This window comes from Saccostrea echinata, unplaced genomic scaffold, assembly GCF_033153115.1.
Source record: "Saccostrea echinata isolate AGI-Se365-2 ecotype Australia unplaced genomic scaffold, CSIRO_AGI_Sech_v1 ptg000022l, whole genome shotgun sequence".
NCBI classification, from domain to species: Eukaryota; Metazoa; Mollusca; class Bivalvia; order Ostreida; family Ostreidae; genus Saccostrea; species Saccostrea echinata.
In genome coordinates, this window is record NW_026889771.1 from 5,672,878 (window position 1) to 5,744,966 (window position 72,089).

At 32.2% G+C, this 72,089-nt stretch overlaps 3 protein-coding genes across 7 annotated transcripts; 1 reads left to right on the plus strand and 2 right to left on the minus strand.

Annotated features, from left to right (window-relative positions):
• Positions 1-14,755: 14,755 nt before the first annotated feature.
• Positions 14,756-18,583, minus strand: LOC133190279 (serine/threonine-protein kinase SBK1-like). The gene is made up of 2 exons (XM_061325815.1): positions 18,315-18,583; positions 14,756-16,059 (listed from the first exon to the last, which is right to left on the minus strand). Exons 1-2 carry the CDS (start codon positions 18,323-18,325, stop codon positions 14,964-14,966), a joined length of 1,107 nt encoding a protein of 368 aa, XP_061181799.1. The 5' UTR covers positions 18,326-18,583; the 3' UTR covers positions 14,756-14,963.
• A 13,328-nt stretch (positions 18,584-31,911) lies between these two features.
• LOC133190286 (cell death-inducing p53-target protein 1-like) lies at positions 31,912-48,855 on the plus strand. Of its 4 annotated transcripts, none has more exons than XM_061325821.1 (8): positions 31,916-31,947; positions 33,858-33,923; positions 35,368-35,409; positions 35,568-35,606; positions 36,227-36,256; positions 37,025-37,042; positions 38,112-38,304; positions 47,540-48,855. In XM_061325821.1, the coding sequence occupies exons 2-8, from the start codon at positions 33,872-33,874 to the stop codon at positions 47,646-47,648; spliced, it is 483 nt and encodes a 160-aa protein (XP_061181805.1). In that variant the 5' UTR covers positions 31,916-31,947; positions 33,858-33,871; the 3' UTR covers positions 47,649-48,855. The 4 variants fall into 4 exon arrangements, with proteins under 4 accessions (XP_061181808.1, XP_061181805.1, XP_061181809.1 ...); XM_061325823.1 differs by lacking the exon at positions 47,540-48,855 and adding an exon at positions 42,854-43,889 and having other exon boundaries at positions 31,924-31,947; XM_061325824.1 differs by lacking the exon at positions 37,025-37,042 and having other exon boundaries at positions 31,912-31,947.
• A 2,450-nt stretch (positions 48,856-51,305) lies between these two features.
• LOC133190287 (LITAF domain-containing protein-like) lies at positions 51,306-59,728 on the minus strand. 2 transcript variants are annotated; one of them, XM_061325826.1, is made up of 5 exons: positions 59,524-59,728; positions 57,741-57,788; positions 56,981-57,010; positions 52,863-53,067; positions 51,306-52,453 (listed from the first exon to the last, which is right to left on the minus strand). In XM_061325826.1, the coding sequence occupies exons 1-5, from the start codon at positions 59,564-59,566 to the stop codon at positions 52,345-52,347; spliced, it is 435 nt and encodes a 144-aa protein (XP_061181810.1). In that variant the 5' UTR covers positions 59,567-59,728; the 3' UTR covers positions 51,306-52,344. The 2 variants fall into 2 exon arrangements, with proteins under 2 accessions (XP_061181810.1, XP_061181811.1); XM_061325827.1 differs by lacking the exon at positions 56,981-57,010.
• Between the last annotated feature and the right edge of the window lie 12,361 nt (positions 59,729-72,089).

Sequence of the window (72,089 nt, forward strand, 5' to 3'; positions counted from 1 at the left end):
GGTCTGGCATACTCCCATTTTCCTAGTAAGAAACAACCCGGGTCCAATTTTCACCCATCGGAAAAACCTTCTCAGTATAGATCCCCCTCCTTTAACGACAGTTCTTACAAATCCGTTTCCGGTTCCATTATTATTCATCAATCTATACTAACTGATTAACTTAAAACGTTTTTGAAATGAAAAGGAAAATCTTTAAAATTAAAATTGTGACGCATATTAAGTTCATACGATAAAATCAAAATAAAAACCTGGTCGTTCTTTAGAACATACTTTTGAGTTTTGAGGTAAATATTTCTAAAAACAAAATAAAATTCTAATTTTGCTCTTGTTCGATGTGTTTGACCAATACATACGAATATAATTATATATATATACATTTGTGGTATCTCTCTATTATATAAACATGCAGAGAGCAAATATCTTCATACCTGTATGAAGTTTTTCGAAGGTCATAGGTCATTACGTGACCTAATCACACAGCGCAGTAATATCTACATAAAAAGACTTACTCCACTAAGCAATATAGCATGTTTTTCTTCATAAAAATGTACAAAATACGCAAGTGAAATAATAATCATTTTATTTACAATGTGAACGAGTATTTAATACAGTTCTTGATCGATTTTACATAGAGAATGGAAAACTACGAGTTAGAAGTTTCATGTCTAGCTGCATAGTCTCAACGTTTACCCTTATTTTTCTCGCAGACCTCTGAATGCTATAAAAAATTTTTTCATTAAACTTTACTCACAATAAATTTGAAAATCTGTTGAAAAGTATCAATGTAATGCAATCACGCCACAAACAGCTGACAAACACTGCACTTTGGAAGTTCGGTAGGCACACCTCCATCATCGAGATCTTTGTGACGTTGTCTTAACAATGTAAGCTGTCGCCAGTGTCTCCCAACATCATAAATTAATAAATATGCCTTACTGAAATCGTAGATTTTACGTTTTTGATCAAATTTTGTACTTGATTTCAAGTTATCTGGTCCGGACAAGTGTCTCCATCCATCCCTTTCCGACCGAAATTCCTCCAACTTTTTATTATCAAACATCGGACGTGTTTCTTGTGTTTTTTAACATCGAATATGGAATCTCATGAATACAAAAATTCCCAGACACCAATATGCTCACTATAATTGATCACAAGTAGCCTTTCACAGAATATTCCCTTCAAAACAGAATCTTTTGCCAGATGAATTTGAAGCGTAACCGCTTTTCAAGCCGATTTACACCTAGCGTAATTTGTCAAAATCTACGACGCACAGTTAGTGCTATATTTATATTCGATTACATTTGTTTGTCCGTCTCAAATGTATATATAAGTAATAAATAACAAGTTTAAAAACTTCAATGGGAATTGAAGTGGGTCGGTACGTGATCAAATCTTCTGAGAAGGCCTTCGGCCTTCACAGGATTTGATCACGTGACCGACCCACTTCAATTCCCATTGAAGTTTTTAAACTTGTTATTTATTTCTTAAGTATACTTCTAATTATGTACATAACAATTTCTTATTGGGGGTCCTTCTCATAGAGGGTCATTCCATGACTGGTCGCCTGCGTGGCGCAGTAGTTAGAGAGTTTGCTCTAGAGTAGCGGTGTAAGGAGATGATTTTTACGTCGCGGGTTCGAATCCCACTGCGGGACGTTGAAACCGGTGTCCTTCGGATGAGACCTTATAAACCGAGGTCCAGTGTCGGAGTAGGTGCTGGCACAAAAAATTCCCTCAGTGCTCAATGGCCCTAAGTGCCAAGTATAGGTCTAAATTTGCAGCCTTCTACCGGCAAGTGGTGGCGTTTCCATATGAGTGTAAAACTCTCGAGAGGGAAGTTCAACAACAAACAAGCATTCTGTAATTGGAAAGGCCTCGGGTGATGAACTAACGAGTGTTGCTGACGTAGTTTAGGATAATTGAAAATTCCGGTTAATGAAATTCGGAAACAAGAGGGGGGATTCTATCCCAGGGCGGTTTTTCTGCCCAAGGGGAAATGTTAAACTGATTTTATGCTCAGGGGGAAATACATATGCCGGGGCGATTTAACCCCTATGGGGAAAATCTAACCTGGGTCAGTTTTTCCGGAGGGGACAACTAGGCGGGGGGATATACTACAACACTGGTATCTTTAAAAAGCAATAACTTTATACTTCTGCAAATAATTCTCCTTTGTTGCTAATTTAAATCTACATTTCCATAATTAATAAATCAAAAGATTGAAAGCCTGTGGGTGTTTAATGGATTTAAAATGCTGCTGTCAAGAAAATTTATACATGCTCCTCTTTGATCATTAATAAGACTAATTCATTGCGTAAGTTACATGTAGTAATACTCAAATAATAATTACTGGATCATGAAAACAGTTTCTCTATGACATAATACCTTATTAATAAAAAATATTACTTGATAATTATAGACATCGTCTACTATTTCATCTCCAACGATTCTCATTATTAGAAAATTTCACGATTTTCAATACATCATTATATCTCTCTGCAAGAAATAAGAATTATAAAAAGTGAAGTATTAAAAAAATCAACACGAGGTATAACAACGTGAAGCAAAACATACCATTGGAATACAATGTGATTCAATAAGGGTGTTTTCCCCAAGTTTATAGTTTAAGCAAGGCTTAAGGACTTGTTATCTGCTTTGTCTGTGATGTAAGTGTTTCTAATCTGCATTCAAAATGATATGTTTTATACAGACCTGGAAGCTAAAACTGTAAAATACCATACAACTCACACATTGGCTCTGTATTTATACAAAATAACTGGCTGCATTAATATCAGCTTTCTGCTTAATATTCCCTTCTAGGTAAATATGGACCTGGAATATTTCAAAATTGAACTATGTCCATAAATGATGTCTGTTCGGCCTCGGGAAAACCTTAATAATATCCTTATTTCCTCCTACACATTTTGTGTCGCTAGTTCTGGTCATTATTTCTCAATAATAATTTTCCTGCAACGTCGAAGGATCGCGGGTTTGAAAAGGATGACAAACGAAAAAAAAATCATATGTCATGTTATATGCCAATCTTTTTAGTGATAAGGACAATTAGTGGACTATAAAAAAATGAAATTCCTATGTGAAATACCTTACCTTTTACCCAGTCTACTTCATAAATGTCGAATGAAGGGCATATTATTTTTAACTAAAAAGAATAATCATCTAATGAATCAAAAATTTTAAATAATAAAAGCGCTAGAGCTTTACGGAGACTCAGTGATTCATTTTTGAAAATGGTTATCATGGGTCCAGAGGACCCCTCTTAATGACAACAATGAGTCCCATGCCAAAATCAATGCGTCCAAATCCAAGGGTACCGTATATTAGATGTTACAGAGGAAAATCTGGTGAAATAAAAAAGGGTATTACACGAAAGTACAAATGTTTTATTGTAGTTGTGAGTGATTTATACTTTTACTATCAATTGTCCAAGTAAGAGTACATGATTTTGTGTCCTAAATAATAATATTGTCCACTGTGCACTTTGGTTCTATTTTTAGATCGTACATACGATCTCACACATTGTATCAGTCATAAAATGTACAGAAGCAGAATGAAGTAAAAAAAAGTTTAAGAAGAAATGACAAATAGTCAGGAATAAAAATGCTTAAATTTTATACTTCTTAGCTTGTAAGGAAAAAACGGAAAGAAAAAAAAAACAATGATACAGATTACAGCTTAAATACAAAGGTATAGTATTCGCTTCAGAAACGTTCCATGGTATAGACATAATCAGTGATAATCGAACTATGCTATCTAACTTTCAAATATTTTCTGATAATTGCTCTTAACTGCCGTTGCATGGCCGTAGGAACCGTAGGACCCCCCCCCCCCCAATAATTTTGCCGATATTTAGTTTACTTTAGAAAACATAGCTACTATATCCTTGTGCCCCCTCAATAAAAACGTCTGATGACCTTTCTTTTTTTTTTCTTTTCTTTTTTTTTTTTTTTTTTGCTTGTCAGAGAAGTTTTGGTAGTTGATAGTGCCCCTTCAACTGAAAATGTATAGCTGTGCCCCCCCCCAAAAAAAAAACAAACTGAAATTGCATCCTACGGGCCTGGGTTGTGAAATCTGACCTGTTGTTGGCAACCTTATACCTGTTAAAATCGTTCATGCATATCGCTTAGCACGTGGATATGATGCAATCGGTCAAGTTTTGAATCCGAAATAATTTAAAATAGTACATGTCATTTTATAAATTCATTGCGTCCATTAGGATGCATTATTTACTGAAATAATGCGTCCAGAGCAAAATTAGTGCGTAATTTACGCAGGACGCACACCAAAATGAATCACCGCGCAGAATTTTTTGCGTTTTCTTTTCATACTAAAAATATTATTTTCTGATCATCGATACCCTATTTTAATTTTGGATATACATGTACAATGTATATGAAATGTGAAGATAACGAACAATAATCATTTTCAGAAGTCCATTTAAACAATATAAATCATGAGCAGTGCCGACATGGACTCTGAAAACAGATGGGATCAGGTGTGCAGTGGAGGAGTTATCATTCCCTGTCGTCTGGTAACATCCGCCGTGTGTTCCTTGTCATGATCGGGTAAAAATAAAAATCCATAGACAATTCAGTGTAAAAATAATGACCTAACAATTTATATGAAAGACGTCAGTCAACATTCGACTTAATGACAGACTGTATTTGCAACTTGGTCATTGTATGGATCATGGGTTTTGCGAAAAAATGACGTGAAACTAAATTGCTGATATCTTTGTATCATCAACTTATTTGTCACTAGCCTGTCTCGTACGTAGAACATGCCCTTGCGCATCGAATCAAATGGGAGGTATAAACTTCATATTCAAGTGATAATTGTATATTGCTACATAAATAAGGAAAGTTGACAAAAGAAAGTTTTAATTCATCATAAAGTTTAGCTTTTAGTTCAGTTTTCGTCCAATATCTTTGTCTAGTAAAACATCCAAATATATGAAACAGATATGTCAGACTCTGTGGTGTCTTTTATTTTCCTTTCATTGGGATGTATCGAATGAACGTAGAAATGAAACTGAATATTGTTAATTGATAAAACGTCGTCGATATATCTAAATGTAGATTTGAAAGCCACAGCAAGAGACTTCTTCTTTTCATGTAGAAGCTTTGAATAGATTCTACTCCATAAGAATACAAAAACAGGTCTGCTTAAAATGGGACACAATTAGTATCCCCAGAAATTCCAAAAGAATGTTGGAAAATCTGGTCTCCAAAAACTATATACATACCAATGAGAAATTCAAGCTCCTTTACATCAATGTCGGAGTACTTATAGCATCACAATGTTTTTTTATCAAAATAATTTTGCAGATGACCAATGACAAAGTATGCAAATTTACAAATTCCATTTTTATTGAAGAAGTTGTCTATGATGTCAAAAAGCCTAAATTTTAATTTTTTGTGGGGATTGGTTGTATAAAGTGTTGAAAAATCGTACATTTTGATGCTGTTGATTTTGGTAAATATTTTCATTTCAAATTTTCTTATAGTTCCTTGTAGTTTTTGAATATCCACATCTTATTAATACCACTTCTCGAATATGTTGCTGTACTGTATTCCAGAAGTTTCTCTTTCACTGCTGTTAATAATGAGGAATAAAGAAAGTATGACATTTTAATCAAAAACCACTACCGTGTGCTTTATACACCTGTCAATTTAATCAATGGAGAAGGAGATAACATATTTTCAAATATTGCCATGATACTTTTCAATTCTGACAGCGTTCCTACATAAAAAATTACACTGACGAGTTGCAGGATATCCAAGAATCTTATTGCTTTCTTTGATAAAGATTTCTAGATCAATGTTTGCATTTCATCTGGTTTAGTGCAAATTGCATATTAAGAGAGAGCATAAAACATTTTCGCGTTTTTTGCATGAGGAACCAAGGAAACCTGCATAGACCGATGATTAGGTCTAAATAAATTGAGAAAATTAAATTAGTTAATGACAATATATTAAGTTTTTTTTTTATTTTTATTTTTATCAAACAAAAATTTGCATAGTTTAAACAAGAGTTTGAGGATTAAAAAATATGGTCAATGTGTTTATATATTTCAAAATGGCTCAGTAGAAAATATAGTTTTCGCTTTACACTTTCTTATAACCGTGTATTCAGTGTTGTTCACCGTGTATTCAGTGTTGTAGTCAGAATATGATATCAATGGCAACATCAAAGTTTCTAAATCAAAAGAAAAAACTTCTTAACGAGGCCGAGTCTAATTATTTCTACCCTAGAGATTTTGATAAATTTTCTTGAATTAATTTTTACTATTATATTTATTGTTTTAAGATTAAAAAATCGAATTTTTACCTTCCCGATTTCTTCGGCATCTAAGAAGTTGTCAAGTTTTACTATTGGACCCTATGGGAATTTGTTGGAAAAGCGCCAAATTATCACATTTTGTCCATATTTTTTTGTATTTCTGCCTTAGAGATTTCTTTTTCAGCCAAGTACATGAAAGTTATTGTAAAAAGTCACCAAACTGTGATATTTCAAAAAAGTTGACCATTTAGGTTGCTCTAGGAATTATTACAAAGTTTATTTTTTCAATGCCCAATACCTCTAAAATTGTCATATTGCGGTATAAATATATATCGGTGCAGATAAATTAATTTGGTAAAAAAAAAAAAGATAGCAATGTTTAGATTACTAGTATGTTTCTTTTGATGTTCTGTCAACAGTTTTTAGTATAATATCCATGAACGTCTTGAACATACAAGCTAGTCATGTATCATTCTTCAGCGTCATGCATTGCTTACAAAATCGGAAAACAGTGACGTCGTTAGAGCCATTTCAGTGTTTTTCCTAATTATTGTCGTAAAAACACATTTTCGGACCCATAGGAGTTACAGATAATGTTAATTTTGTATTAAACTCACAATATTTGGGAAAGGTGTAATGTCGCAGATATGACTACATGAAATTTAAAAGCTGCGCAAAGTTATGCGCACTCGAATTAGACTAGGCCTCGTTGATTATATTCAATATATCCTACATTAATGACAACAGAAACATTTTTTGCATGAAAGATCCCAGTAAATTACGACCACCAAGTCAAAAAATCTTTTCATTTGTTAATTAAGTATATACTGTACTGTATATTTTTCTGATTCTAATTAAGATTAAAATTATCATTTTTCAATCTATTTATTTAAATCAGAAAAATTTGAACATTTTATGGTATAATTGTTTTAATGAATTTGAAATAAACTGATCCCTTACGAATGACTAGTATTTTTTTTTATCTGGTCGCTGTGCTAATTTGACACAAACTTTATAATTGCTATTACTTTCCATGTTGAATTCAATCACACACACACACACACACACACACTCTCTCTCTCTCTCTCTCTTTAGTTATCAATCAAATTTAAAACAAATTATCTCATTTATTCAAGATACTGTGTTAACGATTTAATAGATATTAATAATTCAAGCACATTCAAGATACTGAGTATTAATAATTTGCCAAACATCAACAATTCAAGTATTTTTCATTAATATTTTGCTTCAAGTAAAATTTCAAACAAATTCACTACTTAATGATCGATGGATTGCAATATATTTTCAAGCTTAGCTAATTGAAATCCCGCGCAAGTTCGGGGAATTGAATTTTTACCACTGGTGGTGGAACAATTCCAGTAATGTATCTGACAGTTTCGTTTCTACCGACATGTAAACTGCAGTCTTATAGCAGTTACTGCAGAAGTAGAAATATGTCCCCCTCCATTGTATTTTTTTTTAATTTTTATTTATTTATTTATTTTTTGTTCTTCTGCTTCTTTTTTTTTTTTTTTTTTTTTTTTGGTTTTTGGTTTTTGTTTGTTTGTTTGTTTTTTTTTTTGCTTTGTTTTGTAAGATCTTGAAAAATACCAATTTCATTGATTGATATTTCCTCTTTACATGTTAACAACTTTGTTTTTGATATTTGTTGTATTTACATATTGTACTTCGGGTGCTCTGTTTTCATTTTCTTAATGCAAAAATCGAAAATGCATATTTTACTGATAAATCTATTAGCACGTTTCCTTCTGTAAAAAATACTTTTCACGCTTTATGTATATAAACCTTATATTACTGAGTAAATATAATTTATATCACTCAGGGGGAAAACGTTAAAATATATTGATTAAAGCATAAATTCTATATATAAATATATATATTAAATATAACTGTAACGCCTTATGTATATAAACCTTATATCAAATATAACTAATATCACTCAGGGGGAAAACGCTATAAAATATATTGATTAAAGCATAAATTTTTAAAAGCTTAAGTAAAATGTGAAAATTTAGAATTCACCAGTTTTGCTTCATATATTTGAACAATATTATAATCATTAATTAACAGCAAGTTTTTTAACCGATACCTGTTGTAAATACATATACAATGGTATACAATAAGTATATCTAGGGTCATTCAGTTTGACGTCATTGTCCGCGAACTTTATGGGCAACACTCATACATAGTGTACTCTGGGTTTGTTGCCACAATGCTCTCAATGGCGAATATGCACATTTTACTGAAAAATTTAGTAGCACAGCCTACTATAATAGTCTTTCAATGCATAAATAAGTGTTAACAATTTCTATACAATTATTTCCAAGCCCATTCACATCAAAGTTTTCATGTAGCATGTAGTGATCAATCGCCCTGTTTTTCCTTTAAACATTGGGTTTCGATGCCATTTGACGTTCTAGAAATTTCCTTCAAGTCTAAGATCAGGTACTGACAAAAACGATTTGCACATTTTATTTCTAAATCAGTTATCAAGCTTATTTCTTTTATTTAATGTAAATCAAGTTTTGATTGAATCATTCACTAATAACAATTAATCAACTAATTAAACGATTGCTTGTTATCTGTTTCATTAAAAAGTGCAAGTAACTTAGATCTACCAATCGTTACCGCCACCTAACTCTCTTTTTTGCTATTTCACGCCTGTCTATCGAAAAACAAAGTAGACTTTTATTTTTACGACAGTTACTATTAGTGAAATCTAAATACATGCATAGTTTACAGACATCATCTTATACCTAATGTAACATTAGAAGAATCGGAATGAACCCTGGTGCAGGCGTTTCGTAGTTTATTTGTGAAATTTATTAATTTATAAGCATAGATTTAAAAAGAGTCTAGATCAGTGTAAAAAATGTTCATCCTTTCTTTTTGTGAAAGCAATTCAGCTTATTTTCAATGAATTGTACATTTTCTAATGGACGTTCATTTTTTTCTGTCATATGGATTAGGACAAATTGGGTTTTCAAGGCTTACTAAAAACAATAAGTGGCAAAGCACTTACAATTCATTGTAAATCAAATAACTTTCTTTTGTTGCTCTCATTGGATTTTGGAAAAAACTATGACTAAATAAAAGAGATTCATAACATGGGTTAGAATTCCCTTTGAGAATTGTTTTTTACCACTTAACAATACTGATTATTTTATCCTAAATAAATGTGCCAAAAATAGATAGAATATGAGGTCAATTTATATCGCTCTCAGTGACGAAGATTCTGAACTCAAAGTATCGAATTCTTGAGAGCAAAATTTAAAGGTGAAAGACAGATCGACAATTATTCCAATTAATATAAAATATCTGCATATAGATTTGAGAGAAAAAAATCTTGTTCAAAGGGTAATTTAATATAAAATGCTAGATCTCTACAAGCCTACAATTTAAATGAAATTGCATCTTTAAACACACAAATTTGTAATTATCAAAACGATAATATATGATTGAATATTACCTTGAAGAATTTTTAAAAGTGTTCTTAGTCAATGAAATGTAATAATAAACACGTGTCATATTCTTACATGTAACTTTATGGGGCTTCTGATCTAAACGAATGTGAAATACAAAAGATTTCATTTGTGTTGTCATTTCTGGTCCTGTTTCTGGGGAAAACAAAATGATTTTGGTAGGACTGTTACCATTTTATAATATAATTTCTTTGTCTTTCTCTTGAACAAGCTTTAATTTTCTGAATATGCCATGTCTAGTTGAAATCAGCACAATTGTACGAAGAAGAACAGACGATAAATATAAATTAACGACAGACAAGCTTTGATCAGTAAAGTTCACTTGGATCCTTGCTTCTGTAGAGCCCAATGGTGGGTGGGTGTGGCGGGGGTGGGGTGGGTTGGTGTGGGTGAGTAAAATATTGATGGTTTCCGTTTAACAGCATTTGCTCCAGATATAGATCATGGTTAAGAATTATATTTAAAAAAGAAATTATTGTGAACATATTTTTCCCCTATTGTGTTGAGCATTTTCAAGATTCACATCTTGAAAAGTCATACCATACTCATAATTAAAAAAAAACTTTTGATTAAGATGCAGTAAAATGATTATTATCGTAAATATATTCATTCTTCAAGTAAAATTGAAATATCAGATGGCCATCTTTTTATTTGACCAAAATAAACCACCACCACCACCAAAACTACTCTGACAGTACTGAAATTAATGCAGTTTAAAGGGTATTTTCATCGTTATTCGACTTTTCTTATGCAAAAGTACAGTGAACAGTTCACAGGTTTTTTTTCCTTCTTTTTTTGAATATTCTTTACGGAAATCCATTGTTTAGCAAAAACCAAGGACATTGCCAATAATTTACCTGTGATTTCCAGAGAAGTCGGAAAAAAAAACTAAATATTTAGCTAAGGAGGATTTCATCTTGCAGTGCATCATAATCTCCCAAGGATTTTGATACTTTTATAATGGAGGTTACGAAGCAAAAAACAATTTGAAATCATGTTTGATAAAATCAAAATTGACTGAGGGCTCTTGTTCTCATTACAGAGGTAAACTAGTTCATTTTCTGTAGACATCTTGTTTAATGATCTTCAATTTATAACACTTATTTTTAACAAAAATACAGTTCAGTAAAGCAACTCAGCGATACTCTTGGAATGAATATGGAGATAACGAACAGTATTCGAGTTCAAAAGTCCATTCCAACAATACAAATCAGGGACAGAGCAAACAGGGGAATATTTTACTTCTTTTAACTTTGCAAAGAATTGAATTTTGTTAAAATTGAACAGAATTTCTATTGAAAAGTTTCACAGAGCTTGTGGAACAAATGTCGTTGTAACTTAAGCACGTTGTATGCAGTGAACCAAAATTTTGTGTATTGTTCTCTTGAGGTTACAAAAGTAATGTTATTTTTTAAAATTCCAAAATGTTTACATTTATATTTTTTAGACACCAGCTTAAAAAATTACACTACATCTCCAATACTTGTATATTCTTTTCCAGTAGATGCATCTTCATCCAGAAAAGTAGTAGTGTGTTAATAGATAATAATAATTAAATCATTTCAGAATTATTTCTGGTTTTCAAAATACCAATACGATTAAGCACCAGTTAACACGGACTTTCGAATGATGATAGAACGATATTTATGAATTAAATTTAAAAAAAATATAGTACTAAAATTTATTTCTTAGGAGTTTGTTACATGTATCTGTTATCAATTATTCAATATCAAATGAGCTCAAAGATGATTCAAAGCCCATGCTGAATAGTCTACGGATTTTTTTTTCCGTTTGCCTATTCATGGCAATGGGCACAAGGCGTGTGTGACCAGTCGACAGGAGATGCTTACTCCTCCATGGCACTTGATCCCACTTCTGATGTTTTTAGAGGTCCGTGTTTACTCTTTATAATTTGTATTCATTGTTTCAATGGACTTTTCAGTTTGATTCCTGTTCGTTATCTCCATATTTCATCTCAAATACATGTACATAGCCTTCATATACAATGTAAAAGGTGGTATGAATGTAGTTGTTAATATCTTGTTCTCGTCTATCTATATCTATCAAAAAGCAATCACGCTAAATTTGGAGTGTACAATATGCCATGTAATATAAAAGAAAATAACTATACAATGTAGACAATCACAAGATTTTCTGTAACATATGTTTCCTTATATGACTCATAAAGTCTGACAAAACAAGACATTGTCCTTTCGTGTCAGAAAAAAAGGAAGACGGGTCCAAACAAGAGTTCAAACGATCCTAGCCATCGATTTCCAGCAAGAGTATTGAAGGAAGCAAGGGAAATGTGAAATCAAAGCTTAGACAATGCTGTTCAAACATTCCATCAAGCATCTTGGCATAGTGTTTTATTGATTTCCATTCAATTACTGTCCCCCTCAACAAATTTACAGTAATTAACAATCAAACGAATGAGCTATTTTAGGAGAAAACAGGCAAAGATGTGATTTATAAACATGTTTATCAGCAGATTATAGTGTAATGAAGAAAAGTTTTGAGCCTTGAAGACCAATCTATAACAAATTTTTCCCTGTTGATAGGATAATGATGGCAAAAATAGCATAAATTGTCCTACTTTTTTCTCATCTCATGGCGATTTATATGAGCAAATACATTCCAATTTTCTACTGGAAAGGTCATCGGTCTGTACTAATTATGAGAACGCATCAATCATTCTCAAGCTGTATTAACGAATGATTTCAGTTATAAGAGGATCCCGCAAACATGTTTAAGAGTATTTACATTTACGTTTGACGTCAAACCTCTTCCAGGAAGAGATCTCAAATGCAAATCTGACAAAAACATCACAAGCAAAATGGTTAAAATATCGATGTCGACCATTACGCAACATCTTGGCGCTTGTAACGATTTTGGCAAAAAATAAATGGTGCCAACTGCATGTATACCTATTCATTTGTTTGACTTTACTAATTGACGAGTTGTTGGAGCAATGTTTGTGTACTTTGCACAACCTTGACATAATATTTAAAACACAGCTGTTTGGAATAATTTCAAACCTTTTATACTTCAATCAGGTGCTAAAGTCTGTACTTTCTTTAGTTTTCTGGAATTTTGTTTTCGAGCATTCTCCTTCAGATAACTTCTTGTTAATTGATGACAGCCCAAACTTGAATTTCTAGAATTACCATGCTTCACGGAGTTTACGTACTCATCAAGACACCTGCTCAATTAACTTTGGTTTTATGACAAGTAAACATAAAAAAGAATATTGATTTATTGTTTGTTTGTTGTTTAACGTCCCTTTAGAGAATTTTCACTCATATGAGACGTCACAAAATAGCGGTGAAGGCCGATACTCGGCACTTACGGCCATTGAACAGTGAGGGTTCTTTATCGTGCCAACGCCTACCGGTGACATCGGACCTAGTTTTAAGGTCATATCCGAAAGATCCGTGACTGTCACTTCTAGTGCCGGACTCTTCACTACAGGAACAGTCACTACCTATGTTATATGTCTTAGGTTTGACGCAGGGCCGGGAACTGGAATCGAACACGGACCTCCCCGATCACTGAAACAGAATAACAGCAACGCCTAATGTCTTGCGCTCAGCATGATATAAAAATTATATATAATGTCTGGTATCTTACAGCTCTGCAACCCTTTGTCTTACAATTAAATAACGACATGTGTCTATCTAATATCTGGAATCATTTGTTCCAGGGTGTAATGATAATTAGTTTTAAAGGCACAGTTTTAACATTAGTATGGTGGATATGAAACAATACCTTGCAATGGACAAATTAACCCTTTCATTTCTTTTTCCCCTAAAAGTTAGATGACAATTTCTTAAGTAAAGCCGCTTTCTTTGATAACTTATATAATATGTTGCTATCTTTATTAATTTATGCGTAAGAGGAAATTTGCAAAAATTAAAACCACCGCAACAAGCAGAAAATTAACATCACATACCGAGAAAACTATTTCCAAGGAATTAATCCACATGCAGAGGGTTAGAAGGTAAAACTGACAAAATTATCCTAACAAAAATGTTTGTGTTTAGTGTACAGTGTATTTCTTTTTTACAGCATAAAGGTAGCTTTGCACCTATCTAGTGTCTGTGTGTATAGACAAGGCTTTCTACATTTCGATGTCATTGTCTTACTATTGGAATCAATATTATTAAGGTTAAACATAAATCAAAACTCACTGCCAATCAGATATGGCTATATCTACCTACACTGTAGGGGTTGTATGTTTACTGGGGCATAACAGTAAGACACCCACAGAAATAAAAGATCTTTCCCTTTGTCAGTGACACGATGCCAAATGAACTTGATGCTGTTCAAGTAAATGTTTGTTGAGAGGCTGCATGGGTTATGACTCTAGTCTACTCTATAGACACAGCAATTCCGTATTGTTTTTGTTTTTCAGATTTGTGTACACGTTATTTTTGTTTTAAATGGACGAAAAATGAACATCGACAAACGGTGACCATCCGAGCTATCTCCGAGGAAATGGGTCACCTATGTAGATACCCTGTTGCAAAACATTTTCTTTCTTTTTACAAATTGACAATTTTACCTTTTACTGTTTGAAAAGTACTTTTGCTTTTAAAATAGTACCGATTTATTTTTTTACATGATTCCTTAACATGCAATAAACAACTTAAACTATACATGCTTTACTTTTTGCAATATCGTCTTATACGCTGGTTTTGATTTCTATTTCAAGTTCTTTGATTAAACAATGAAAAATATGTCAGAGTCTGAAATATTAATTAAAACTAAAACACTAATATGCCCGTGAAACAATGTGTCCTTCTTTCGAAATCATTTTATATTTAACTCACCCACACAAGTTCTTTAAAAATGTAGGATGGGTTTGGTGTTATTAATAAGATCGATGAATCATTCAAAATGATCACGAACATTTGAAAGTCTTTAAATTTCATATTTTGGAAAACATAAAACACAGATGTTAATATTTTATTGATAATTCTGCAACCAGAGATCACATGTCAAGAATGATTATTGCACATTAGGCAGCTAGTAACAAGTATTTTATAGCACCATTACGTGTTTCTGAAAGCACAAAGGTATCAAATGAAAGTTGCAATCTTTATCAACAACAAATGTATGACATTGAATGATTATAGCCATCCAGAATTAAAAATGTGAGTTATAAAGCCAACAACCATTCGGAAATTCTTCGTTCCCTCAAACGTTTGTCTATGTGGGTGTCTATCCCATGATTCTGAAGAATACTTGTGAGTTGGTCCATATGGTCACTGTCCGTCGAACAAGATTCTTCCTCGTTATCGCTTTCTTTTGAAGGTCTTGTCCATGTGTCATTTAAATATTTACCAATTTCCTTAATGTCGCAACGCCTTTCCACTTTTGGTTCTAACATTTTTCGGAATATTCGCATCATGCGAGGTGTAAACTTCTTCCACTGAGAAGGGATTTTCGTCGTTTTCCGTCTTTGCCAGGTCACAAACTCTGTGTAATATACATCTGATGACTCTGCATTCTCCCATGGGAAGTTTCCAGTCATCATACAAAATAGTAAAACACCAAACGCCCAAACATCTCCCCCGCACGACACTGTGATGTTTTCGTTTCGAACAGCTTCACAGATTTCCGGTGGCGTATAAGGTATGCTTCCATTTACTTTACGAATCAAAGTTCCGTCTTTTCTGGTCATACCGAAGTCCATTAATTTAACTCTGTTGAACCCTTGTTCGAAAACAAGAATATTTTCTGGCTTTACGTCCCTGTGTACAAGATGCTCACTGTGCATGAAGTCTAAGGCGGATGCCAATTGTTTAACAATCTTTTTCACGTCGCTTTCTGCTAACCCAGTCTGTGGCAGAATCATGTCAAAAAGGTCACCGTAATTAGCATATTCCTGGGCAAATACGTATGCTGTTTTGGTTTCAAACGCAACATTATATGTATCTACTATGTTCATGTGAGGTGACAGAAAATAACTAAAGTTGAATTCTCGCTGGAAGTCTCGGAGCTTCACGCTGCTCTTCGATAGTACTTTTAATGCAACGTTTGTCCCCGTCTCTTTGCATTTTGCCAGAACCACTTTACCATACGTTCCTTTTCCAAGTTCCTTAATAATATCGTAATGCTCTTTTAGGGATAAATTTAGAAGGTTCTCGGAAGTACTGCATCTTGGAGATTTTCGAACATTCATTAAATTCTGCTGATCTTCTTCAGGAGAAATCAAATTGTTTTCCATTTTTCCGTTAGACGGATCTCTTTTTCTAAAATAGAAACAAAATGATAATGATAAGCATTTAAGCATTAAAGAAACACGCCATCGACAAAACATTCCAAACTAATCTAATAATCAGATAATGTACTTTAAATATAAAGTAATGGCTTTATGATAAAACCCACGGGTTGTATACTGGATAAAATCAATGCACTGCAACTTATTTATAGAAATCTAAGTAATTGTCAAAATCCTATAGATTGTATAAGATTTCTGGTAGTAGATAGTGAAATGACACCCTCGAGCAATGTCTACCAATGAGAGATAGTATGGGTATAATGCAAATATTACTCGATGACCAAATATTTTGAGCCTAATTTTGAATGTCCATTTAATTATGAAAATAGCAAGCTATTGTTGACAAAAATACGTCGACTTAAGGACACAATTGAAAGAATAAAAAAAATTTGGTTCAAGGTTCCCTTTAAACTTTCATCTCGTGTAAGGCTAATGCAATGGGCTATTGAATAGTTTTTAGGGATTAAATTTCATATATGTTTGTAAACTTTCAGGGCTAAAAATAATTTTTAGCACCTCTTGCTTTGCAAGTCAGCTTCTCTTCACTTTTTTTCATTTTCCGATCATACAAAATAAAGAGGTGAGTATATGAATTTAAGTTATAGCCGATATAGCTTATCCACCAACACCTCTTAATTTACATGTCATAATAGAAAGAAGCAATAATTTAAAACAATTTTTTTCTTAATCATTATAAAGGATTGAAGAATATAAAATGCCAGGTAACAAATATCTTGATTAAAGAAGTGTTTATATTTTTGCTTGGAAAACGCTCGTTCATTGAGTAAACTAATGAGCATGTTTAATTTACATCCACTATTTTACTCTAATATCCCAAAACATGAAAGCATAAATATAAGTGCAGCATAAGAAAATACCAGAGCAATGTAAACTGCAAGGAGGATCCGGAAGGGGTGATAAACAAGCAATCCTTTAATCTGAAGAACTTTTGAACTTAATTTTTGGAGGTCAATGCTATTTTGTATATTGAAAATAAGACAAGAAAAACGGGCATATCTAATTTTAGAAATCTAGAACAGGGCATCTGTTTATGTAAGATTTCTTCAAACAGTTGACTGTCGATTAGATAGTGGTATCTTTAACTTCTCAACCTATACATAAAATATCTGAAATAGCCTTCTTCCTTCCAAAAATCTGAATATTTCTTTCTTAAAGGTTTGTAAACATTTTTTGGCATCCTCTAGGGATGAGCTGATGTTTTATTCATTTCCTTTAATCAGGTTACGATACGAGATCCTTGGAGCAACTGCAGATATCTCAACTATTCGCGCTCACACTGTGAGTTGGTCTAAAGATTAATTCCACAATTTGCTGGAAATTACAGGATATTCCAAAAATAGATTTTTTTTCACTTCAATTTTAATCAACTGTACTTTCCTTTCTTAACATTGCAATAATGTCAACTATTCTGCCACAACCTTATCTGCAGAAGTTTCTTTTGATCACTATTATTTAAAAAAAAAATAGTTTCTACCGGGGAGACAAACTTTTGGAGTATATTTAAGCCGTATTTGTTCGTTGTAATACCAAAATGGGGGTAGAATTTTAAAAAGAAAAAATTGTATATCTGCAAAATTTCAGTACAGTATTTTCAAAAGTGCAAAGAAAGTTATCTTACGTGAGTTTTATCCGTCTCATGCAGAGGTGCAATTAACTCCCTAAAATGTCACAATAAGTGGCAGTTTGGAAACAGTTTGGAATGTGATGAGAGATTACGGGAAGCCATACTCCCCCTTCCCCATTGCATCAAAACTGAATCTTGCTAGGGAGTTACTCACTTCGTCGGTGAGAATCACAAATATTTACAACTGTACAATTAACCAAATGTCTGTTTCTACGTCAAAGAGTGTGTTCAGGTGTACGCCGACATTTCCTGGATTCTCCTTTGAAGAGCTTAGTTTATATTTATAATGAGTATCATATTGTAAACGAATCCCCGGAATTTACGTCGATTAAAAAGTCGATCAGGAAAAGACTGGAGAAAAATACTTTCTAATCTTTGTGTTCAAATTCAACAATCAGTGTTCTTAAAGAAAATAAGAAATGTTCATAATTTTCAATAGTAAAATCGGATATTTTCTCTTTACGAAGTAATCTTTTTTTCAAAAAATACAAATTTTCCCTTTGTAAAGTGTGAAAAAATATCAAAAAAAGAATGTTTACCGTTTCAGAAATTATATCTGGAACTCGTAAAATGCAACTCACCTTTCTTTCATGTAAACTATTTCCAAAATGACTTGATGAAAGCGTCAATCCATTTACGAGAAATCACACCACGGAAGTTGTAGCTGACTCCAGAACACGCTCTTTCAGTCAGTTTTCATCAGTTGTAAAATAAAGCAAAACAGACGGTCGCGTGTACAAATTAATACCCGCCAGAATAAGGAATGAAGAATGCAGGCGAATTGTTAGCTATCAGAAGATTCGCGAGTCTGAAAGCAGTCGACATTTATATGAAATCTTTTTATACACCAGATATTAGCAACTGGCGGTTGTTGCATATCACATACCACGAGCCTTTCGTTGCTCCCAATATAGACTAATCGTTTACTTTAAATAAGTCTCTGTGCGATGACGTCGGATTACTAGTGCATGAAAACGAATAATCGGAATTGCTTTCTAATCCGTCCTCAGCATGGAGACCAGACTGAGTTTGCAGGAAACCGCTCCGGAATTTTGATTTTCTTTGGAGCGGACAGCGACAAGATTTTTTGATTGATAGTCCATAAAACCACAGACTGCTTTTAGAACAATCTCTAGCAGAGATTGCCGGACAGCGACTTTCCATTATCCTGAAATCGATGCTCCAGAATGGCCCAGCCCTATTTAGAACATTTTATTTCCGGTCCAGCCGACGAAGCTTTATCTTGTAGTAGGCAGCTTTAAGTATCAATTTCTGAATAATACTTCGTGGCAGTTTAAATACAAAATTCAACAAGGATGTCCAAAAAAAAAGTATAAACTGTTATAAAATGATTTTGCAATAAAACAGAGGGTTTGAACCTCTAAAATACCCATTTGTTTCCATCTGAATCTATGATTACTAGTAAAGTATATATATATATATATATATATATATATATATATATATATATATATATATATATATATATATATATATATATATATATAATGTCACAGTAGCTGTGCCAACCCCCCCCCCCCCCTCCAATTTTGCAGTTATGTTAAGTCTTGTAACATAAGATTTGTACCCTTCCTTGTCTAATGAACATGATAAAGAGTATTTCTTTTGTGTGTGATCTACACATATGTACATGTGTTTAATGATGCATCAATGTGTTTGTACAATTATATGTTCTAACATATTTTGAGTATATTGGGTAGATGACAATATATAAATTTTTAGACAAAACATTTAAAATTCTTCAGCACCATAAATTTTAGTTATATGTATGTTTTAAAAGTATAAAATAATTATTTAAAATGTGTGTGCGAAAATTGATGGTAGCCATATGGCAGATATTTACATTTCTTTCAGACAGGAATTGTTGAATATTGAATAGAACAGGATGAGTTTACTGTTTATATTGTTTGAGTATAATGTGCTAGGATACTGGTATAAAAGCAAGCTCGTTCAGTTCTTGCTTCATCTAATGCATCACCTACTTACACTGGGGATTCTATATAACGTTGACGTTCAGTGGTCTGTCGTCGTTTAGGCATGTTTTTTTCTTTCACGCCTTTCCATCTAACTTGCAGCTGAAACTATCAAAGGAAACAACCCAGCGAAATTTCAGCATTTTACATTTTACAGTTTAATCTGATTAAGAAAACAAATGAAAAAAAATATATAAGATAATGTGTATAATGCTATTAAAGGCCCGCAAGAACCGCCAGTATATAAAACAAAGTAAATTGTATATTTACAGTTGTGCCGAACCAAATTTGTTAAAATATCTTCATCATGAATTTTGCATGTACTTACTAGTGTTTAATCTTTTATATATTTATTATATATTTTATTTCTGTGTGTAAATAATTTTTTTTTCATTATGAATAAGTCACTTTCAAATACACGTATCTTTTTAATTTGGAATTATTTAGGCATAAGTGATTAAAATGTGGAATTACAATTTTTATGCAATTTTTTACATCCTGAAAGGCATGGATTTTCATATCATTGCATTTCTTTCTATAAAACATAATAATAGTACATTTGTAATTGCTGTATTCAAACAATATTACATGTATTGTAGATATTAACATTAATTTTATTACATGAGATGCATGTAGCATTCCATTAAATCTATTTGGTGTAATTCCCGATTAAATTTTGCCTAAGCTACGACTTGAATTTTTTCCCTCAGAACCAAAATCAACTCGTATCCTGAGTCTTGTTTACATGTACGAGTTGACTTTCGAGGTTTGATTATGAGTTGACCTATTGGGTTCGGGTTGAGGTGGTTATGAGTCCGTAATGTTACGACATTTGTGCAGTGTGAAGATAGTATATAAATTATCTTTGAATCATGAAACAAATTTGTTGAAATACGTTTTCGACAAAGAATTTTGCATTTAACTACTAGTATTGTATATTTATTTAGTTATTTTTAGAAAAAAAAATGTTGCTGCTTGGCAATCAAACATACACGGTAGCTACGCCATTAGACTGGTTAAGTTTTGGACTTCCTCGTTCGCATTTATATAATTAGTTTTCTTACCAGCGTGTCTTTAATCTCTGTGGAGTCAAAAGTTGCGTGCATGTTTCTGTCTGCCATCAGTCTTCATACCGTTATTTTTCCATCTCTATAAGGAAAGGGCACACCATGGGAATGATAAAATAATTTGTGAAGATTAAAAAAAAAAATTGAAAAAGCTTTCGTCATGTTCATGCGTTACATGCTTGTTCATCTCCAATCTAATTAAAATTAGATGTTAGATCCGCTCGCATACTCGCTACACTCGTGACCCTCTACGGGATGTTGTTAGATGTTAGTGTAGCGAGTATGCGAGCGGATCTAACATCTAACATCTAATTTTAATTAGATTGGTTCATCTCAGATTGTTCTCATAACTCTACTATCTTGTGTAAGAATGCAAACTGAAGAATTTGACGTAACATTACTGCACATTAATAATAAAAATGTGATAAGTGTCTTTATGGCAAGAAAATACTTTTATTGAGGGCTTCATGATGGAAAAAAAATTAAATCAATACATATACTTCTATGATCACAATTTTTCAAAGATAGAAAATAGCAAACTTTTTCTTCTGGTATGCCTTTTAAAGTATAACACAGACGTCAATAGGGGTACTGAATAAATGTTGGTTCAGTACTAGCAGTACTGGTCAATGTCATTTAAAACAGATCAAAGAAAAGTAAATCTGCGCGTGTTACATTAAGCTATTTAAAGACATAATGTACATTTTTTTTTGTTTTCACTGTATGTCCCACATCAGTCGTGAGTTTGTTAAAAGTTCATTCTCAGTCATCAACCGTTTAGCAATTAGCATGTCTGCAATTTCCTTTTAGAGTCTTTAGATAATGTATATTTGAATGCATTGAAAGAAACACATCAAAGACTTCATAAAAACTGTCTGCTGCACCTAAAAGTGCTCAATGTGCGATAAACATGAAATGAATTCTGCGTATAGAAAATCTGAGTAAATTATTTGTACCTGATGCTGGAAAGACCAAAGGTTTCTTTAATGTTAGTGAAAATGAAAGTAGAAACTTTTTTCACATTTTGTAGCTTGGTGGTAATGAGGATGAAGAAAATTAATAGCAGATCTGCTTCACTCAAACTCTGCTTTTCGCCTGTTTGCCACTATATGACTTTTGAATTATATGTAAGATACCGTAGTTTGCCTTTGTATGATTATTTAATTTTAACATTTTTCCGTCAATGCCTTTTAAGACATAGACTCTGTGATATCACAAAGAATTATACCCCACCATAGTGACAATTGAATTGATTTTCTTGAAGGGATTGGTCCATTTCTTTTGACACTCTGCATCAGTTACTAGTTGTTGAATATACAAGCGCATTGAAGCACCAGATCCATCAACGACGTCTAACCCTTCACAAATCTGAAATTTTCATACAAAATCTTCCTACTAAGTTCATTGTAGTAAAGCAAAATGTGTTTAAAGCGTCAAATATGTATAAAGTTTTAATGAATAAGTAAGCAAATAATTTCATGTAAACATTATTCATACGTCATGAGCAAGTTCTTTGTAAAGTGCCCTTTCCTACTTTCAAAATTAAAACATGGTATATGTAGTATCACATAAAATTTTGAATTATGCCAAATTCTAAATTTAGTGAAGGATAGTAGGCCTCTTAATAAAGAAATTTAATGCTTAACGCGGCAACTACAGATGTCCATGTTTTGAAAAAAATAAATCCCTAGGTATGTCAACATCAATCGCAGGGAAGGAAGGAATTTCTAATACGCCATGACTGAACAAAAAAAAATCAAGATTTTCTTCTTTTTTTTTTTTAAATCCAATCCCAAAAATTACAAAACATTCTTGATTCTCTCAAATGTCATTCTTGTATAGACTTATGAAGAACAAAAGATATGGGGGATCTTGATCTGCAAAAAGTATTTGTATGTTGACATTTTGAATAATTTTGGGAGTAAGGATCGAGGGGGTGACAATCTTTGTAAAATGAAAACAAATGAGAAGCAATAAAAAAAAAAGAGAGAGAAGATAGGGGGAAAATTCCCTTATTTATAGAAACAACTTCAAAAAATGCCAGCTCAGTAAATTTCCGTATTGTTATTCCGTAATTGGGTGTCCTAAATTGGAAGGCTTTCTATAGACTGTGTGTTGTTTACAGGCAATTCGTTGTCCTTGCTACAGTTACATAAGGTGTGGAACCCATTTAAGAATTCTCAGTCTATTTTAAACAAGATTTCATTGGATGGGATTGGTAACAGAATGTCAAAGAACGATCGATTTTTTAAGCAAAATTATTGACAGACAATTACTTTTTTCGTTATGAGCAATTATTCTTCCATCTGGGAATCGTTTGCTCGGGTTCTTATTACCATGAATGGGAACGGTCACAAGTGTTATGTAAGCTTGGTTATATTACATTCTATTCAACTACCACAAAACACTAGCTGTAAATCCAATAAAAAAAATTTTATGTACTTCGATAATTTAGCTTTTAATATTTGCACTTCTTTTCCAAATAAATCTGGAAATTTAGATAACGATATAAGTGAATAGCATAGATGTTTTGTACAAATCGTTTGAAAAAAGTTTTTAAAAAAAAGTTTGATATACATGTATACATGTATCTGTGTATGAGGTCTCTCTCCTACTGCTTATTAAAACAAGAATTTCAAATTTCTTTATCGTTGTAATTTTGTTCAAGTAGTTCATTTCAAATTTTACATTTCATATATAGAACTGCAGAAACCACCAGTTGTCCAGTTGTACAACGTAGAAAAAGATTTTTTAAGATACTGAACCAAAACAAACGTTACATTAAGGGTCTTTAAATTGAAATATGAACACTGACGTACTACATTATAAAACAATTTAGATTTACTTTGCATTTAATGTGACATAGGGATTTACACACTGTATCAAGCATAATTTGAGCTCCTATCGACGATTTTCAAGCAAGTTAGTTTGGTTATCACATGGTACACTGAGTCAACGTCATGTAAGCGACGACCTCAGGCCTCGATTCCTCGGTCTGTTGACAGTCGGGTGACAGCGTCAACTTCAGGCGTGCCTAAAGTTAACTTACAATCATGTTTATCTGTTTTGTTGAAAATTACACGTAAAATAATTTTATACATAATGTCTATAAATAAGACAGGTGCATTAAGAAGATAGAAATTTTCACATGTCTGGGAAGTATGGTGGCATACATGGGTTTCTGCCATCACTTGTCATATGTTTATGTTGACTAGTCAGATGATTATGTCGACTTGTCACTTATTCACATGTATAAAAAAAATTAACATAAAAATACGTCCATGCCTAGTTTTGGTCATAATGGTTATTATCTGATAAGTCGACATAAAAATCTGACAAGTTGGCATAATTATCTGACAAGTCGACATTAACATCTGACAAGTCGATATCAACACCTGACAAGTCGACATAAACATGTGATAAGTGACTATAGTGGTGGAAGAAATATGCCACCATAGGGAAGTAATGGAGTAACAGATGAAAATAATAAGATCAAGATAAGTAACTGCTAGACAGGCATTTGTCACATTAAAACTAAGACATCAGTCTACGTAAAATCAGTTCTCCTTAATTGATCTGAAACTTGAAAACTGGCCAAACAGCCTCCAAGTATGACCTGAGAAAATATCAAATGCAGAGCTAGGAAGAAGAGCCAACCAAGCACCATTTAACAGATACCATCAAACAACGAAAATGGAGCTGCATGAGTTGGACATGTATACCGGTATCGTTGGGAGACCATAAAGTAATAATAAAAGACCGAGGGAAAAAGAGGGCGTTCAGTAACAACCCTTGGACGGAACCTTGATGCAGAATTAAGATTTATCCAAATGTACCGAGGAGGTCAAACATTCTGCCCAAGACAGAAGTAAATGGAGAACTGTTGTCAAAGCCCTATGCCCATGCAGGGGCGAAGAGGGATAAGTAAGATTTTCCATGTCGCAGTAAACAATTCATCCACACTAACCGAGTTGGATGTGGTCAATAGAGCATCGGGCCTCCAAGCTGAAGAAAGTATTATAATGGACAGAGCTTTTTGTAATACTGAGAGTAAACACAATTCAAGTCTGTCACTAGCTGAGTTAATTGATAACAGGTGTACATCATTGATGGAATGGACATGAAAGAAATTACTAAAAAAAAATTATATAAACAAACTTATTGATACGGAATTAACAGGTCCTGGGGCATTAACACCTAATGAGTACTGGTATCAGTTCTTTTGACAGTCACTTAGTGTCAAATGGAATATCTTAATTCTGGTTCAAAAGGAATGAGAAAAACAAGACGCAATCAATTAAATGATAGACACACAATTATAGTAAATAAAGAATTTCACAGATAAACATTCAAATTTAGTAAAATATATCAAAAAGTTATTTATTTCAAAAATGCTAATTTTGTTCGGTGATATTACTCCAAGGACTAAATGTGTTATCTATCTGAAACAAATGAACTTATTATTGTGACATAAAACAGATGTACTGGGATTGTGCAGCTTAAGAAATAGAAATAACACACAGAAGTTCCCTGTTCATGTAGAAGTATATAAACTTCTCTTTACATATCTTTTAAATCTATTTCTCATTTCTCGTTATATTTGTAAAAAAAAAAAAAAAAAAGGTATGCTTTTAAAGGAAATTTTAACTCTGCACAGAATCCTGTTAATTGATTTAATTTTTCAAAAAAATATATGTTTGATTACTAAGTAAAGGTTGTAACTTTTTTGTGCAGAGTGCACTTTCTGTATATATACGCGTGTATCTAGCATGAAATATGAGAAAAGTTTTTGAAGGTTTTCATCCCCCCACCCCCTAGTTTATCTCTTCCTTGTGTTTATACAGTGTATATAATCAGTAACAGGGATGGGGTAATTGAAAAAAGTAATTGTAATTGATTGTAATTAATTACATTTTTTGAAGTAATTGGAAGTAATTTGTAATTGAACATTTTTTTTTTGGGTTGTTACTAAAAACCTAACGAGTTTTTTAATTTTGTTGTAGAACTTTGAGGAATTTATGCTTAAAAACATTCTCTCAAGAACTTTCTCTGAAAAACTCTGATATTCATTTCTTTTTCACGCATTTCAATGCATATATGGTTGACAGAGTTATCTCTCAATAGAGTAATGCAAAACTTTGTAAAACTTTTAAAAATCTTACGCAACACAATATTGATTTATACATGTAACTGGGTTTTTAGCTCTGCCGATCAAAGACCAGAAGAGCTAATAAAATAGTTAGGCGTCCGTGGTCCGTCCGTCCGTCTGTAAACAGTTTTTCAAAAATTCTATTTCTCCTACAATTTTCGTCTGATTACAATAAAACTTGGTACTAAAGTAAACTTCATTACGATTCATAATTCCTGATATATATATATATATATATATATATATATATATATATATATATATATATATATATATATATATATATATATATATATATATATATATATTCTAATTTGGTCGAACGATGTTGCCACGATTACTAAAACTAGACATCTCTATGAAATTCTTTAGAAATGCTACTCCTCCTGTAGTTTTGATTTGTTTTTTCATTAAATCTTGGTACACAAGTAGACTACACTGAGGTACATCATTCTTAAATTGTTTCTTTATTTCGACGAATGGTGTTGCAATAATCACCACAATTTTTTTTAAATTCTCTCCTCCTATAGTTTCAGTTGATTTCAATAAAAATGTTAAGAAAACGTGAAGACACAGTTAAAAAAAAAGTCTTTCAACCGAGCTCAGGTGCAACTTCTATCTTCCTTTGATTCAACCAGTAGAGCTACAATCACACCAGAGTCTTCTGGTTCATTATATAATCATTCGAACAGTCAAAGATCTCTCTCTAAATCTTTCGTGTTCCTTCCCAAAGGAAGGATAGGCAATTAAATTTATCTTATGCTTTTGAAATCATTGAGCCAGTTCTATGGAACGCCATAGCTGCCTGAAGGTCATTTTCATATTATATGAGGTGGAATAACCTTTATGTGAAGTGGTGAAGTCATTATATATAGTGGTAAAATCATTATATTCAATGAAAACTTTATTATATGCAGTGGTTTTATCATTATATACAGTGATAAAATCATTATATTCATTGAAAAGTTTATTATATGCAGTGGTTTTATCATTATATACAGTGGCAATGTCATTATATGTAGTGGTTAAATAATGTAATGAAGTGATAATATCGATACATTATGTTGTAAAATCATTATATGCAGTGGTTTTTCCATTTTATACATTACTGATATCTTTCTGTGATGTGATGAATTCAATATATACAGTACAAACATAATTTGTGTGATAAAGCAATCATTACATTGTATGAAACCCGCTGCATGTGGAGTGCCAAGTTAATTTCATTCAGTGCGACACCTTTACATGAAGTGAAAAATCTATTATGTGCAGTACTAACATCATTATATTATATAGTAAAATTATTATATATATTCCTTAAATCATGCTTTGCAGTAGTAACATCTTTATATGAGGTGGTTAATTAATTATATGATGTTGTTAATTTGTTATATGATGTGCTCAGATCTTTATATGCATTAGACGTTTCATGTTATGCAGTGGTAACTTCTTTATCATCATCTAAACTGGTTCTTTTATTTAAAAAAATGCGCGGAGTTCCAGTTTAAAGAGTGTTTGAAAATAGGAAACCCGGGCCGTGGCAAATTAAAAGCCGGGACTATTCGAGATTTTTCTAATTTCTGATTCTATTATACAGCTTCCTGATTTTATCAACTGTGCTGAAATTTTAAGACTCATTTTTATAGGTTAATGTGTATTCGCTGTATAAATTGCATTTAATTTTAAAATACTTAGTAATTTAGATTTTCTTAGCGATTGTTGATTTCCAAGTTCAGTGGTGGATCCAGGAATCTTGAAAAGGGGGGCCCGAAAAGTTTTTGGTCGGGTAGGTAGCCCACAGCCAAACCAAAAAACAATTGATTTATTAAATCTTATGTATATTTTGGACACAAGGGGGGGGGGGGGGCGGGCCCCATAGGCCCTCTCTGAATTCGCCCATGAGGTTGGTAAATCAGGTAGGCAATCAAGTAGACATTTTACGTGTTTTGTTTGTTTGTTTGTTGTTTTTTGTTTGTTTGTTTGTTTGTTTGTTTTTTTTGAGGGTTTTTTTGCCATATTTGACAGAAAGCTTATAAACTTTTAAATTATTCTGATGTTAAAAATTATTCATTCTCTGAAAGGCATTTTTTGAGTGAAATGACACGTTTAAGAAAAACCGGTTCACATAGGTGTCGGAACCGGGGGGGGGGGGGCTATTGCCCCCCTCTTTTTTTTTTTTACAAAGGGCGTAGGTCTAGCCTCCCCCCCCCCTCCTCACTTTCTACAGGCACGATTCATTGTAGTGAAAGAAGGGTAATTGGTAGTGTTTAAAAGAATTTGGTACTGAAAGATGTTCGACCAACCCCCCAACCCCCATCCACCCACCCACCCACACCGCCGAAATAGGATTTTCGGGTTTGGAGAAAGAACAATTTTCCTTTCTTTTTTTTTTTTTTTTGCTTGTCAAGTTTTTTTTTCAGGTTTGATTTTTTTTTCTATTTCAATTAGCCACCCCACTATCAATTTCCTTCCGACGCCAATGGTTCATTAAAATCGGATTTGATCTCCCGGAAGTCAAACATAAAAAATCCGAAATACTTATTCATTATCTACATGCCATTTGATAAAATATAAATTAATTAAAGAATTATCACATATACATGTAATTATAGGACTATTAATGCAAAGCCTTGTGTCAAACTTTAATCACGCGTAAGTTGCTTGGTTTAAGGATATCCGATCCTCAGCCTTGAAGGATAACTCTTAATTTTATCATTTTATTCAAAAAGGCTAAAATGATTTTAATTTGGTTGTTTGTTTGCTGTTTAACGTCCCTCTCGAGAATTTTTCACTCATATGGAGACGCCACAATTTGCCAGTGGAGAGCTGCAAATTTTGTCCTATACTCGACACTTACGGCCATTGAGCAGTGAGGGATTTTTTTTCGTGCCAACACCTACTGTGGAACGGGACCTCGGTTTATGGCTTTATGCGGTCTCTTACGAAGGACCGGTCTCAACGTCCCACTGTCGGATTCGAACCCGTGACGTAAGGATTGACTCCTTATTCCGCGTCTCTTAGAGCAGACACTCTAATCACCGTGCCACGTTGGCGACGGCAAAGATGAAACTTGAAAATGAAATGTTTTCATGCAGCAATTTTTATTTTAAGCATTTCAATGTGATTGAAAGTTTTCTGAAGTCTTAGAAACAGTCTTATAAATAGTTGATATTAGTAATTTAACACCCCACCCCCACCCCCCACCCCACCCCGACAAAAGTATTAAACAAATTACATATTTAACGTAATCCAGTTTCTTTCCATCTACTAACAAATAGATACATGTACCAGTGCACATTTGCATATTATGAAATTAGAAATGATTTATGGTGTTTTGCACCAGGTTCTTCCCGGATGATCGGATCTGGTTTAATAATCCCTTTTTAATGAAAATGTGTATTTTGCATAAAAATAGCATTTTCAAATAAAGAAATAACTATCAAAAAAAAAGTTTTTTTTAGTTAAAATACAGTGTTTAACATCGGAATAATTTTTAAGTTTATTAGATTTTTATCAAATATGTCAAAACACACACACACACACACACATAAAATATCGCCAACCCAGTCTACCCATTTTACCAACATGGAAATCAACAATCGTCAAAAAAAAATCTAAAATACTAAGTACTTATAGCACAATGGATAAAATATTAAATCAGAAAATTGAAACTGCCTACCAATTTTACTTGAAACCAAAAATCGTAAAGAAAATCTAAAAAACCAAATATTTAAATACAATTTTTACAGCGAAAACACATTAGCCTAAAAGAAGAGTCTGAAAATATTTTAAATCAGAAATTTGAAAAATCTCGAATAGTCCCGGCTTTTAATTTGCCATGGCCCGGGTTTCCTATTTTCAAACACTCTTTAAACTGGAACTCCGCGCATTTTTTAAAAATGTTTTTGCAAGAGGACCAGTTTAGATGATGATAAAGAAGTTACCACTGCATAACATGAAACGACTAATGCATAAAAAGAATTGACCACATCATATAACAAATTAACAACATCATATAATTAATTAACCACCTCATATAAAGATGTTACCACTGCAAAGTATGATTTTAGAAATATATATAATAATTTTACTATATAATATAATGATCTTAGTACTGCACATAATAGATTTTTCACTTCATGTAAAGGTGTCGCACTGAATGAAATTAACTTGGCACTCCACATGCAGCGGGTTTCATACAATGTAATGATTGCTTTATCACACAAATTATGTTTGTACTGTATATATTGAATTCATCACATCACAGAAAGATATCAGTAATGTATATAATGGAAAAACCACTGCATATAATGATTTTACAGCATAATGTAACGGTACTATCACTTCATAACATTATTTAACCACTACATATAATGACATTGCCACTGAATATAATGATAAAACCACTGCATATAATAAAGTCATCAATGAATATAATGATTTTATCACTGTATATAATGATTTTATCACTGTATATAAAGATAAAACCACTGCATATAATAAAGTTTTCATTGAATATAATGATTTTACCACTATATATAATGACTTAACCACTTCACATAAAGGTTATACCACCTCATATAAAATGAAAATGACCTTCAGGCAGCTATGGCGTTCCATACAGTTCAATAAACATCACTGATATTAAACCATCCCTTATCACATTTTCTGAGTATTGATATATATGTACCTTTATATGCACTGACCAAAATCCAACAACAAAAAATCAATGTATGAATTCAATTTAAGCAATATTTACACACATGTAATCCCAATCCTACATGTTGTAATGCTGCCCAATCCTATCTAAAGGAGATAGAATTGGGCAGCAGGCAAGTCCTCTCCCTGGGAGCAAGGTCACTTACAAATTAAATTATTACAAATTAAACTAAAAAAAGTAAATAGAAATGGTATGAATTCAAGGTAATCTTTACAATTTATTATTTTTCATGATAAATTGAGGGGCTTGAATGAGAGAAAAATAATTAGAAAACATGGCCGTAGGCACGGGGGGGGGGGCGTGCCCCCCCTCCCCAATAATTTTGCCCATATATAGATAACTATGGAAAATATAGCTACTACTAGCCTGTGCCCCCTCAATAAAAATGTCTGATGACCTTTTTTTTTTTTGCTTCTCAGGGAATTTTTTGTAGTTGATAGTGCCCCCCCCCCCCCACTGAAAATGTATGGCTGTGCCCCCCCCCAACTGAAATTGCTTCCTACGGGCCTGGAAATTATTCAAAAAAGGTACTAATAAGTAAAGCAAACTGTTTGCATTTTGTCAAAAAAAAATCTTTCAGCCATAATCTACAAAGCACATTAATTGAAAAAAATGAAATCACATTAACAATACTTGAAATCAGGGGCTCATCTCATGAGCAAAAACGTTCACTTGAGTCTTTTTTTTTTAATTGGCACATCCTCGGAAATGAATATGTTCGCTTAAACAAAAGATCATTTATTATATTATATCTTTTATCAATTTCTTTTCTGTACAAGCTCGTTTAAGAGTTTCGATTAAAGCCGGACTCCTTCAACTAGTCTCTGTAAAATTATAAACCAATGCAACCCGATCGAATCCAGAGAACCAGCTGAGGACTCTACGATTTAGGGGACCCCCCCCCCCCCTTTTGTATTAAGTCAGTGTATTTGATTTGCTAAACATTCTATTTATTTCTGGTTCATCTTTCGAACATAGGGAAAATACAAACATTTAGGGCCTATGTATAGTACATCAAGTGAAACGTTAAATAAATAATGATGATAAACATAATAAAGTGATTCTAATCAAATGTAATCGCAGTGCTTAGCATAGAATCTCAGATTTGTGTCCCCCCCCCCCTTTTCTCGCTCGTTCCCACTCGGTCATTTCCGTCAGTACAAAGATGATGACGTCAATATATACATGGTTTGCGCACGCCTCACGGAAGTGAAAAATATAGAGGCTACAACAAGAAAGAGGTAAACATAAGTGGACAGGAGTATTAATCAGCGAGTGATTTTTGTAGGTTATTACTTCATATTGTTTTATCATTAATTGGTTTTATTACATTGTATAGGTCTATTTGATAAATTTGAAAGACTGTTTCATCATATGTGGCACCCACTCAATTGAAGAAAAGAATATTGAGTGCCGTTATTCAACGTTGATGATAGAAGGAAATTCCATAACGTCATTGGCAAAAGTAAATTGATATCAGTGGATTTTTTTTTAAAATTTTCTCTTGATAAATAAGTAAAACATGAATATAAGAACAATGTTCTTAGCAAGAGAGTCTCTCTTGGACACTCCCTTTGGGTGGGGACTCAAAGATCAACCATTCATGTGGAAATAGATCTAGAATGAAACAAACTGACAAAAGCTTTTTAAAAATATGACGCAGTACAGAGAACTGACTTGATCGCTAAGGTTTCTAAAATTTTGCACAAGGCTTCAGATCAAGATCTAGTATATGAAAGGAACCTACAGGTTTCTCATATTAAACTTAGAGAACCGAATTCCTTTAACGTTCAATAATGCTTGTTTTTCATATCTTTGTTAAATAAGACATATCAGCTAGGGAATAATTTTTTGGTAAATACAATAAAATAATGTGTTTTCAAGTGCTGCAAAACTAGCTCTTTGAGAAAAAAAAAGACAGACTGGCTTTTTAATACAGTAGGGTCTTCTACCCTTTTCGTTGGGAATTTAGAATTGAAAAAAGTGGAAAAATTAGGAAATATTGATGATTTATACATGTATTATGTTTTAGTTTAAAACAAAGACAGGAAGATTGTAGACTTTTCCAATTCAAGATTTATAATTTTCATCTGGGACTTTGTCTAATTTTCAGTGTACGTGTATATTGAACCTTATTGCATGAGCAATTCTCTGTATATTAATTCTGTATAATTCCAATCTTAATTTTATTTATTGATTTCCTGTGTTTTGATTGGACGATAACAAATTCAAGAAAAAGTTTACACATCGATAAATTCTCAATCAGAACTACTTGCTTGACCTAGCTTTTATTGTAAAAAAAAAAAAAAATGAGACAAATCGTTAGGCCAACTTCTATTCTGTGTTTTAGCAAAACAATTACAGAAACTTGAAATTAAATAAAAAACAAAACTGACGACATACAGGACTGGCAGATAGGAATATTATGTTTATGTCACTGTCAGATCATGAGTGTGAATTTTAAATCTCTGAGGTCATATTCTCGACATCCCTAATAGGCCTACAAAACAAATCAGCTCAGTTTTTGGTAGCGCTGTGATAGGAAAGAGAAACGTACCTTAGACTCTTGCCTTATTAGCATCAAATTCATTTTTCCACATCCTATATTCTGTCCCGTCTTTGAACAAACCAGAGCAAATCAAGGTTATTGTCGGTCTGCTACTTTTGTTTTAGAGCGTCTGTCGTTATATTGTCAACATGGCCTATTCTTTTGAAGTCTACTTGTATTTACGATATTTGTTGACTTAAACAATATTCTGAGAGTTTCTATAAGCTTATTTTATTAAATGTTTTGACAATTAAAGTTGAACTTTATCGACGTTCATCTTGATTGCGATTCACTTCCTCATCGCGACATAAAGTTAGTATTCCTACGCTGTACAGAAATAACAGATTGTATGGAGGCTTCAAAGAGAAATAATTTTAAAACTTCATAATTGGAATTATAAGAATTAAATGTTCTTTTTTCAGAATTTATTGATGTGTAAACTCATGCCTTTGTACTCACAAACTTTACATAAAAGTGCTTCGCACTTTTATTCAGTTTGTGAGTACAAAGGCATGAGTTTACACATCGATAACTTCTGAAAAAAGAATGTTTAATCCTATAATATAAGTTTACTATTATCTTATATCTTATATTCTTGGAGTAGTTTTTTTTAAACAGTAATTTAAATGTGTTTTGATAATTTTAGGTAAGGAAGACATTATGACTGACTCAGCACCCCCACCCTATCCTGGAAACCCTACCAAAGGACCAGGTATTTCTATCTCCAGTTTTATTAAGAAAATGTGCTACCTATATACATTATATTTGAATTTCTTTTTATACATGAAGACTCATATTTAAATGCTTAAAAGACATATTTGATTCTGCTTTTGATTACATGTATGATGTATGTATCGGGGAATATGTTGTTCTTACAAATGCTTCACATGACATGTGTATAAAGATTTGAAATCCTGTTTATTTGCTTGTAAAAGGTCATACAACACATTTCACTTTGGTATGGTCAAGAATATAAAGTGGAAATTATACAATGATAATTTTATTGTTAAAAGTTACTACATTATCTCTGCATGACCCCTGAATATATCTTAATGAAGTACAGATATTAATCTCTGCTCAAACTTTGACTCTTATGGCCAAGATGGGACAGAAAATGGATTCTAGCATTTTCTTTTAGTGTAGATTCAATTTTTTTTTTCAACTTCTTATCTTTCTGCTCTAATAGATCACCGTTTCTGAGATTTTTTTTTTTACATCTTTCTGCTCTAATAGATCACCGTTTCTGAGATTTTTTTTTTTACATCTTTCTGCTCTAATAGATCACCGTTTCTGAGATTTTTTTTTTTACATCTTTCTGCTCTAATAGATCACCGTTTCTGAGATTTTTTTTTTTACATCTTTCTGCTCTAATAGATCACCGTTTCTGAGATTTTTTTTTTTACAGTGAGGTATATATAGGTACTGGTATAATCTAGACAGTCGGGGGCAGAGATAAATTCAGTTTAGCATATAAGTTTTTCAATTAATTATCATCAGGTGCTTTCAACCTTCCTCTCAACAAAAGCTCAAAGGAATTTTCTTGTCTTTTTTGCTTTCTGTTCCCCTCTATGTGAATTTTTCTCTCAGGGAAGTTGTCTAAGGTCATGAAAAAGGACTTATAACCATCAGACGAATAGGTGGTCTGGCAGTCCTTTTAGTCATTTTGACTGGGGGCTGATTAAAATCATGTAACAATAAGTCCTACAAAGTCTTTGACCATTTTTTGTTATCAATTAGATATCAGGATCAATATTAACATTTTATAAGCACAAGATGACATGCTCTGGGTCTGATTTTTTCAGTCTGTAACTTTGTATGTTGACATGCAAAACAAATTGCCTATAGCACAGTCAGACTGCACAGCATACAGATATGTATGTAACATGTAGAAACATTCATACATAGGGGGTTCCAAATAAATTCACAAAAGAGAAATGGCATCTTTGGTGATTAACTCTTATAAACTTTTACCAAAAAAATCTGTGGAACTGAATGAAAATCTGCAGCCAGGACTGATAAAAAATGTCTTTCTAATGTCTAAAGTGTGCCTCAATTTCAACATGCTTTACCATGGTTACATAAGATAAATTAAAAACAGATGGTGATATTTGAACAAGGGCTATAAATAATAAAAAAAAAATTTGAATTCTTTGTAGAGCCTGGATACCCACCACCTGGTCAAGCACCACCAATGCAAGGTAACTTCCTGTTTGATATATGAGTTTATGAAATACAAATACACAGATAATACATGTTTATATTCCTATAAAACATATTGATATTCCTTCAGTTGGATATAAGATATTTTGATAAATAAAAAAGACCAGGCATAAATCATAATTTTTTTTCCCACCAGGATACAGTCAGCCATATGGACAACCAGCACAGCCTGGAGGTACGTATTATCTGTATTTTTTGGAAGATAAGTTAGTTTTTCAACCAGGAAGCTATATATTAACCATTTATAGCTTTATTAGATTATATTTTTTTTTAACAACAGTAGGACATGGGATATTTAATGGGACTTTTGTGATATAAATGTAGCTGTAGCTAGCTGACTCACTTATTCACACCTACACTGGTGTCTCCATTGCAGCATGTGAAGAAAGGAAAAATAAAATAAAAAAAAGATTTAAAATTGTCAGAAATTTCTCAAGATTAAATATAACTAAGATTTGTTTATAACTGTGTACTGCAACATTTTTCTGAGTTCATGATCATATCTTTAAATCCACTGAATATTATTCCTTTATTTCTTATGAAAACCAAAAAAAAAAAAAAAGACATTTTATTTGTTTAAATAAAAGTTCAAGGGCACAACAAGCAACATATTTTTTCGAAAAATTATTAGGTATCATGAAGACAAGAAGGCTTTACTGAGCATTAGATTGCTAGATTAAATATATTTGCAATGAACTTAGATTTTACGTAATAGCATGCAGTTCTACATTAATATGATGGTTTAATTAAAGTTTTATTAAGATATTATTTGATATTCTTCTCCATTCTGTAAAGGGTACCCACAGCAACCTTATGGACAACCAGGTAGTAAAATAAATGTTTGTACAAATTAGACAATAGTTTGAATGTCTTTGAGTAAAATACTCCCAAGAACATTTTCCTGTATATTAACTTTGATCTCTTCTAACCCCTGAACTATTACATGTTTTGTGTTATAGAGGACTAGAAAGTCATTGTGCAAATTAAGTTCCATTAATTCTCTACTATCAAATCCACAGAACTGAAACTAAGCTAGGTTGATAAGATTTAGATTCAGTGATTGTCATTTCTGGAAATACAACTTGAACTTCTGGACTATGCAATAAGTTTCTTTTCAAGTTTGGTAGATTATAACCATTAATGTTATGAAGTAAGACTAAATAAAATCTGTAATACACATGTATTATACTGATTTCATGTTTACAAACAAAAAACAAAGTGCAAAAAATAAGAAATTATATTTAGCAATGTGAGTGATCAGACATTTGTCACGGTGATCAAGAAGATAATCTTTATATAGATAAAAAAGGAAGTTCCTGCTGTGTACAAACAGGAAAAGGACTGCCGATTTGCACAGTGACCTTTATGTCAGTTAATTTTGTTTGTAAATACACCAGTATACAGAATGAGATTTGTTGAACTTTTGGCAAGTTAAAGTTAATTTTGAAATGTGTGTGTGAAGATTTTAAATATTTTTAAAATAAGTGTAGTAGTACATGTAGTACAGAGATAAGCATGATATTTATATTTTTGGTTTAATTATCCTTTTATAAATATTCTAACAAACTCTACATGTGAATTAATATTGACCAGCATATGGACAGTATGCAGGTAAGAGTGATCTCCCCTCACTAGAATTGTGTGATGTTTCAGTATTTAGTATTAACTGTGATGAGTTTATAGTGTGCACAGAAGAAGTTATCCCCAGAGTTTGATATTGTAAATTTAAAAATTTCATATTAACACACATAAACATTTGGGGGGGGGGGGGGGCATAATTGAATATCAAATGAATTTTCTTTTTACCAACTTTTGCATTGTAAAGGATATGTGTATTTTCAAAATAATGGTTTTCCTTTGATATTACTAGCTTTCTCATCTATCTGAGTGTAAAATTCTTTCATAAAATTGATAATGTTTTTACTAATTAAACCAGCATTTCAATGTGCATGCAGCACAGTATTTAAATTTAATTGAGCACAAAATTTTAATAAAGAGATATTGGATGGTGATAGAAATCTTCATGTCTGATGAAAATAAAGTCTTTCACAGTATATGCTACCATATTTTGGAAAAGAATTTTAGTGCACCTACACAGGGCAGTGTTAACTAATTTTCAGTAACATAACCAGAAAATAAAATCTATCAAAGGGAAAGCAGAGAGTTATTGTGAATGGTTATATACGTACAATACAAACCAGGGAATTCAATTAGCAATTATCTAACTTTGAGATCATTATACATAGTATTAAAGTAAATCTGTAGTTATAAAAATTTTTCTTTTGTTCTGTGTTTCACAAGAGTGGATTTAGCATGCAATTTTTGTGTGTATACTCATTTTTGTAAGCAGAGAAGTATTGTGTCTTGAAGCTATTAGAGAATGTGTAAGATGCTTTTAGTTATGCTTCATTGAAGAATATTTTTTGAGAGTTTAAAAATTGGAATTATTTATAATTATGCAAGACTGTACATCTGTATGCAACCACAGTTCCTAGTGAATTGGACATTTTACAGTGTAGACTATCTTTAATTAATATAAAGAAGAATTTTAATGAAAAGTGCAACAGCTATCATTTGTACAGTAAACAATACAAAAGGAGGCAATTGCTACTCAAACATGGCATGTATTTTGATAAGTGACAAATTTTAAAGTGACCTATTTTCATCATGATTATTTAAGGATACGGCCAGCCACAGGGGTATGGACAGACCACCGTTGTGGTGGCTCAGCCCGCCTTGACCATGGTCCAGCAGTTCCGTGAGACCCCGGTCCACACCAGATGTCCCCACTGTCAAGCTGAGGTTGTCACGGCCACCTCCTATGAAACAGGAACATTTGCTTGGATCATTTGCCTGGTTTTGTGCCTAGTTGGGTAAGAAGTCTGTAAATACTTGGTTCACATAAACTTAAAACTTTTTTCTAGTGATGACTTTTGTTATATGCATGATGTGTTAAACAAATTAAGTTGTGAATGTAGATGTCAGCACTTTTGTTTTAGACAGAGTTGACATTAGAGATTTATGTTTTTCATGTGTTAAAAATGTAAAAATATATTTTTAAAAAATGGGGGGGGGGTCTTTGTTGTCTATCAATCAGTATATTTTAACCTGACCACTTAGCCTGAGGTCAAATTTTATGATTTACCCGATTCCTCAAATTTAATTTCAACAATATTCTCATTTCATCAGAAAGAAATACATTGGACGGATAACTGTCTATTGAAGACTTCTCCTTACAAGTTTCCTTCCCCTATGAAGCCTTTTTCAATGGACACTCTGATTAAGTAGGATCTTAATTAACGAAACTGTTGTACTATCATTAATTGGAGTACTCTCAAAGTGCTTTCAATTGAGTAGTGAAATATTATTTGCAACCTGGTGTATCTACATCCTGTGTTTGGTGTATTATGGAAATATCCTTTTAAACTTGTGTGTGAATGGTAATGGCTATTAACAAACTGTATCAAATAAAAAGAATGTTTACTGTGAAAGGGATGCATGAAATAACGAGTTGGAGAAGTGACGGGTTAACCAAAAATGACTGTCAGAGCAACATATAAAATAATGAATTGAATTCACACCATTATGAAAGTTATTCAGCTAGGAAAGAAATTGTTCTTTTATAAATTTATTTATTTGTTTTTTTTTTATTTTTTATTTATTTATTTATTTATTGCTGGAAAACCTGCATTTGCTTTGCAAATATGCTTTTTTTTCCCATGATGAGCTTTTTGTTTTTTGTTTGCAGCATTGAGTTTGATATTCTAGCTTGCATACTTGTCATGATATGTTGACTTTGGTCTCTATGGCTGAAAAATCAGATTTCTACGATTCTAGGGGTTCTAACTGAGGACTGCAATCAGCATAAATCAACAAAATTGTTTTAAAATAAACACAACTAAAATCCCTACTAAAGTATCTTTGAATTTATGCAAAAAAAAAGATTTTAAATGAAAAAAGGAAAAATGCGGCATGTGCTTTGAGAAACGTGTTAAGCTAGGAGCGTGCAGTGAAGTAGCAGCTATCATGTTTTAGGTAAGATGAAGTATCTTTATTTCATTGCATTTTATAAATTGTTCTGTATTACTTGGTTAATGATTGTGCATTTATAATCACACATTTATAATCATACATTCAAAGAGTGCGTACAAATAGAAACATCACTCATATTTGTTCAATAAAATATATTTGAGAGTCATCCATTGACTGGTCAGATTAATTAAAGTTTGTACACTGAACATTGTAAAATTCCCTAATGCATTTAATATATATAGAAGATAAAAAAAATAGTAGTTGTTTTTTTTCCTAGATACAAACCCAAGTTGTTACACTGTATGTATAAAGAGGACTTTGGGCTGTGGGCTTTAGCATGCCATTTCATCCAAGATTCACACATTTATTACAATTTTGGGAAAGGAGGATTTTAAAAGATTCTGATATTTGATACTTAACAAGGTTTATCTAACACTTGTATGGACAGTTTTTTTTTCAATTGAAAATTTTAAAACAATATTACAATGTTCAACCTGGACATATTTAGTGACACTTGATTCATTTGTTTTGGTATTTAGTTTTTTATCTTTTCTTTTTTTTGGTTGAAAAACGATAGGAATTTAACCTTTTAAATTATAAATATACTACAAAATACTTCCTTAGAGCTCTGAAGTCATTTATGGAACACTACCATAGTAGATTGAATATATGCAACTTCCATCAGTATACTTGTAGATTTACATGTACATGTGCAACTTGCAAAAGTACAAATTAACCATAAACAATTCTCTTGTCCCTGATTGAAAGCTTTGTCATTATGTAAGGAATCCTTCTTTGAAAAATAAGAATAGATTTCAGAAGGGGTCAGTTCTAATCACTGAAGTCATTGTTTTTCATAAACACATTTTTAACATAATTGTAAGCATGAAACTGGTCTCACCAATTTCTCTTTAAGAATTCAGTTCTTTTTTATGCACCTATAAGAGACTATTTTGTGAATGGTAATGGTCCTTATTAATGTATCTTGTACAATGTGTATGAAATTTACTAACATGCATGTTTAAAATGTTCAAGTATATATAGGACCTGCAGCTACTCATGCAGGCTTTGAGCTATTACTACCTACCACTAATGTACATGTACCTTATGAGAGTTTTCCTAGAAATACATAAAAACTGTGCAAAGTTATAAACTTCACTGGTCAAAGACCAAAAGAGCATATGTGATGGTAAGGTGAACATCAAATGTCAGTCTGGTTATCTGTGTGTTTGTCTGTTTGTATTCAATTTCTCAAAATCCTGTTCCTCCTACAGTGTTAATTCAATTTTATTAATATTTCGTACAAGAAAAATAAAAATGGAATTCTTTCAAAGTGCAAGTCCTCCTACAGTTTTGGTCCATATTCAATAAAACTTTAAATATATTAAAAATGTACTTAAATACATAAATCTCGGAGTTAGACACTTCATGTTGGCATGAGTTTAAAAATAGAAATTTCTTTGAATTTCTTTCATAATGCAACTCCTCTTGCAGATTTTTTTAGCTCACAAGAGCCAAAGTTTCTTATAAAAAAAAAATTTCTATTGTCTGTCGGCATTGTCATTGTTTACTTTTCACATTATCATTTTCTTCTCCAGAACCATTGGGCTAATTTCAACCAATCTTGGCATAGAGTATTCTTGAGTAGAGGGGATTCAAGTTTGTTAAAATGAAAGACCCCTCCCTCTTCCAAGGGGAGATGATTAAGAAATAGTGAAAATTGGGTGGGGTCATATAAAAATCTTCTCAAGAACAATGAGCTAGAAAAGATGAAAGTTCAAACTTATGTGAAAGCTCTTTGAGGTAGTGTAGTTTCAAGTTTGTCCAAATCATGACCCCCTTGGGAAGGGTGGGGCCACTATGGGCCATCAAATTTTTACAGGAATACATAAGAAATTCTTTAAAATTCTTCTCAAGAAAAGCAAAGTCATGATTATTAGTTGTATTTATTTGGCAGTATCCTCAGGTTGTGTAGATTCAGGTTTTGTTCAAATCATGACCTCTGTTGGGTAGGGTTGGACCAATATGAACAATCAAAGTTTTACATGGGAATACATAGAAAAAAACTTTAAAATTCTTCTTCTCAAGAACAGCAAAGTCATGATTAGTCGTATTTATTTGGAAGCATCCTCAAGTAGTGTAGATTCAAGTTTGTTCAAATCATGACCCCTGAGGAAAGGGTGGCCCATCATGGGCGATCAAAGTTTTACATAGGAATACATAGGAAAAATTGTCTTCTTACTACTTGAAGCGGAAGTGATTTTTATTCCCCATGGCTTTAAAATATATTTTGAAACTAAACAGATATAATGAATTATGTTCATAAAAAACAAAATTGGGCATCCTTGGCACCTGCTATAAGCGTGTTTTACTGTACATTAATTTGTTCATAATTTTGATGAAAAAAATGATAGAGAAATCTGTTTAAATCTTTTAAAACTACCAGTATTCCTTTTACTATTTTCTCATTACAAAGCTAAAATAGAGAATTTTCAACATGTATATTGAAATAACACCATGAATACTGTCTCTTATTAAAATTGGATTGGACTTAATAGTGGAAGGATCAGCAATCAGCCAGTTAGTATATGAAACTGAAATTGATCTACCCTTATGATTTACATTTCAAAATAATAATAAAAATGAAAACAAACCACCATTCATAGTTTCTTTCTCTTACCCTAGAAATTGTTAGTTATATGTACTGTTAAGTAGGCTAGTCAAGTATGATTTGGGTTAGTAATTGTTCTACATGCAAAGCTTGACCATACTTTGCCATGATATTGGTGTACACTGGACTGAATGAAGATTTCTTTTAGAGAATACCATTACATTCAGGGCTAGAAATAATTATTTTTGTTTACTGGTCACTCGGGCTATCAGCTTAAATTTTTACTGGTCAGCTTAGTACTTTCACTGTCCCATTGGGCCAGTAGATTTTTAAAAGACTGGCCCAAAACCATAATATTAATAGTAATATTTTCTTATATTGTGATAGTTAGAAGTACAATTTAACAAAACAAGAAACTGCAGAAGTTTGGACACTCAACCCTGTCAAGTTAACTAGCCCGACTGTGAATGAATTTTATAATGCAAAAAAGAAAAATGCTGACCCAAAGGGCACATGCCTTCTGCAATGTACTAGCCCAGATTGAAAATTCACTGGCCCCAGACCAGCGGGCCATCAATTACTTCGAGCCCTGACATTCCTTAAATAATTAAGCTTAATCCTTATTGTATTGCACGTTGAAGAGGACTAACATGATGTAATTGTAACTAATGGACATATTTAGCTAAGTTTTCCTTTGTCCACTAGAAAAGTAAAAAAATGATCAAAATCCAGAGAGATGAAATACATGTACACTGTATTGCTGTTTTTTTATGTTTCAGGTGCTGGCCTTGCTGTCTGATTCCCTTCTGTGTGGACGGCTGTAAAGATGTCATCCATTCGTGTCCTAACTGCCATCAGACAATGGGGCGCTACAACAGGATGTAGACAACCAGTCAATGGGGACCAGCCAGCACACTGATGATGAGTCTACTCATGCTTACATTGTCGATAAAATGTGAATATCTATTATAGAGATTTATCCACATCAGTGTAATACTTGTAGTATTTTAATATTTGTGCAATTTTGTTTCTGTACACAATATTGGTTTAAATTGCTTTAAAGTTTATTATGCTTAATATTTGCTTCTACCAACATCATCTTATGTAAATATGAAATATATTTGGAGTGTGTTGTTTCTTTGTCTTATCAATTGTTACTCCTCCCATACAAGAATATAAGTTCTTTATTTTGTAAAATAAAAATAAATGTCAATTTTTAATTTTTAAGATCCTACAGAATTTGCCTTATTTTTAGAATTTGATATTGTATGTCTTATATTTTTAAATGGTTTAATTGTAATTTTCCATTGCATCAAGTTGAAAGATAAAGTCATTAGCGGGAAGTACTGGGTTAAAGTTTTTAAAACTTTGTGGGCATTAGAATTTGAGAATGTTTTAATTAGTTGATGGTTGTTGTGCAATAAATGACTGTGATGCTATTATGTAACTCATTATGTAACTAAATCATGATTTTAGCATTGACTTTTATTTATGGTTTTTTTTTTAATAAACAGAAATATTTCATTTTATCCCAGCATATTGCAACACATACAAAATATCTGAATCACTACCACAGCATGTCCTGACAGAGTGGACTTAAATTTTAAAATAGACCAGTTTATTAGCAGCAATCAGATAATTCAATAATGCTTTTTGTAGGTCAGTGTGCAGAAACAGTTAATATGATGCCTTAGTAATGACATTTTTTTAAAAAAATCTTTAATTCCCACCTCCTTAAAACTGTTAAGTTTTTATGTACCTTGAATTGCTTTTGTATATTATTCATAAATCAAATAAACTCATACTTTATCACAATTTATTGTTTTCTTTTATATATTGTTATAGAATCACTCTTATATCTTTTCACTAGCCTGGCTAGTGTTCTAACAAAAGTAAAATTTTAAACATACATGTAGATGTCTGTAGACCATGAATATGATTACATCACCTGAGCCAAAGGTTTTGGCCTCTCAAGAAGGTGTCTGGTGTCTATCTATTTTGGATGTGTAGAGTCTGTTAACATTTTCAACCTTCTTCAGATCACATATCCAATTTTAAACTTGCAACAATTTAGGGAAGGGGATTAAAATTTTGTTCAAATGAAGATCTACATCCTCTTTTAGTGGGAGATAATTGAGAAGTGGGAGTATTTTGAGTTCATTTAAAACTCTCCTTAAGAACCACAGGACCAGAAAAGTCAGAATGAATAAAAGTACTTTATGCATTCAGTTTTTTTTTAAATCATAGACCCTATAGGGCTAGAATGTGCAATAAAGAGTCAAAGTTTGATAGAGTAGTATATAACAAAAAATGTTTTAAAATTTTCTTAGAACATAAGGGACCCAATTATAATCCTATTAAAAATTGTATGAAAGTATCTTTATGTATGGTAGATTCAAGTTGTTTAAATCATGGCCTGTGGGGCTAGGAATTGTTCGTTACAAGAGGTCAAAATTAGTCAAACTAATACACATGTACAATTATATTTTTCTTTAGAGAAAGATGAGTGATGAGGCTAGGTGAGGGTAAAGTTTTTAATTAGTAATACTAGTATATAGGAAACTAGAGTGTTCAAAGGAACGCATGTGTTGCCTGCTTTGTAGCTTCATTAAAGATATAAATAAATCTAAGAGTGTTTGACAACAGCTATTTATTTACTGCAAGATGATAATTCATGCATTTGCCTGCAAAGAAGGAAAAACATCCATGGATAGTATGACTGCTATAGAATCTGACAGTAAAAGAAAATATTGTTCCCCAACCCTCAAATGAATAATTAAATTGAAATTATTAGAAATAATTGTTTATCATTTTATTAAAACATGTTTCCAACAATCCTCCAAAAGAGATTTCAATCTGTCTGTACTGCAATTGGCAGATCATAGGTTCCGTTTGTGGAATACGGATTCTAATGTATTTTCATGATAGTATTCAAATATAAAATGTGTGGTAATTGAATATCTTACAAAGTACAGTATCATGAGCTCATAAACATATATAAATGCTACTTAAAGAAACCCTGCCTCTCAAAAAATCATAAACTTTCTGAGGTATTTTTCGCAAAGTAGGTCAAGGTCATTTAGATTGTAATGCTAGTATTTTTATGCCCCGCCATGAATATGGCTGGGGCATATAGTGTTTGTCATGTCCGTCTTCCGTCCTTCCGTCTGTCCTTCCGTCACACTTTGCGTTTAGCTCTGTTCAAAGCTCACTTTCAAAGAAACTATCCAAGATATTTTTATCAAACTTCATATGCTGATAGATATTGATGAGGGCTATGCAACTGCATCAACATTTTTTGACCTTGACCTTTCCTTTGACCTTGACCTCACTTTTCTTAAATTAGTGTTTAGCTCAGTTTTAAAGATACCATTCAAGATAGTGTAATCAAACTTCATATGTTGATACATACTGATGTAAGCTATTCAATTGCATCAACATTTTTTTGACCTTGACCTTTATTTTGACCTTGACCTCACTTTTCTTAAATTAATGTTTAATGAAACCATTCAAGATATTTTTAACAAACTTCATATGCTGATACATACTGATGAGAGCTATTCAACTGCATCAATATTTTTTACCTTGACCTTTCCTTTGACTTTGACCTCACTTTTCTTAAATAAGTTTTTAGCTCAGTTTTAAAGATACCATTCAAGATAGTGTTATCAACTTCATATGCTGATACATACTGATGAGAGCTATTCAACTGCATCAACATTTTTTGACCTTGACCTTTCCTTTGACCTTGACCTCACTTTTCTTAAATTAGTGTCAAACTTCATATGCTGATACATACTGATGAGAGCTATTCAACTGCATCAATATTTTTTGACCTTGACCTTTCCTTTGACCTTGACCTCACTTTTCTTAAATTAGTGTTTAGCTCAGTTTTAAAGAAACCATTCATAATATTTTCATCAAACTTCATATGCTAATACATACTGATGTAACCTTTTCAATTGCATCATCATTTTTTGACCTTGACCTTTCCTTTGATCTTGACCTCACTTTTCTTAAATTAGTGTCAAACTTCATATGCTGATACATACTGATGAGAGCTATTCAACTGCATCAATATTTTTTGACCTTGACCTTTCCTTTGACCTTGACCTCACTTTTCTTAAATTAGTGTTTAGCTCAGTTTTAAAGAAACCATTCATAATATTTTCATCAAACTTCATATGCTAATACATACTGATGTAACCTTTTCAACTACATCAACATTTTTTGATCTTGACTTTTCCTTTGATCTTGACCTCACTTTTCTTAAATTAGTTTCTGAATCAAACGTCATATGCTGATACATACTGATGTAAGCTAATCAACTGCAGCAATATTTTTTTACCTTGACCTTTCCTTTGACCTTGACCTCACTTTTCTCAATTTGTGTTAAAATGTTGCATTACTAATATACCATTGGCGGGGCATTCATGTCCTATGGACATATTTCTAGTTCATAATAATTTGTGACAAATAGTAAACATGCTAAAAAGCACAGACTTACCTCTTAAATGTTAAAAATATGCTGTATATCGGCAATATGAACTACTTTAACAAGTAAGTCAATGGTCAAGGTCACTAGATCGGTAACCATGGTAATTTACAAAAGTCATAGTATGCAAAACGTACTCATTATTGAAATATTTTCACAGATAGTGTGCGACTTGGTATCAAATAGAGACTTACCAAAATAAGAACTATTTTCGAAGTAATTAAGATTAACTTTGAAATGGTTTCAACAAAAATTGTGTAAAAAAAGGTCTTGTGTTTTCTTTGTGTTTATTTATTGTTTTGTTTTCCTCTCAAATCCCTTTCTCAAATACTACTAATTTTGTCACGAGTAGTTTTTCTACTTTACATATTCTTTAAAAAGTGAAATATGATAAAAGTTAATCTGTGTTTGGATTTTCTTTCTTAAAAACACATTTTCACAATGAGATTAGGAATAAAAAAAATTGTACAAACAAATATGAATGAAACAAAGAATGAAATAGATTCAAAACTATGATGAAGGATACGAAAAGGTAAATAACTTAATGTATTTCTATTTGATATTCATGCATGTACTTTCAAAATTGCTAGAATATAATTCCCTGATTTAAGAGACTACCCGTCATATGTGACCATTCTAGGATTTCCCTTGATAGGTTGCTTCATACAGGTTTAACTGTATTTGATTTTTGGTAATATCCACACATCCAAATGGCATTGCAATACTTTCAATATATTATGATTAATTAGAGCAGATAATGTATTTGAAGCAGTCTGGATCAAAATCAAATGGTACACAAAATATATTTAACAATATGCATTCTATCCATACATGTATCTAAGTTATTTTAAACGTGTTTAAAGGTCAATATTTAAAAGTTAAATTTATCCTGTTTAAGGTTTTTATACAATTACTGAGCCACTCCCAGAGACTCTCCTATCATTTGTTTATTGTTTTGTTTGTGTTCTAGGTGCGATCTAGGATGCTGTTTCATTCCTTTCTGTGTCGATGGCTGTAAAGACGTGACCCACAGCTGCCCAAATTGTCGCCAGGTTGTTGGCAGATACAATCGGATGTAACTGGTCTCTTGATAACAGGATGAAGACAAAAGAGGAGAAGATCGACACATGGCACAAACTTTATCAAACCAAGTTTGTTAAACAATCTGTTATTGTTTAAAGTGATATTGTTGTCGTAAAGTTTCTTATATTGTAAAATCTTGCTTTTAGGGCTTGTTTTATTCATTTTAATCTAACTTCTATATGTATATTGCAATGGTTGTTTTAAATTTTAACAGCAAAGTAGATTTTAGAATATGCATATATTATGCTTATTTTTAACATACCGGTAAATGTAGTGATTAACTTTTGAATTTTAATCTAAATGTGATAAATAAAAAGTCCCACAAGAACTCTGCTGGGAATTTTCACTTTATTTTATGCATGTAGGTCCTGTACAAACACCAAGCAATTTCTTCGAATGTATATTTGGCTTTCTTTTTTTTTTCTTTTTTGCAAATTCGTTACTGTCTTTTCAAGTTTCATCACTAGCTAGTTTTATGTTGTTATTCATATCATTTTAATTTTTGTTAATAAAAGATGAATTTGAAAAATCAGTAAATCTGCTACAATCTACAAATGTGTAATTTATTGTAATAGATCGATGTATTATATTTGAAATCCACAATTTTTCATTTTAGAACCAAATGTATATTCCATGATATATTTTTAGTGTAACCTTATAAAGATTTTAGATACATTAATTACATTAAGGTCAACTAAGGTCTTTTTGCCACTTCAGAATATTGACCATCAATGTACGTAACCTTTACATGGTAGATTAGGCTTTCCTGAGGTTATTTGGAATTTCGTATACATGTGATAATAAGCAAATTGCTTCCTCATTGTTTAGGTGATCAGGAATTTTTTTCCTTAACCCCCATGCTATAATAAATATACTTATATAATATTTGGCATTAAATATTTTCAGATTTCAGATACATGCATTGTAGATTGTAAAAAAAAAATGTGTGTGAACTTTTCATTTGACAGAAGAAGAATCGATGCTCTGTTATCCTGTGTTGCTTCTTAACCAAAATTCACGTAGCTTCTAATTCCATACACTCAAATGACCATTTCTTCTTGACACTGATAAACTTTGATTCCATCACTAGTTGAATGTTTCACTTTCAGTTTTACTCTTGGTGTTGGAAATATATTCTCATACAGTGTTTTATCTCAGTGTTAATTTTTATATGTGAAAGTGTTATTAAAAACATGAACCATTTTGTCTTGAATTATTTTGAGCGTACACCATCCGATCGCAGGAGAACTATGCAGTATATACATGTACTACTAGTATATACCCCCAGAACTCTGTGTCGACTATTGAATGTCAAGGAGAAACTTGATTTTAAGTAAATACTAGAACTACTTTTTGTCTAAACTTCTACTATAGCTTAATAACAATATAATAATAACAAGCAAATTCAAAGAATTATGGTACCCCGCTTTCCGTGTCTTATTGGTTGGTGTGCTATTATTTTGGCATATTGTAACTGTCTTGTCTTGTTCTGTCTGGTCTGTCTATTATACAAAAATATTTACATCCACTGAATATTGTTTCCTTTATTTCTTATGAAAAACATTGCCGTTCATCAGTCAGGAAACGACACTAAGCCAGCTACCTTGATAGATTTCTTGAGCAAAGGCTGTTGCATCAATTACGCATACAGTGATATACGTATCTGTAATACAATATTTAACATATTTAATTTTACTTCGAATGGTTTTTTTAATTCAGAAATAAATATAAACAATAAAATGTCTTTCTTTGTTAGTACAGGAATTAACGTCGCAGCTATTGCAGAAAAAAATTACATCAACCCGCTTAGGCGGGTTATGTATTTTTTCTGCAGCAGCTGCGACATAAATTCCCGTACTAACAACCAAAGAAAGCATTTTATTGTTGAAGTTAATATAAATTTTTAATAAAAGCTTAAAGATTAAAGCTTCACAAAACTGCTCAAGGTCATGAGGTCAATTATAATACGATCCGAAAGGTCTTGTCACAAGTAATGCACAAAGGAAAAAAATATGAAAGCCCTGTCTCTCCTGGAGCAAAAGTTGCGGCTAAAGTTAAAATATTTGATAAGAAGGGCAAACTTCAAGGTCATGAGTAAAAAATGATACATCTTTCTGAAAGATGTTGTTATAGATAATGTACATGTAAAATATGAAAGTACTATCCTGTGTCATTCAAAAGGTATTATCAATGTAAAAAAAAAATAATTAGAAAAGACTAGGTTTAAGGTCAAGGTCACGACGTCAAAAACCAGTGTACATTCGGAAAGGTGAAAGAGGTAATGCACATGTCAAATATAAATGTTCTATCTTCTCTCATTCAAAAGTTATCAGCAATGTTAACATTTTTGAAAAGTAGGTCAAACTTCAGAGTCAAGGTCATAGTTTTATTTGTTCATAGTTTATTTGACAAGGTCTTGTCACAGGTAATGTACCTAAGAAATATGAAAGCCATATCTCTTCTCATTCAAAACATGACCAAGGTAAAAGTAAAGCTTTTTTTAAAGTAATATGTCAAACTTCAAGGTCACGGGGTCAAAAGTCGTAGTATACTTGGAAAGGTCTTGTCACACAGGTAATGTACGTGTTAAATATGAAAGCCATATCTTTTGTAATTCAAAAGTTATGACCTGGCAAGCTTAAAGTTTTAGTGACAGATGAATGAGATTTAATGTCCCTTCGCATTCGCGGAAGCGGGGAGCACTAAGATTGAATCACCCCTCGTATAGATTCAGGATAACTGATCTGGTAAAACGTTTTGGAGCAGTTTCTTTTTCAAGAAAGAACAGCCTGTACATGTTCATTGGCTCTTAATGTTTAATTTAATGATAGAATTCTAGTGCTCTACTTGTCGGATACATCTTGTTATACAGCATACTTGATATTCTGATTCCACTGCATTTTACCTGATACATGGTATGCTTCTTCAGACGTTGATACTAGTAATCCAGTCCACGACCCCCCCCCCCCCCCCCCGGCCAAAAAATAGAATTTTAGAGTTTGGGCGTTTTTCCATTTTTTTCTTCTTAAGGTAATAGGAAGTTGTTACAGACAGACAGAATAAAGGACAAACGGACGAACTGACAGACTCAAATTAATATTTCCAGCTTTATGCAAAAGCGGGGGAAAAATCATGTTTATCTAAACTTCTTATTGCGAACATTTCCTTTATTTTTTTTTTTTATTTTTTTTTAATAACGGAGCTCTTTTCTCTATATTGGCTATCATTTTAGATTTACTTTAATAACCGACACCCCATGTCAGAGAAGAAATAAATACACAAAACATTTAAAGCAAGCATGAAAGGCTTAATCCATTCCTACACGTTGATTGAGATTGGAGCTTGGACCTGAAAGGATTTTATCTACTAGTTAATAGCTAGACTTGCTCCAGGTCACTCATCCAGAAAACAAAACTTTCATTAAGCACCTGACGCTGATTGTTAATCTGCATCCTACATGTAAGGGGGCAACCATTTGATTCGGGGGAGGGGTTAGCAAAATTTTTTGATTCAAATTATTTTTTCATGCAAGTCATGGAAAGATTATTTATTTTCAAGATTATCAAGGACAATTTGCTTATTTTCTCCTGCACTGAAATAATAAACACATTGCTATAATCTAGACAGTTTTATTTAGAATCAACAGAAACATTTTCAACAAAGTAACAACGTGAAAAGATATTGTTTTAAAGAGCAGGTTATATATAAATATTGTTTTTTTCTGTATCAAAAAATCATTTTTTTTCTTTTCACAAAGCATATTTGTGTATAACAATTGAATTGACCTTGTGTCAAAACTTTCTAAATTTTATCTAATATAAAGGATATTTACTCCAAAACTAAAGGAGCGGACAGCCAGCAAAATGCCTATTTCAGGCCTCTCCTTAACGTTATGATGAGAAAATGATTTTTCTACAACGTCCAAATTGATACTTGATGTATTGATTAGCGTACTAAATCATTCCTATACATGTTAGAAGAAATAGTAAGTACAATGTACAGTAAAAAAAAAAATCACAGAAACTGATGTTTTCAGTATATACAATGTCTATGCTGAGATAGTGTTGTTCTTCATGATTATTAAACATACAGACAATTATATGTGTACAAAATATATGATCAAAAATAAATAATTTGTATCTCTGAAATTCGATAAGACTGTAAATATACGTATAATTATACAAAATAATGAATCATCTAGTTTAGAAGTTGTGATCTTTTTTCTTTAAATTATCAGATCACCAGTTTTCCTTAAAATTTATTGATTAAGTATAACAGTAAAAATTGTCTAATCAGGATGTTGTCTATTTCAAAATATAGTCTAATCCGGAATGCTGTCTAATTCGGCCAATTTCTTTGGAACAAGTGGTGTCTGAATTAGACAAGGTTCACTGTATTTTACAAAATCAATGAGGTCTTTCAAAACACACAAAAAATATACTGATCAAGACTGCCTCATAGTAGCCTTTAGAATTTACAGACAATATGTGTGTGCGAAAAAGAAAAAAAAAGTCTACCTGACACTCGCCATGGCACAAATAGTATTTTTGTTTGTCGTGATAAAAAAGGCATGAAAAATATCTATAGTTTACAATCACATCACATCATGGGTTTCTCAAGTTAAAAAACATTTTTAACAAGGCAATTAGAAATCTAGTTTGGTGGTCATTTCGTGTTGGTCGGACTCTTGTTTTACATTCGATTGAACTTCCCGATGGTATGTCTACAGTTTGGACAACTGTGGACGACATCTTTGCATCCATCAACACAAAAAGGGATCAGACAACAACCCAGCCACAACCTTCAAAGTGACAGACGAAATTATTTTAAATAAGCTTTAATACAAATCGATTAATTACATGCAGATTTTCCATACGTGTTGTTTTATGTATATATTTCTTTTTTAAAACAAGTCTTGGATCATTAACATTAAGTCAAGTATTAAATATGTCTTAATTAAATTTAAACGACTACCTTTGAATTGGGTGGATTAAAGATGGGAGGAGGTCATAAAACTTGTTCACAATTTTAACTTTACTACGTGTTTTAACCAGATTTTCTAATTCTAGAGCTGCAGGGAATCGAAAGGGGCATCTATTCCGAGTTTCCAACCCACACGTAATCTGTAGTAAGTCTCCTCCACAACCACCAACCTATCTAATATATTGTGACGTTTGAAATTCGCCCGCGAATTTTCAAATTTTGCTCACCCAAACAGGCACAATACAAGGGCAATAACCCAAGCAAATGTTCCAGTTTCGTAGGAGGTTGATGTGAGGATTTCCGCCTGGCAGGCTGGGCACTTAGTGCGGACAGCATGTTCCCTAAACTGCTGTGTTACCAACATTCCTGGCTGATGAACAACAGTCACGCTTGCGTGCCCCATCATCGGTTGATAACCGGGTTGGTAGCTTGCTGTAAATCATCAGATTATTCGTTATGGACGTAAAAATATCTTTCGTCAAAGTGAATGACTAAAGACTAGTGAGTTAAAGGTGATCTAAACAATCTAAACACTAATGAAAAAAAATTTAACTTTGAGAAAAATTTCATATAAAGGTGTTCATAATATTGAGTTTGTCAAGTTCATTTTTCAACTTGCCATATTCCCCAGGAAAGATGTTCTCGGGCAAATGATGAAATATTAGTGAACTATAATCTCTGTTGTTTACGAACATTCGGAGAAAAGCATGTATATATTCAAAGAAATTGCATGTATTTAATTTCTATATCATGGCCTATTATCATTTAAAAGAATACTTTAATCTATTACAAATTGTGTCAATCACCTTAGATTTTCGCTTATTCTACCCGGTATCTCACATTTAAGAGCAGATAACTTTAACTTCAATTAACTAATCTTCAGTATGCCGTGTTTAGAGTCTCCTTAACCTTCGAATCATTTGTAACATTACCCGGCGGATGAAATGAAATATTGAAAAATTGACAGAAAAGGGGGAAGATGAACTACAAACACCTACAACATGCATAATTATTTGGCCAAAAGTAAAAATCCAAAATATCATCCTAGAAAAAGCTCAATCTTCTATTTAAAAGTTTCTCAGTACATGTAATTCTTCAAAAGTCACACTGTGCACGATAAAATTAGGTTTGAAATTTTTTTTCACTAGATTCCAAGGGAATGAATTTTGTTAACGTTTTGATTTTCCGAGCTATCAGAGATGAACAACAGTCATCAAATTTTATGGAATTCATGGTTTTCATTAATATTTGATGACGGTTTCAATTTATTAGTGACAGTTTATGTATACTAGTAAATTGATATCAATCGATATATTAGTAGCTTTCTTTCAAGGCAATGAAAACAGAAAAGACAAAATGATATATAGGGCTCTGAAAATGTCAGTTTGATTTTTTACACCTTGAAACAATTCAAGCAGTTTCCTGTTCGTAGTCTTTTCTGAAATTAGTACAGGTCTCGACAAATGTACTACACATTTCACAATTTGAACTAGCCTGTGTTTATTCACAGTAATACAATGATATGTAATATCTTTGTTTTCCGTCCTTTTTAATGCTTCTAAAAGTTAGTCTGCAATTTGACCCAAAAATAAACATTAATAAATGTGAAAAAAAAAATTACCCTACTGTCTGACCCAAAAATAAACATTAATATGAAAAAATTGTTAGATAATGTTAATCTTTCATTTTATTTTTTATTAAAGAAAAAATGCTCACACAATGGACTCGATCCACAATAAAGGGATGAGGGTCAACCATCTTAACTTTGACAAATAAATAATACTTATCAATTATGCATTGAATGTTTTAAGCTTACAGAATATGCATCCAAGTGGTTTTCAAGTGTAAGTCATGTACTTGGATGTGTATTGAATTAGGTAGAAATTTGGCTTTCCGCTTTTTATTACAATGCAAAGCTGGAGAGTCTTCTCTAAAAACACCCTTTATTCTTGCTGTGTAAATGGTTAGTGGAACATATTGTTTAAGCAAATATCATTTTTTTAAATTAAGTTTTTATTTCAAAAAAAAAATTCTTTCCCTAATGTGACAATATTTTATTATTTATAAATCTGTGTAAACTGATAATGGTCCGGATAAAGACCAAAAAAAAAAAAAAGATTAAAATTACGCTAGTCTCAAAATCGAAAGAATTCGGACATTTCCGAAAAATACGAAGAAGATTACTTGTAAAATTAACAAACTTTATTTTTCTTTTTTTTTTGACTGATTTTTTCTGAAAACTTTCCTGTTCGGAGGAAGTAAATTAAGTAAAACAAATAATTAATTTACTGGGGCCTAATTTTGAGGAAAAAAAATTCAAGGTATCGGGATCTATATGAAAATCGATTGTCTTCGTCAAGTTTAAAAAGACAGTTTCTATAAATTATTCAGCGTACGATAACGATTTTTTGTGTGTGTGACTGGGTTGGGTATACTCAAGCCAGACTTGTAAAAATCGTTATAGAACAGGCAACACGGAATCCAAATAGAATAAGCGGCCGTTTTCGCCTTATTAAGAATCGTGTTTCACAATTTATACAGTTGGAAAATCTGCATTTGAAACAACTATGAGTAGAAAACTATCAAAGATGAAAATTGTGTCAGTCATATTTGGGAATACAATTGAAATAACAAAAATAGTTAACTATCAAGTGGTATTTACACTTTCAAATGTCTCTGACCGAGATAAAACTACAAATAAGGTCTTAGTTTTATATCCTCATAAAACGATTTGCTCAGCACGTGACAAAACTCTGCTTACACTGGGCGGGACCTGCAGATATTGTTCATTATTGAATATATATATATATATATATATATATATATATATATATATATATATATATATATATATATATATATATATATATATATATATATATTTCATGAGGAGTAATATAGGTGGTTTTGGCATACAATTTTGTCGATTTGTAAATTCGTGTACAGCTATTCCGTCCTATTCCATCATTAGTCACATCAATGACTTTTGCAAAAAAAACACCAAAGTATTGACGCAAAATAATAATTGTAATTTTAAATGAAAATTGCCAATTTTTCCCATTGAGATGATATTCTATCAAATACCATTGATTTTTAGCTGTACATTAATTTTAGTTAATTCTAATTCAATAAATATTTTATTCAAATACAAAAAGCTTGGACAGTATGTTATAAACCTATGAAAGTCCTCAGCTTTTGTAACATACAAAGTCCTGCTTAAAGTTGAGTCATGTTGCAGATTTTATTTAAGAAATAAACTACATCTACATCAGAAGGGATAGTATTCATATGTATGTGAAATAAATATGTTCATATTATATCAATTTAACACTTTATTTTAAAGAAAGGTAAGCGATAATTAGGCTAAAGGGGGAAAAAGAACATGAATAGAGGAACACAAAAAAAAAATCAATTTACTATTTAAATAATGTTTTATGCACTTGCATTTTGGTTAACTTTCATATATGTAAAAACAAATAATGCTGTGTAATTTTTATCAAATTAGAACATGTTTTTATTGTTTACAATTTATATTATTTTCATGTATATCTACAAAATTAAAATACTGAACCCTTCCGTTTTCCATCTAAGAACACAAAATAGAAAATACTCCTAGAGCTCTAAATAAGATTCTATTCTAAGAGAGAATTTATATTAATTTTTTTTCTTTGTAGAACGAATGTAGAACTGAGAATAAGGATGGTTTACATCGACTCCATGCCAACAACACAAAAAGTGAACATGTAACCTAATTCAAGAAATTCGTTATCAATATACACTTAAAGGAAGCCCTAAACACTACTCACTGTAGAGTTTTTATTCCATGTTAGTTTTTATGCAGTTAGAGTGATCTGCCTTCTGATGTAAAATGAAATAAACAGAAACCATTAATAAATGACACAAATTGAAATAGATTTAAGTATTCTTAACATTAAATTAGACCAAGATAAAGTAATTGAAAACATTATCTGCATGTATTTTCACATTGTAAGTAAACAATGATTTCTTTTAGTTAATACTTCAGTATCTTTAAACATTTTTCCTGGATAAATGTGCCAGGTACCCTATGTCGGAAATGAAGGATGTCAAATCAATACCGTAATATGACACAAATTTCTCAAAATCAAAAAAAAAAAAAGAAAAAAAAAAAAGAAATATACAATAGCGTTTAGAGCTTCCTAAACCTAGTATTTCAGCTCATTATTTTGCCTATAAATGATAAAGTTATAGTTTTTCAACATAAGGTATGAAATAACCTATATTGTAAATTGTCACAGTGAGGGGATGTTAGACTATTACATGCTTTGGTAATCACACTAAGACAAAACCAACATATATTAAATACCTGTCGGTTGTCCATACATGGGCTGATATCCTGTAAAAAGCACCACAAAAGGGGTTTAGACAAAGTACAAGTATTTTCATACAGACAAGCGAAGAGGCTCCCAAGCCACACCTCTCTCGTTTCCACATAAAAAGACTCTTATACATGTATACGTTCTTCTGAGGTCTTTCTTGCTCTCCGGTATAATCGTGCAACAATTTTACAAAATACAACGTGGCTGTTTTTAGATTGAGGACACAGTTCAAGCTATATTCCTGGCCTGTTAAACATTACCAAATTCTTACAGTGCATCTATACATTGTGTCTTTGACTATTTCCACGTGTTTTCTCTTTGTAAGATTGAAATTTACAGAGTTGAATGCCAAAATATATTTTTTGTTGACTACAGGTTGGTTGAAATCATCACTTACGGGTAAGTTTCAGAAAAGTTGAACAATTGAACATCAGGTCGACTGACACCCTTTACTATAAAAGACAAAGTAGAACTGGTACTAATATTGAAAGGAATCTTACCAGAAAAGAACTCTTGAACCAGGTAGGATTTTCATAACGATACGTTTAAATTGTTGTAGAAAATGCATAATTAGTGGTATGAAATTGAAACAAAACAGACTGACTCAACCCTAGAGGTCAGAATATATTATACATAAAGTAATGACATACAGGTATTGAGTAAATCATTTATCATATATTTTTATAGACAGTTGCAGAAAGCAATTACAAATTAAAATGAAATAAATATGTTGTTTTAAGATTTTACCTGCGGGAGGGGGAACGCCCTGTCCTGGGGGAGGAGGTGGTGGGGGTCCTGCAAAAAAGTCAATAACATGATATTTAACATCATAATGTACATATAAGTACAAAAAATTGAACGAATTATGTTTTTAGATTAAGGAAGCTCCAAACACTGATCACTGAAGAGTTCTTATTCTGTACTAATGCGGCTGTCCTTTGATATTAGATGAAATAAATGGAAATCTACAGGAAATCTACAGCAAATGACACGATTTGAAATAGATTAAAATATTCATTATACATGTTTTATATTAAACCAAGATAAGTTATTAAATACATAATTTGCATTCCCATTCCCAATGTAAATTCCCAATGTAATCAAACATCAGTTCCCTATATTTACTACTTTATTGTTGTAGTATAAAGATTTTTCCTGGATAAATAGATAAAATATGCCAAGTAACCTATGTTGAAAATGAAGTATATAAACTATTTTCAGTTGTTTTTAAGGACAAATGGAGTTCAAGCTATATAAACATTACCATAAGAATACACCCCATTCAGTGTATCAATGTACAGTATATATCAGATTATGAATTTTGAAAATTAGATATTCATACCATAAGACCATCTTTAAAAAGAATTTCTGTTTGCCCATTTCCGACTGACTGACTAAAAATGGCCCTACTCAAAACTTTTTGAAACCTCTAGAAAATGATTATTTATTTTTTTTATTTATCTATGATGGAATTTTCTCATCATGCAACAACCATTTTAATTCAAAACATCTTCAATTTCAATAAATCTAGCAAATTCAGTTCTGGACCAAAAAAAAAACTATCTACCTACATACGACCCAATTGTTTTATCCTGAGTCGGGAGAGAGCAAACAAACATTTTTTTTAAGATGACCTAAACTGCTCATTTCTTTCCCTGTGTATAAGATTGATTTATTGATTTTAATGTTGTCTTACGTCTCATTCGAGAACTGTGTAAAAAAAATGAAGAAATATTTATGATCTGCTGAGAAAACAGAAAAAATCATCTTAAAATTGAATAGATCATTTTTATTTAGGAAAAGAACATCGATTTTATCAACTGTTCAATAGACTGGTACTAGGCAGTAAGCGTTTTACAGAGGAAAATATTTATTATTAGAGTAAGAATTTTTTACTCTCGAAAAGCATTTCGAAATAATATTGTCATATCCTGCTCAAAGCTAATTTGAATAGGGTTGTAGACACTATTTTATCAAGCCTTGTTTAATATTTGCAATTGCTCACAACGATATGTTATATAAGATACACATACATGTACATGTAAGTTAAATATTATTTTCTCTGACTGATTCTTTAAATGTACATCATGTACATCATGTACATATACATAACTATATTCACATAAAAAGCATATATTCACAGGTTTGCACAATTCATTTATTGATTATATTACAGGTATATATAGGGATTTATCACCATAACAAGGCCTTCGAGATTTAGAGACAGCTTATCAAGTTATATCTGGCAACATTACAGAAGAAATCGATTCGTCGTTTTCTCTTTTTTATGATATTTCGAAATGTTACAGATAAACCACATATATATATACTATTTCTTAGAAAGTATAAGTTAACGCAGTGAGTCGATAAGTCATTGCCAACGCTCTGCTCCTATTTGCCTGAGTGTATATTTGTGATAAATAATTCATAACAATTCTCAGATAAATAACCCGTAATGTACTCGAATTTGGTGCATCACCCCCCCCCCTTTTCTGTGCGGACTCCACAATTTAAAGAAAATCCCACTTACCTCCCTGCTTGTCGGTCCCAGGGTAAGGAGGTGGTGCTGACATCGTATGGAGTGGAAGGGGGTTGATAACTCACGGAAGATGAGGTGTTGTACTGAAACAGGTGATTTACAACTAGAAGAATTCTCAGATAACAACTTCAGCCTACCCGATATCGAATCAATACATTTCCGTGAGCGTGTTCAGTTATTATCCTGTGTAGGTCGATGCCTCAACACTATATTTACCTGGAATTGTTTGCTTTAAAAAAGAGGGTACACTTGATCAATGATAGATAAAATGTTTAAATTTTAAATATTCAATATGAATTTGGAGGGAAGCGTCATTAATTTTTCTTTTCAATAACATATTGATTACTTATTTCACTGTTCAGGGATCACGCACAGTGATTCATTTTGATGTGCGTCCTGCGTAAATTACGCACAAATTTTACTCAGGACGCATTATTTCAATAAATGTGCATCCCAATGGACGCAATAAATTTACAGAAGGACATGTACTATTTTAAATTGTTTCGGTATAATCTGATTCAAAACTTGACCGATTGCATATATCCACGTGCTAAGCGATATGCATGAACGATTTTAACAGGTATAAGGTTGCCAACAACAGGTCAGATTTCACAACTGCAGTTAAAAGCAATTATCAGAAAATATTTGAAAGTTAGATAGCATAGTTCGATTATCACTGATTATGTCTATACTGTGGAACGTTTCTGAAGCGAATGTTATACCTTTGTATTTAAGCTGTAACCTGCATGTATCATTGTTTTTTTTTCTTTTAGTTTTTTCCTTACAAGCTAAGAAGTATAAAATTAAATCATTTTAATTTCTGACTATTTGTAATTTCGTCTTAAACTTTTTTTTACTTCATTCTACTTTTGTGCATTTTATGACTGATACAATGTGTGGGATCGTATATACGATCTAAAAATAGAACCAAAGTGCACAGTGGACAATATATTATTTTTATGACACAAAATCATGTACTCTTACTTGGACAATTGATAGTAAATGTATAAATCATTCACAGCTACAATAAAACATTTGCACGTTCGTGCAATACCTTTTTTTATTTCACCAGAATTTCCTCTGTATCATCTAATATACGGTACCCTTGGATTTGGACGCATTGATTTTGGCACGGGACTCATTGTTGTCATTAAGAGGGGTCCTTTGGACCCATGATAACCATTTTCAAAATGAATCACTGCACGCATAACTTAATTTCCTTCTAAAACTGATTTTTTAAATTTTTTTTTTTTTAGAAATAGCCATTTCCAAATTGATGTGATAGGAAGCGTCCCATAGTATTGTAGAACAGATTATCTTGAAGCATTTTGAAATACTTAGTAACTTTTACAGTAACAGTTAACGTATTTTTATTTATTTATTTATTTTTATTTTTTGGTAATGCCTATTAGTGTAATATGGAATTCTATTTACGACGACCAACTGCTTACTGCTATCTGCTCACTGCTGACTGCCTCTGCTTATACATGTAAATGATATCCATTACCCATATACTGCCACTGCCAGCTGCTTACTGCCAACTGCTCATAGATGATATTGCCTGTTTTGTTATCTTTACTATGCATGCTTGATTAAACCCTATGACAGCAAAAATATGACAATAATAATAAAAATTGGCGGATTCGGGAATTTTTAAATGGTGAAGGCGAAGAAAGAATAAACAGGAGGAAGAAGTATTGCTTCTTATATACATGTACAAGACAGCTACATGTAATTCCCACATTCCCTTGCAGGCAAATAATTCAAAAGCTTTTTTGACAGGAGAGAGATTAAAGATTTAACGTCAGAAGAAATGTGGGGGGACAAACTTTGAGTAGGATCTTGGGTAGCATTTGTTGGTATATGCATTTATACCAGAAACAGTAATGAAAAATCATAACACAGGGTATTTCACTCTATGTAAACACAGTTGAACTAAGGCAAGGAAGCAATTTCAGCGCGGAGGGAGGTGGGGGGGGGGACAACCCAACAGATATCCCACCACAAGTAATAAAAAAAGTCAAATGCGACATTACTGAGGGAGCAATACTGTATATATATATATATATATATATATATATATATATATATATATATATATATATATATATATATATATATATATATATATATACACACATGTAGGCAATTTATTGTGGACCCCCCTCCCCCACATACACGCACACCACCACCACCACCACTAAATGTGCAAAAGTTGTGTTATTATAATTTTCAGTAATATTTCTAGTATAGAAACTAAAAGTTTGTTCTTTTGTCGTATGTGAACCACGCCCCCCCCCCCCCCACACACACTTAAAAGACCCCCACCCCGCGCCAAAAAAGCTATTGAATTATTCGCCTGCAAGAAAATATGGGAATTTAATGTTTTGTTTTTTAGGGGAAATACTCCTTCCTCGTCTTCATAGTTTACAATTCCTAAATCCGCCAATTTTAGTTATTATTGTAAGAATAGTCAATTTTATTTATTGGGGCACGGTCCTCCGTAAATCCCCCCTCCCCCGGTTCTTGTGGGTCTGTAATATCATGACCCTCTATACATGTATAGTGTGCATTGGAGGAGGTGATCAAATGCGTTTAGAATTTAAAGCTTTCTATTTTATAGCATCCCCCCCCCCTTTTCGGGTTTTAAGAATATTCATGATTTTCGCACAGTTAAAAGATAGACGTCACAAAGTTTGTCCCTAGAAACTCACAAGTTTACCAAAACATAGATAAATATGTTCACAAACACGACTTAAAATGTTTTGGTTTTCTTTTCTTTTCTTAAATGCAAAATTTACTATGAGTTCATTTTTACATGTACTAATCGATTTATGTGTTTCTACCAACCACAAAACGACTGAAACATATATGAAGAGTACTTTTTCTTTTCTTTACAAATTTGCTCCAGATTCAAAAACAGGATTGAAGCCTCTTACAACAAGAAGAAGGACCAAAGTTAATAACAGTGTTCCAAGGATACAAGGATATTGTTTACGGGTGTTATCACCAAATACTAGTAGGAATGAATCATTATGCAATGCAAGTTTTTACTGAATATCGAGTTTATTTTTATCATTTATTTTTATTTATTTATTTTATTTTTTATTTTATTTTTATTTTATTTTTATTTATTTATTTATTTATTTATTTTTTTGATATGGGAAGATATATGTAAATTTCTGTTTCAAAAATTGATTTATTGATATAAATAAAATTCCATGATGTCAAATTCTTGAAATCAAGAATTATTTTTTGATATCATATATTATTTTTTTATATCATATATTTATTTTTTCATATCAAAAATACTAAAACGGTAAAACCAAACTGCTTTAAAAGTCGTTCTTCTCATATGGGAAACGTTATTCATTTTGGAATATGGATACTTGATGAGTAATTATTCACACTACCAGTATATCTGAAGAACATAAAACTAAAAGTTCATGTGAGTAAATACCTACAGAAAATGTATATATCATCTCTTCTCTGTATAAGACCTAAGAAATATCAACGCCAAGGAAATAATTCTTCAACTTAACCAGCTCACTACAGTGTATCATTGAAACTCATCTATGTGAATCTCTTTCTACGGATGCGTATAGTCATATTTTTGTAGTGTGTAAACAGGTATATGTTCACAATATATGCATTTCAATTTCTCTTACATAATCTTACTGATAAACACGTACAATGTACTAAAATACATATACATGTACATGTAATTAAAATGTACAGTTGGCCAAAAGTACAGTGTATGTACCCAAAATGGCAGACACGTTTATTATGGAATGTTTGACAATCTATTATCATATGCATTGTATACATTACAAGATTTGAAAGAACGTGTATCCAGTCATTTTATATATATAACACAATAAAATACGTTCAAATCAAATTTTCTTTCTATGAACAACATACTGTCAAAAATGGAAATGCTTCAACATCGAGTTACCTTTCCTTATATACATAGACTTGTTAGAATTTTTGTAAATCACTAGGCACAAAGTATATATATCACCATTTTATAAACATAACTTTTTACTGTTAAAAATGTTTATTGAAAGGCCGATTGCCCTCCCCCATCTTTTTGTTGCAGCAGGGTCCCATGGTAATGTCTTTATAAAAATTATTTGTGAATTTATACCCACCCCCACCCCCGAAATAGGATTTTCGAGTCTGGACAATTTCTTTTTTTTTTTTTTTTTTTTTTTTTTTTTGCTTATCAAATATTTTTCAGGTAAGTTGTCACGTTTTTTCTGGCTGTCCCCTCCCCCTTTTCAAAAACGATACTATGTGTCTGCTATCTATTAATTACATGTATATAGGGATCATGTTTTCTGACTAGATTCGCCTCATAAAAATACACTGCATAATCATATACATGTATCCTTCGTGTATATGATTTGCATCGCAATGGTATTAGAATTATCATTACTTCACAACTGTTTCCCAATTGCCCTTCTACATTTTTAACAACTAAATGCCATGTGCTCAAGGATATCACAATTATCTTTAGATTGTGTTACATCACCCTTATACATATTAATTTTGCAAAGTTGGTACAAATGTACTTTTGGTTTGCAAAATGAAACGTTAAGGGGTTTTAAGATGATACAGCCTCTTCCTATTATATTGCAGTTATACTAATATTGGCGAAAGGAGTGATTAAAGATGAATTTCATCTTCTATTCAACTGTTAATTTCAAGGAAAAAATATATCAGATGTCTAATATTCAAAAAATAAGGTCATAGGATGCCCAAAATTTGGAGAAAGTTGGAAATTGGTAATATATTATTTTCTGCCGTTTTAACATTAAAATTACATGTACCATGTTACATGGTAACATTAGAGTAAATTTGTGGTTATTCTGGAAAAATTTTAATTTTTCACGCTTTTCCTTTTCTACGAAAGCCGGATAGGCTCAATTTTGACAAGAATAAAAAAAAAATTAACTCGTTATAACGAGATAGTTATCTCGTTATAACGAGTTAGGATCTCGTTATAACGAGATAATTATCTCGTTATAACGAGTTCGTTATCTCGTTATAACGAGTTAGTTATCTCGTTATAACGAGTTAGTATCTCGTTATAACGAGATAATTATCTCGTAATAACGAGTTAGTTATCTCGTTATAACGAGTTAGTATCTCGTTATAACGAGTTAGTTATCTCGTTATAACGAGTTAGTATCTTGTTATAACGAATTAGTTATCTCGTTATAACGAGATAGTTCTCTCGTTATAACGAGATAGTTTTCTGAATAAAAATGGCTGTAGTTTTTAATGCCATTGAATTTTTAGCTAGTAATTATCAGTCAAACTTAACTTGAACAATTTATAAATGGTAGAAAATTTAATTTGCTCTGGGGTTTACTTATGATTAAATCTTGAACTATCTCGCTGTCAATAATCATATTTTGATAAGTATAGCAACTCTAAGGCGAACACATTTACACATTAATTCTGAACGCCTCCTCAAATTGTTGCATTAGGACGCGATATTTTTCTTAAAATAATATTGCCAAATATACTTGCTTCAAACTTTGGCAATTTATTTATGACAACTATTTCTGATGAATGACACTATTTCGACATGTTTTGGACGACTAAATAAATACACTTTCATATATCAATTTCTATTCCGCTAAAATTAAATATCAGAGACAATATAAGTACAACATATCGCAGGCGTTTATGCAACATAAATATACGATTAAAGTGCGATACATATGTTGTTTTTGAGATTCAGAAATGTTTTGAAGAAGGGGGGTGGTGAGACATCAGCAGTTAGATCATAGGCGTAGTAATAGGGGGCTGATGTCCCCACCACCACTTTTGAAGAGGGGGAGGTCAAGGGTATTTTTGTGCTCCTTCCTCCAGATTTTTTTTTACGTGAGTAAATATCTCCCGAAAATAATGACGAATACTCGTAGTTGGAATATCAAATCTCTTTTTTTTTCTATTTGCTTGTCAAATATTTTACTTGGTTTAACCCCCCCCCCCCGAACTTTGTGACTAAGCTTATGCAGATTGTCCACGATGATGAGGAATGATGAAGCAAAAATGATATTACGTCCTTCTAAGTAATAAGACGTTAGATTTGATCTGCTGACATTTTATCTAATATTCTGTCATGATTCACTGTTTATATTTTTTGCGGGGGAGGGGGGGGGGGTCCAAGCTGTGCAGATTCACGTAGAGCTATTTGAGATTCACGTCTATTTGGCGGATCCTATGTTTATCACATGGTGACAAAACATCAAACCAGAGTTTACAACACACAAAAAAAAGTTTACAGAGTTTACAAAGCCAGTTCACTTTTATAACCTTTTTAATTAGGATTGATCAACGAATAGGACTAATACTATACATGTATTACAAGCCCGTTATGCATAAATTATCCCACGTTTCCAACTATTGTTGATGTCCCTGGCATACTCTGCTAACTAGACAGTGATTCCTTATATTTCCATTTCATTTTGAAATAAAATTGTAAATTTTGATTTTAAAAATGTAGACTAATAGATTTAAATTACACGAGGCCTCACATGTCAATTTCAATAGTCCCCGCACACTGACGTCAAACACAAAGACAGCGGCACGAGAATTACATGCATATTAGGCCTCCTTAAGAGTCTGACACAAAGACAGCCGCACGAGAATTACATGCATATTATACATTTATTGCATGATAGTGAGGGAAATATGAAGATTTATTCAGCCAAGAAATATCATATTCCCCGAGGGCTACGCCCGAGGGGAATATGATATTTCTTGGCTGAATAAATCTTCATGTTTCCTGAACATTCATGCAATGAATTGTTTATCATACCGAAACAAGCAAAAACTTTGAAATAAACATAAACTATCAAATTCGGCACAGCTCTCAAATTCACTTTCATTTTTAATGTAAAGTTACTGAAACCCCTTGACACATCACTAATCATCAATTTTGTGACGTAAACCAGGCTATTGTGACGTCTACTAGTCTCGGGAGTTTTCTTTCAACGAACGATGACTATTGCGGGAAAATGCACTAGGTATCCGAAGAGGGGAAATATGATGAAAAGCATGCCGACGACCGTGAAATATGAAGTTTTATGGCCCGATCACGTGATAATCTAGAACCAATCAGATAACGCGTTGTGTAGAATAATTATAATGAGGTATAATAATATGCCTACTGACCTTTCGCTTGGCAAAATTTGCATTCCGTTAGAATGATCAAGAAATCAACTCTCCTAACTTTCAAAGAGTTATCACAGAGAAAACAAATAGAAATGGAAATATTATTAATAAAACATTGAAGCAATGTCGTTAATTATTTTCCTCATCACAATATCACAATATTTATTATGTATACTTTGCATGCAAGCATATAATTTTTATTTCAAAAAGAGATTGATTTTTTGGGGGGGTGGGGGTGGGGGGGTTATAAATAGAGGATATTCAATGTTTTGTAGTTGATATGGAATTTATTTCAAGAGTAGGACAGGATTTTTTTTTATATTTTCACGAGTGAAAATATCAAAAATCCTGTCTCACGATACAATACATATTTCTAGGCATAATTTATGCTTGAAATACACCTTAATTAATGCGTATCATATTGTAAACTTTAGATATTAAACTTTCATTCTATCACAAACATGTCAACTGTTTTTACTATTGTCAAAGTGAGGCATGTGAATTTCCTACATGCACTACATTTCAGCCTGGTGACCTTCATCTTTTTATTGTGGCTTCCGTAGAATAAAGAGCCTTAAAAGTTTTTTATTCTATCACATTGATAATAACGCTTAAAATGCATATTGTACATGAGATTTCATGCCAAATTGGTAAATTAAAATGTTTCTTTCTTTTAATAAACAAAAGAAATATATAAATTATTAAGTGATAAGTACAGTATTAGTTCTTGAAGTTCATCATATTTATTATTGCGGGGAAGGAGGGATTGATGATAAAAACAACGTGAATTTATTTTTTTATCAGACATTGAATTTTGATCTTGCCCTGCCCCTTTAAGACGATAAAAATGAACTGGTATTTCTTAATTGTTTAAAACAGGCAAGGAATTTTCAAAATATGGACGTTAAAGCCTAACAAATGGTATCATATCGACATTAGTAATTCGGAATATATAAAATAATGGGATTATTTCTATGCATTTTTTATTGCGACAAATATTACGCAAAAATTATCATAATTTTAACATAGTCAAGAAAGCTTGAACAAGCCAGTTAAATCAGCCAAAATATATCATTTTTTTCTGATCTCCTTGTACATGTTGACAACATTTTGACGTTATATCCATTCCATTTGAAGATGACACTAATTCTATTTTGCAATTTTACGGTATAACACAACAACATGAGGCGGTCATAAGTTTCCGTATATTTGTCTTCGGTCTTTTCAATGAACAATACTAATCAAAAGCATAACACAAAAACTAGTATACTGTTGTTCCATAAAATCTTTATCAGGCACACTTCAAACAAATTTGATCGACTGGCTTCTGTTTATTTCCTATAAATAATAGTACATGTATATTCTTTACTTAGATATATCAACTCTTTAGATCAATTTTTATCTCGTTATAACGAGATAATTATATCGTTATAACGAGATAACTAACTCGTTATAACGAGATAACTAACTCGTTATAACGAGATACTAACTCGTTATAACGAGATAACTAACTCGCTATAACGAGATAATTATCTCGTTATAACGAGATAATTATCTCGTTATAACGAGATAACTAACTCGTTATAACGAGATACTAATTCGTTATAACGAGATAATTATCTCGTAATAACGAGATAACTAACTCGTTATAACGAGATAATTATCTCGTTATAACGAGATAACTAACTCGTTGTAACGAGATAACTAACTCGTTATAACGAGATACTAACTCGTTATAACGAGATAACTAACTCGTTATAACGAGATACTAACTCGTTATAACGAGATAATTATCTCGTTATAACGAGATAACTAACTCGTTATAACGAGATACTAACTCGTTATAACGAGATAACTTACTCGTTATAACGAGATACTAAGTCGTTATAACGAGATACTAACTCGTTATTACGAGATAATTTTCTCGTTATAACGAGTTAAATATTTTTTTTGTCTTGTCAAAAATGTACGAAAGCCATGAAGGGACATGAGGATTTTCAAAAAATTGTAAAAGTAAACCGAGATCTCGATTTATATAATCCGTTCTCTCGGATTGACAATCTGTTATAACGAATTACTAATTCGTTCTCACAGATTATCAATTCGTTCCCTCAAATTACACAATCCGTTCTCTCGGATTGTAATTCGTTCTCTCGGTTTAAAAAATTCGTTCCCACGGTTTAATTATTCGTTCTCTCAGATTATCAATTCGTTCCCTCAAATTACAAAATCCGTTATCTCGGATTGTAATTCGTTCTCTCGGTTTAAACAATTCGTTCCCACGAAATGTAAATCGTTCCCACGAATTAATCATTTGTTTTTACAGATCTCCATTTAATTTTATGCGCCATTTATGCTCTGGTCTTCTGACTGGCAGGTCAAGAAACTTGTAAAAGGTATGTATTTATTGGATATATAATATGTTTAAGACATTTAGTACTTGAAAGAGTAAGGTTTCATAAGTTCCAATAACCATTTTAATCATTCTGGGTTTTATACCTTATTCCTTATCCCAGCCTCAAAGTCTTCATAAGTACCAAGTTTATTCAGAAAATAGCTTTGGGCAATACAGCCCATCATTTTACAAAAAATAGCATAAATAACAACATATATTACATACATAGGCCCGTAGGAAGCAATTTCAGTTTGGAGGGCACAACCATACATTTTCAGTTGAGAGGGCACTATCAACTACCAAAAATTCCTTGACAAGCAAAAAAAAAAAAAAGTCATCAGACATTTAATACTATATGCTTAAGCCCCCTCAAAAAAAATGTCTGATGACTTTTTTTTGAGGGGGCTTAAGCATATAGTATTTATTTTTTCTATAGTACTCTATATGTCGGCAAAGTTATTGGGGGGGGGGCACCCCCCGGTTCCTACGGCTATGAATTAAGACTCTCAATGAGCCTAAACTGGGTGATGAAACCCCTGGTCAAGTAATCCTTAGTCCTACAGTTCCACTCATTTATAGTATGCAATATTTTAATATCTATGATATTGAATAAAGCAGTACAATACATGATTCAAAGCTATAATACAATATATAGCAATGCTGTTTTAATGTACAGACATCTGAAAATAATTTAATTTTGTTTGTATTCTAGCCTCTGATTGGTTAATATCCAAAAAGGAACACAAATTATTTCTGTATAACCTGGTTTGGTATGGGGACACACCCCCCTGACAACCAGCTGAATCATCTGTATGCATACAATCCTCTCATTTCCAGTCCTCGGGATTCATGGAAAATTCCAGATTTAATAAATATACCTTTAACTTCAAACAATAATTCGATCTTACCACATGTAAACAAGCTGCGAGGCCTATGCATCAGTTTTTACCTCCCCTTGCTTCCCATCACTTCCGTTACTACGGTTGTATTATTGAGCGGCAAATTTGAACTAATAAAAAGCAACGAAATTTTACACCCATAGTTATTTAATGATTTTAAAATTAAATTATAAGGAATGACTCTAATTCTTGGCCAAATTATTCGAGTATAACCTGGTTTGGGTCAGTTTACGCTGTTTTATAATCCGCTTCGCGGATTATAAAACAGCGTAAACTGACCCAAACCAGGTTATACTCGAATAATTTGGCCAAGAATTAGAGTCATTCCTAAAATATATATTACCTTACACAGATAGAAATTAGGTTAACCTGATATAGACCTTCGTTACGTAATATTAAGCATGATGAATATATTTCCCTAAACCAACCCACAGGTACTTGTGGACAGGACCCCCCCCCCCCCCCGAAAATATCAACCCCGGGGATTGTTGGATATTTCTTCACAAATTATATTTATTACACTTATTTATTATGCATACCACAGGAAGAATCGGGAAAAAACCCAAAATAATCGTTCCATACAATTTCTGTATATTACGGTTTAAACCAAATATTGCTTTTAGACCTTGTTCAGCTAATTTCTTTTGCGTAACATTGAATTTACCGTTGTAATTTAAACATAATCCTAGGTAATTAAAAGAGTCGACAATGTCCAAAATTTCATTGTTATAAGTAAAGAGCTCATGTAATGTCGAGTAAAATGAAAAAGTGATTGAGACTTTGTGTCAGCACGCGCAGTTTTTTGTGTCAAATATTAGACCGCTAATTTTTCGAGAAGCTGGAAGGTTGCGCGTGTTTTTCGTTCTCAATATCAGCTTAGAATCAGTAACATAGGTATACATATGTTGAAATCAGACCTTGGATACGCTGCTTATTTTTTATTTTTTTTACGCTACAAGAGTGTAAGGCCCATAAAACACGGGGGGGGGGGGAGAGGTCGGGCCATCACTTTTTTCTGAGAATAGTGTTTTGGTGTTCATGTAGTTTTACTGTGTAACTTTCCATTCAAGGAAGGTAATTTTCCCTTTTTTGTGATACAATGGCAAATTCCATTTATATACCGAGAAAGTTCACCCCCCCCCAAGGCCTATTAGGCCTATATGATTTTCGAGTTTATGCTGTCCCTCCCCCTTTTTTGGTTGTCAACCTCCCTCCAATGAAAAAGTTGATCAAGAATCTGTAATAAATATGACAAGAAAGTCTGATTTTTTCAAATGATTTTTTTTTATTGGATGGTATTTTTAGTTTTGGTTGTATAATAATGATTATTATACTATTAGTTCAACATAGTGAAATTCCGACCCCTGACCTGGCTAGTGAGGCCATGTCAAAACAAACATACAGCAAAATTCACTATTAAAATAAGACGGTTTATAATATTTTCCTGACAGGTAATAATCTTAAAAAAAAAAATCATAAGATCTAAAACAATGGAAAATTTTGGTATCGAATTGTCTTGAACGGGTTCAGGATTCGATACTGAACGCTTACGTCTTGTAAAAAGTAAAAAATAAAATTACATAAAATGCGCTTTATGATTGTCAGTTATAAATGCATTTTCAAATTCACAGTAAAATGAAAATCAATCTGGCGCATATTTTACTAGAAAAAAGAGGCTAGTCTGCCTTCCATGAATTTGACATTGTAACAAAGTTTTCAATGTTGAAATAATCGATAAATTTTATATACTTAAAATTATTAATAGATGTAGACCTATCAGACAACCAAAACATTCCATAACTTATTGCATGTTCTCCATCCCAATTGGTACAGTATAATTGAAGTTCAACTATTTGAGGCAAGCTTTGACTAACATGTCATATTTTAGCGGTCCTTATTATTCATTTAAATTTGTATTATGGTTAGAATGTGGTGAACGATGCATGTATTTATTTTATGTATTATAGTTATAGTACGGTATACATACTGTATAGTACGGTACTTACTTAGAAATTCAGAATTATGTCTATCTCAACATTTTCTAATGCTCTAAAGCTTGTACGGGTAAAGAT

Bases quoted from the DNA above. Each gene is read 5' to 3' on its own strand.
- LOC133190286 (XM_061325821.1), top strand. From the start codon at position 33,872: ATGACTGACTCAGCACCCCCACCCTATCCTGGAAACCCTACCAAAGGA. The intron at 35,410-35,567 runs GTAACTTCCTGT...TTTTCCCACCAG, and splicing joins TCAAGCACCACCAATGCAAG to GATACAGTCAGCCATATGGA. The intron at 35,607-36,226 runs GTACGTATTATC...CATTCTGTAAAG, and splicing joins ACAACCAGCACAGCCTGGAG to GGTACCCACAGCAACCTTAT.
- LOC133190287 (XM_061325826.1), bottom strand. From the start codon at position 59,566: ATGTCAGCACCACCTCCTTACCCTGGGACCGACAAGCAGGGAG. The intron at 57,789-59,523 runs GTAAGTGGGATT...ACTTTTTTGCAG, and splicing joins TGGGACCGACAAGCAGGGAG to GACCCCCACCACCTCCTCCC. The intron at 53,068-56,980 runs GTATTTAATATA...GATGATTTACAG, and splicing joins CATGTATGGACAACCGACAG to CAAGCTACCAACCCGGTTAT.